General features: G+C 43.6%; 1 protein-coding gene across 3 annotated transcripts; it reads left to right on the forward strand.

The window, feature by feature from the left end:
- The first annotated feature begins 1,309 nt into the window (after nt 1-1,309).
- On the forward strand, nt 1,310-59,862 carry Cat (Catalase). Of its 3 annotated transcripts, XR_012885526.1 has the most exons (13): nt 1,310-1,547; nt 34,589-34,716; nt 39,137-39,288; nt 40,799-40,980; nt 43,591-43,770; nt 45,907-46,098; nt 47,164-47,316; nt 48,693-48,828; nt 51,031-51,179; nt 53,150-53,308; nt 54,703-54,806; nt 58,205-58,225; nt 59,627-59,862. XR_012885526.1 is itself a non-coding variant. In XM_037416497.2 (12 exons), exons 1-12 carry the CDS (start codon nt 1,494-1,496, stop codon nt 59,639-59,641), a joined length of 1,521 nt encoding a protein of 506 aa, XP_037272394.2. In that variant the 5' UTR covers nt 1,310-1,493; the 3' UTR covers nt 59,642-59,862. The 3 variants fall into 3 exon arrangements, 2 of the variants coding, with proteins under 2 accessions (XP_037272394.2, XP_037272396.2); XM_037416497.2 differs by lacking the exon at nt 54,703-54,806; XM_037416499.2 differs by lacking the exons at nt 54,703-54,806; nt 58,205-58,225.
- The last annotated feature ends 12,227 nt before the right edge of the window (nt 59,863-72,089 follow it).

The raw sequence follows: 72,089 nt of genomic DNA on the forward strand, positions 1-72,089 counted from the left end.
ATATTGGAATTTTTTTTTTTACATAAAGATAGCTCGCGCTCTGTAAAACCAACTAATAGGAAATTTGAAACCCTTCCATTGGAGAGAAGCGATGCACAAAAATGAAAGCTGCTTGTTTCATGAAGTACTGTACAGCATGAGCTTTTCGGAATGCTTAGGGTTGGTTCTGAAGTGCCGCAAATGTTTATTACGCCGTTGTTTGAAATACAAAACAAAGAATCCCCGATGATCTGCCTTTATTCATGTTGACGATTCGCTGTAAATAATGCGCAATGAAGTAAAAATGCAACGGCACGAATATGATTGTGTTGTTTTAACAAAATTTAACATAAAACAAATTGCTTTACGAGAAAGTTTTAAAGGCCAATTCACCGGAGGCCCTATCTCACAGGTTTACAGGATGGATGATGTGCATTGGAGAAATGAAAGCTGTAGCGTTATGTGTTATCCTCCAGGGAAAGTGCTAGTATAGGTCTTTCACGTTTCCACTCGAATGGCATGGCTGCATGGAAGGAGGGAAATAACAAAACAGGGAAGAAAGACAGGAACGTTGGCCAGTCTAGATGAGCTATAATACGCTACCCTGCATTGGGAAAAGTGATGGGGGACATTTAAATATAGGAAAATATGAAAAATAAAGGGTTGCAAAAATGAGCTAGTAACTAATGTTTCTTTCTAAATTTCGTTTTTAACCATGATTTTAGTTTTCATAAATAAAACTAAAACATTTCTATATAACAATGGCTGCCATCACGCGACGTGTGTCTCTCCCTCATTATTTTTCTGGAATTACGCGACTGGTGAAATCCACTGCTTGTGTTGTTCTTTGTTCACTCACGCTTGTTGCACAGCCTTTCACCTGGAAGACCCTACAGCAAGTGTGTCAGTGATAATGGGTATTCTGATTGGGAACCGTTACTTGATCCATTGATCTGCGCTGTATAGGGACACAGTAAGAGATCATCCCCCTGCCCCACCCCCACGATTTTTTCAGTACGAAGCGTTATCACGATATTGCTAACAAGGAGCCGATCTGGCTTGCACGCTTCACGATAGAGAAAACAACCGCGCCACTGCAGCGAGCAGACGGCAGCACCGGTGGCTACGTGATAGCGCGAGACCGGAGATGGCGTCGTCCTCCTCTTCACTTTCAACGCTCTCCGCGTGGGGGCTGGTTCTGCGTTGTCCCCACTGCCTCCATGCCAAGCACGCGGTACATGCAGCAGCGGCCATCTTTCCTCTCTTTCTCAAGCCTCCTCTCTGAACCGGCGTCGAGGTATAAAAACGTCGCGCGGGGGACAGCAGCTGGAGAGAGGCGTGTACGTAGCGTCGGTTGTAGGAGCAAGGTCTTCATATCGCCTCCCTGCTGTGCGTTGTTTTTCTGCACGTCAAACTCGCACAACCCCGAATTTTCGGATCTTCTTTCGACCGCGTTCCAATCTTCGTCTTCTTCCGTTTCCCGGTGTTTTTTTTGGAACCGAGCTACCGACGCAATGGAACGCGACAAGGCATCCGATCAGCTCAAGGAATACAAGGAGACTCACAAGGTAAACATGATTGTTACTGCGATCCGCCCGCTTTTTCCTCTTGGAATACTCGAAATACCTGGCGCATGCCTTACCGCCAGCAGTGCTATGGCCAGTGCGATGACAAGTATCGTGCTATGACCAGTCTCACAGTTCCTGCGATATGACGATCCGGTGCCATGAACAGTTCATGACAGGTGCTAGGAGAAGTCCGGTGCTAGGACCTCAAGTATAACTTGTCCATCCAACGAAACTAGCGATTCGCAATGTGCACACCTATTTTGTTTTCCTGATCGCTGCCTAATACCAAGCACTAACATTTTATACTTGTTTGTGTAGCTTCGCTTGTCTGACAGCTTGTCGCGCCATCAGTTGACCGCAGTCAACCACCGCTATGATCGAGTGATTATGGTTCTCGACATCTAATCCGGAGGTCATGGTTTCAAGCCCCGCAACCCTTCACTACGACGTCTCTCAATATCAGATCCTGGCTTTCGGGCGTAAAACCACATTATTGTTCGCTAATAGGTGCTTATTACAAGGCGTTCATCGCGTTCGGTTTCGCTTTGCTTGTAGCCTGTTCAGACGTCAGCTGACCGCGGCCGCGAACGTGTTTACAAGTTAGCTGACGCTTCGCTAATTTTTCCCCGTGCGCATGCGCAGGAACCAGGCTCTTGCTTGACTCGAGGAAAGTTCACGCGCTTTAGCGCGCACTTTTTCAAGGCCACTTCCATCCACTTCGTTTCACGTGGCGCTCGTACTGTGTCAAAAGCTACAACGCATCCGAGCTTGCTTTGGTACATTCATTGTTGTCAGTTGTGCATGATTGTAAGATTTATGGCTTAATATTCAGGTTTCTGTTTTGGCGATATACATGGGCCCAACATTGTGACACTAAGCCCCTGGTTCGTGGTAATGTTTGCGTAATCTGCGTAAATCCGCGTAATTTGCTTGTTTTTTATGTTTTTAGAGAAATATGTGTCGCAAACATCAAGTTATTTGCGTCCCCCACATGAAACGCCTTGGGGCGATGGGGGTAAACTGCAAATAAAAATGAACCTGCGTTCCAGTCGCAAGCAGAACTGGCAAGAGCTGGCACGAATTTTTCATATTTCTTCCTCAATGTGTTAATTCAAGTAGACATGAACGGGCTTCGAATGTGCACTGTCAATTTCACGCTCGACGGCTGTGCCAGAATATATTTTTTAAGAATTATTTCCTTCACGTTTTTGGTCGCTGAACATTGCTCCCAACTGTGCGTCCATATTCTAATTGTGCATTCACGTTGGACAACCTTGTTGTTTGTTCACAATAAGGTGTACGTCAGCGAAAAAAATGTGGCATACTTCATACTCTTCTTGCAACACTGAAACAATTGTTAATACTAAGAGGCCGTCATCAAAACAGCATGGTTAGTTCACGGACCCGTAATAATTTCCGAGCGGGGACCGTAAGACAGGCTAATTTATTTATTTATGTATTTATTTATTTATTTGTTTCTCTGTTTGTTTGTTTGTCAAATATACTGTGAGCCTTTCACAAGCCATTACAAGGTGATAAAGTTTGAGTAACTTGTTAATAATCAATCTTCGTAATAATCTTATTTACTGTATCAGCGTATAGTATTTTAAAGCTTAATTTTTCTTAATCTTCCATCTTATAGCGTAAGGCGTCGTTCAAAGAGCCTGTATTAAACTTGTTTCTTCTATTGCATTTGTACAAGTTGTCTTCGGTGTATTACGTTCACCCTTCTTGGATTTGTTGTGCGCGGTACTTTTTGAAAACATGGATCATACAATATTATCATACCTGTAACGAAGGGTTACATTCATTATTAGTCGACGCATAACATCCTGTTCGACAGGAAACTCAACGAAATTTTCGGATTTAGGCGTTTGATCCCTGTGTCGGTAAAGTTAACTAGGTTGTTTTGTTACTTTTTTCCTTGAAAAATTGCGTAGCTCCACGCTGCGTAGAGAAAAATGGTTGCTTGTAATCTCTGTAAGTAGTATTTCTTTTTCCTGCTTACGGCGTTGCAAATCCTCCTGTAAACCAGCTTTTGCGCTTGGCGTTTCTGAAGAACTCTCTGACGGCTGTAATTTTCTGAGCGTGCCCATCATTTTGACGAAACATTCCGAAACGAGGCATAACAGAGTATTCGAATCTATCATGCGCACTCCCACGTAGTCTGTTATTAACTCTTGGCACACGCATATCCGTACTGTGCCCAGTTGGAAATACCGCTTTTGCGTCGCGCAGATTTTTCCTCGACTTTTACCGTTACACGTACGTCTTCCTACGCCGCTGGCGCCTGGCGGTTTGGCGTAAGAAAGAAAATAAAAAAAAGCCCGCGAAATTGTATAAAACGGCAATTACAGTTCAACGTAAAGCCTACCATATGAGAATTGAGGAGTGAGTTGGTTACAATGACTTTTAGTTAGCTCGTAACTCATAATCATATAGTGGTTTTGGGACGTTAAACCCCACATATCAATCATAATAGTTAGCTCGTAACATTGTACGTTGGTCATAGTTTCCAGTGTACAAACGTTAACTTCAGGAACAATGGCCCTACACGGGCGTCTTTCGTTAGCACCTCAGCAGCTAGGGGTCGCATGGCCTGAGCAGAAACTTCGCACGTGACGTCACTGGGTAAACGGTACGTCACTATTATTACTAAAACTCGCAACTAAGAAAAGAGAAAACCAGGGCAACAACACACGGATGGTCAATTTGCAATATGGCGTTCCCGTTCACCTGGTGATCACCGTTTGTGCCTGTACATTGTGAGGCATGTTCAGTGGTAATCACCTGCTCACGTCAAATAACTTCGGGAAAGAAAGTCAAAGCAGCCATTGTGAAAAGCACATCAATCATTCACTTTAAATTTCTTTCTTTTTTTCATATATTGCTGAGCATGTCCTTTGGACTCGAGCAATGGTTAAAAAAAAAAAAGGGGGGGGGGGGGTCTGGGATGAAACTTTCCTCCCAACGGATAAGAACCTCGCGCACGTTAATGCAAAAAAATTAATTACCGACAGGGCGTATCAGGGTGTGTCGCTGCTATAGAGGCACGAGGGATTTCAAGGCGTTTTAATGTGTATCGTTCGACCTTGCCTGGTCTCGCGCTGTTACGCAAGACGATCCACGCTCAACCAAATGGGAAGTCCAGGAAACCCAGCGCCTCTATCGACAAGACGTTTACCGACCTGGCAACGTTGAAGGATACAACACAAACAAAAGGCGCAGATGGCCGCTTCCTGTTCTCACAAAACACTTGCGCTTGTTTCTCTTATGAACGTGCGGCCTTCGCATGACAGTCTACGGCACTCGGTGCTTGCTTCAAGGCTAAAGAAAAAGACCAGCGCCGTCAACGTTCATACTATACAATGGATCCGCGACTGTCTAGTCGAAGGAGATAGGTATAAAGAAGCAGGTGGACATCATCCAGTTGTGCCGTGGCTGTTCTTAACTGCTGCAACCAGACAAGCACGTGTCATCTATCTGTCCGCTTAATTGGAAGACCAGGGCCCACAGGAAAACCGGGATATACATAGCTAAGAACCGCCGGACCGCAACCAGGTTGACAGTGGTTTAAGGACGTTATTCTCGTCGCGTCACAATTGATATGATGACTCAGATGAAAACCACCCTGGACTTCCGGTTTATCACTTGACGGTTATCGCGAATAATTCTGGTAGATACCTCTTGTACATTATGAAACCATTCTTACATATGCAAGCAGCTTCTTTGGCTAACCCGCCATGGTGGTCAAGTGCTTTGACTACCGATTCGAAGGTCACGGTATCAAATTCATACAGTTTGTGGCCTGAATGTTCAATGCAGGTGGAAATGCTGAAGGTCCATGTAGTCAGATTCAGCCGCGCGTTGAAGGACCCCGTTTCCGGGTGCAAGGAACTTTCGAAGTCTTCCACTACGCCATTCCTCATAATCATATCGTGGTTTTCCGGGACGTAAAATTCTAATTGTTATTGGAAGGGCTTCTATGGTCATAGGTCATCGACAATATAGAGTCCGCACACCCTTGACAAAAAGCAGCGCAATGACTTTGTACTGGAGATCGAAATAGCTTGAACTCGGCTCTGGTTCACGTGTGCGTCAAACCAAAAAAAAAATAAGCTCGGGTGTATTTTGTGAAAAAGTATAAGTCACAACAAGGCATATGCTGGTATGTTGAGCTTTTTCTTCTAACAAGCTTCTGTAGAACGCTCCCACGCGATTCGAACCCACACTCTTCGTTGACTTCGCCGCCTCCTTGAACGTGCTATAATCTGAGTGTCCCCGCTTATCCCGGTATGCCACCCCAGACGACAGTTTTCGCTCCAGCGCCTTATCCGACATTTCCGACATTCCCATAGGCCACTCGACCACTCTTATCACACGAGGTACGAAGTCTGCCTCCAGAGAAGTGTTTTGTTTGCGATTACGGGGCGGTGCAACGTTGTCTATTTTATGACCGGCCCTGATAGCGAAAGACAGTTTCACCGCATATCCCGCATATCACCGCATAACCAACAGCTGTTTGGTTTTGACGACGTGTTGATGCTGTTGTCTTTAGGCTTTCTTGCTTGATGACCACGTGCGTAGCGTTTTTGTCGTTGTGTGGTGAGGCCTTTTACCTCTTCGTAACGTACGGTACGAATTGAGAGATAAAGTATAAGCGTATTAAGAATGTGCAAGAACTTTCGGTTTATATGTCCTCCCTAATCTACGTATAGCCTAAAGGACACACTGCATTTGGTCGTTGCACGCTCTTAACCTGCGTGAGATATTTTTCGTTTTTGTGGATCACGGTATAACGGCAAGCTTTTTACCGGTATAACTTGCAGCATCTGTTGACTATTTGCAAAATATGGGTCGAAGGTAATGCCTATTTTAAACGTCGAAACAATTTGTTTGGTCAATGAAGGCAACTTGAAAGAGCGAGATATGACGTGACCTTTGCGGCTAGGGCGGCTCACCACTCTCCCATAGTTGAGTACGAAGTTCTCAAAATCGTTAACCGTTTTTTTTTTTTTTCTGAACACACTTCTATCAGCGAACGAAATTTTCTATTTTTACAGTTCATGGTGTAAGAACAATGCTTTCTACGGAGATAACTTGAATTATTTGACGACTCTTTGCGAAATGTGTGTAACTGAGAAAACAAACTACCACCTACTTAAACTGTTAAACGGGTTACGTTTGCTGAGGCTCACTTTTGCCATTTACGTGGGTAACCATATAATAAACGGTTGTACAACTTATACGGTGTGAATTATTATCAGCCAGCAGTGTTCAGCGTTAAGTGTTACCTTGCAGCGTGCGTATCATGAAGCGTGACTCGGCAGCCAATTACTTCATTGTCCCTGCCAAGTCATCGACACTTGTAGCACTAGCCGAAAATGAATAAAACAATCACTTGCAGATGTGGCCGCTTGGATGCTTGCGCAATGAGATACACTAACCTATCGAATAATCAGTCGCGCTTTCGTAGTGGCATTGCTTTTCTCGCGTGACTATAGGCGGAGTGGCAATAATATATTTCAGCAAAGGTGCATTCTTTTCTTACACGTTAATGCATGCCACTAACACTGCAACTGGCAGTGCTACTGAAAGTTAAACTTTACAGAAAGTAAAATGAAGCGAATAGAGTGCACGTGTTGGGCTGAATTTTGTGGATTAAGAATGATAGCTATTCAAAAGCTAAGTCAAGCCTGTTGTGTGAAACACAAAAAATACATGTACAGGAGAAGGCCCGGTAGCACATTAATTAAGGGATCCCCTGTGAAGAATTGACAATACAACATTGGTTAGTAATAACATCAACGTTACAGAAGTAATTTGTGTTGTAATCGAACAAGAGAAAAACAGTTCGAGCTTGCGTGTAACCATAACGTAATTAAGATTGCAGTGCCTTGACATACGTGGTGTTTAGCTCTAAACGCGGAGTACATAATTGGCCTCCATCTGTCGTCATTAGCGAACTTTTTACTCCGCTTAAAGTAACACTGAATTCATTTTTCTCTCGTATGTTCGCGCAATCTATCCAAATGTCCATATTCTTTTTTTTTTCATTTGACTCCTTGGCTGACTTAAAAAAAAAAAACCGCGGAAAAAACTTCCGGCCTTCAGCGTGACCCGCTTTCTTTCGGTAAACGCACCGTAAATCCACAAAATTCGTTTCTGTCTGCATTATACGCGAACGCAAATTCCGTCTGGTGCCGCGTAATGTCTCCATTCGCAAAAGTGGCATCACTTGAGGTGTTTAAAACCGCTGATTCCGAACTTGCAATCAGGAGTGATAATACACGTATATTTTTGCAAACGTTTATGTGTGTATATGTGTCATACACACACGAAGCAGTTGGCCTAAGTTTACGAATCACGCTATGAAGCAGAGGCACATTCTAATGGCGAGAGAAAATGTGCGAAAATGCCTATTACGCCTTAATGCATAAGCCTTTTTGTCAAATTTGAAATTCGTTCGTAAGTTTTGTTTTCTTTCACACTGAAGCGCGTCTTAAATTTCCAAGATTTCAAACGGAGCAGTTGAAATCACATGATTGGCAAAAACAATACGTATACATGGTCGATATAAGTATGTTCGAATATTCGCTACAAAATGAGCTTTTCTTCCTGTTGAGGCGGTACTTGTCTGTTCAATATCTTCTTTAGGAATATGTGAATTTACTTCTTGGTTTATTTCAACGACTTATTCATTACTGCTCGAAATACTTATTCTAATTGTATATCCTCTAATAAAGGTATTTATGGTTAAGTAGTTATTCAATGTGGCTTGTTAACTTCCAGTGCCTTCAGCTATTTTACCGTACCTACAGACAGCCATAGGCATCAACTTCGTGCAGGAAGGTGTGAGGAATAAAGGGAACTAGATGGATTCAGTCTACCCTTCCCCCCTATCATTCCAATTTCTTTTTTCTTGGTGGAGAAGGTTTACCCGCCGGCATATTGCTCTAGGGATAAGGAAATGCACATCGATAATTTGGTGCCTGTGACCACAGATATTGTAAAAGAACTGCATGAGGACACAGGAACTCAAGGTAAACTCACAAGTCACGCGTGAAACGGCAAATTCTACTAGCTATAGTGAAGCTCTCTTCTAATTGTTTTATATGAACAAGCTCACAGGAATTCCCACTAGTAAAACAGGTCTGCCATAGAATTCTCCTCCTCATTAAAATAAAAAAAAAAAACTTCAAGATGACCAAAATTATTCTTAAAAGTGGTACCCTTTGGCATTCTTTCTTATATCGAAAACGTATATACCGATATGTTTCGTGACGTATTACGTAACGATTCGGCTTATATATCGCGTCTGCATTTTTCTTCATTCGCGCTTACTCTGAAGAAAACATAAATGCTGCCCGTACCGCATCGTGTGACAGTTCCCTTCGCATGAAGAAAACAAAATGCACTCCTAACAGCATGAACGTTCGCCGAGTGCAAGCCTTTTCTTTTGAAATCGACCTATTCTTTGTAGTGCCGCAGCCACATACTTCTCGGAACAGATGTCTTGTTAGCCTCAATAGGCAACCCACTTGTCATACCGAACTGACAGTCGGTCCTATAGAAGAAAAGGAACCGCGTTTCTCTTCGATGAACAACATGCATCTATCAGCTTTTTTCCCCTTATTTTTTTCTGAACTCCTCTGGATGTGGTTCATCGCAGCCGGGTGCAGTTGCAAAATGCTCGTGTCGCACTTGCCAAGTCACGGCGTATGTTTATAGGTGCCATTCAAATTGGTTGGAGTACATTTGCCTTTGTAACAGAAGTAGGTGTGCTGCCCAATGTCTGGGTTGTGATGGCTCAATAAAATAGCATGAAATGAAGTTGAATTCCTCTTCGTTCAGCCACTGTGCCTGCAATAAACACGCCAGGGGGCGCTATAGAAGCCGCTTTGCGGGTGTAGCGGCCAAGTTTACTGCGAGAATGACAGGCACTGGATAGGTGTGTTAATTTACGAGTCGCATAATCATCTGCGTATAGGTACTTGCCACGGTGGTTGCGGTGTACTTACCTGCTAAACTAATGGGCATGAAATTGCATTCCGGCTGCATTTTAATGGCAGAATGCATGAGGGTCATGTACTTAGATTTTGGAGTACGTTAAAGAACCGCAGTTGTCAAAATTTTTGGAGCCCCTTACTTTGGTGTCTCTTACAGTCATGACGTGGGGTTGAAACGCTAAACCTCGACAGTTATTCTACTAAACTGCGTAGGAGTGAAGTACCATGATGTGCTCGGTAATATAATTTTGTGTGAAAAAAAGAAAATTTCAATTAGTCGCGTTTTACGGGTCCAAACTGAAGATTGTTTCATAGAATGCTGAGTTAATATCTTAAATTTTAATAGTAAATGCTCGTTTCCCCTTCATCATCAACCGCCAAAGAAAATGAAGCACGATAATTGTTACTTCATTGCGCTTGACAGCACATCAGCAACGATTAGTGATTCAAATTTTCGTAATACTGATGTGATATTACGTAGCTCCTAGTAGTCGCTGTAAATTCTGTCTGTCAAAATTAATTCGAAGCCCTCATGAAGGCGTCATTCTTAACACGCGGCTCTGACTAGGCACAATTTTTCAGCTTTAATTTTTTCGGCCCCTTTCTCGAAGAAAAAATCACTGCATATCTTACATATTTAGTCACTAATAAGCATGATATCGCTGGTAATTGAGGTGTAAACAAATAGGACGAAATTGCCGATTAAGTCCTATAATGTGCGCATGCATGCGAATTGGAACATTTCGTCAGAGGCTGGAAAAATTCAGAACGTATACCCTACTTTCGAGGCTGTGCAATGCACCGACCAGTACAGTATAACCTGCCTTGTTCATCGCTCCGTTTGAAACTGACTCACTTAACACAATAATAGTCTCTCTCAGCTGCGTTATAAACCCACCTGGTCTTCTATATCGCCGTTTCAAGCGACGCAAACGCGACAATTACAAATAAACCAACAAAAAAACATCACGCCAGCCTTTTACGCCTTCTCGTCGCGGCAGTGTTGGCCGGTTCGCATGTATACGAGCCGAGTAGAGTGGTTTATTCTGAATATTTTAATGGCCGAGCTGCCTGCAGCCGGAGTAAGTCCCTGGGGATCCCTGTTCCGCACTTTCTAGCCCGTCTGCGAAATAGAAGCCCGACGAGACAGAGAGGGCACGGGGAAAGGAAGGGCTTATTCTCGCCCAGTTCACGCCGCCTGTGTCAGTTGACAGTGATCATTTGTACCGTATTAGCCTGGGACATCATGCTTAATGGACATTTTACTAGTTGACACGTTGATGCCACTACGCATGCGTGGAAGCTTTCTTGAATTGCAGGCTTTGCCGGCGATAAACCGTCCGTAGTTTGGCGCTCCTGTGTATTTTTCTTCGGTCCTTCTTCACGTATTTAGCTTTGCGCCAGAAGTAACACGTTTAGTATGCTGAAAACTCATTGGTCCAAAGAAAACCCCAGTGTAGTGAGTTGAGCTTGGCAGAGAGATGCCAGCTACGTCGAGAGGGTGAAGCTATGGACATAGAGGAGGAGAGCAAAGGCGATACTATATGGCGGTAGAAACGGAGGTGGTGTGGAGAAGATGACCGGCTTACAGTCATCCTGGATAACCTAATGGTATCGCATCGCATTTTTTTTTTTAGGAATGCTTGCCTAGAGTGTGTTCTGAAATGTTCTGAAACTGTCAATTGTTAAGCTGCAGAGTCATGTGACAAGCTCCGTTCAACTAGCCTTAGTGACGTTAAATCAGCGAACGCTACACATAATTAGAGTGGGTGGGTGGATTATATATATATATATATATATATATATATATATATATATATATATATATATATATATATAAAAATTTTACGCCTCCAAAAACTGTTTATTGGTGACGTTTCGATCGGAGACAGATCTTCATTAGACCTGAGGAAAACCTGATGAAGACTGATCTTCATCAGGTATGATGAAGATCGGTGTTCGATCGAAACGTCACCAATAAACAGTTTTTTAGAGGCGTATACTTATTTTTCCTTAATTCTACGGCAAGTGAAGCCAGACTCTTTATAATCTACGTATATATATATAGTTTAGGTGTGTCGAGATCTTCGTAGGGGTTTGTTGTTTAATTTTGGAAGGCCGACGAAGGCGCCACAGCGCTTTTTTTCACAATGACCGCGTTGTCCTTCGGGTATATCTGATACGAAGACGTGTGGTCCTACTCGAAGCCACTTCGAGTTGCACAGAACACATAGAACTAGTAACATACGCATACTTGATCGTGTCCTCCTCGTACGAGGTCAGACTTGTTATAGATATTACTGACACAAGGATAAAAAAATATGGCCGTTTTCTGTTCGCCCCATTGTCCCGCACCTTCGTGTATTCTTGTATTCGACGGGAACAATGCTTCGGCTCTCTCGGAACGCGTCTTGCGATTGTGTGCGCACTCGCTGCTGCAATTGTGAAGCGTGCAGTGTGCAAGCTCTTGTGCTGTAAAATTCAATGCGAGTGCTATGTGAGCCTGAAGTACGATGCGGAATTCACTGTTGCTAAGCATCGGTTTAGACACTACATCTGTACACTGATTGATAACCTGAGAATTTAGCAGAGGCTCTACAAGCATCAAAATCTGCCGCAATGAAACTGTTCTTCTGCGCTTTGTGCGATGAGACTGCACCAGCTATTTCATTTCATGTATTTACCTTAAAGACCCCTGAGGGGTATTATATAAGGGGTGGATATCTGTAAAAAAATGAAACTGTTCGTGACAAAATCTTTTAGTTTCTCAATGAAGGCATTTGAGGTGCTGCTGGAAGTGATGTGGCATGGAAGGTCGTTCCAGTTATTAGTTGTGCCGTGGAAAAATGATGACGAGCAAGTGACAGTACGTGCACATAGACGAGCAACGTTAAGTGAATGGCCTGAGCGCATTGAAATGCGCATAGGAGGTGTTAGAATGTATGGTGCTTGACGAATTCAACTGTTATAAAATTATAGCCTGATACCGCCTGATTGAGGCTTGCGTGTCTTAAAGGGGCACTAATTCAAACAATTATTTGGTGTATTGTGATGAAAAATCTAACACGTTTATTAATAGAGAAGAAAGCCATGGTCAGTACTTTTAAATTTCGCGCAGAAATATTCTTGCGTGACGTCATCGACACATTACCAGCGGTTCCGGATCTGGCAGAAGTGATGGTGGCCAAATATTGAGAACAAAATGGCTAGGTGGCCGCACCACCATTCTTTTTCTGACACAGGCCAACCACTGGTAAATAATAATACATACCTCTTTAGCAACAGGTGAAATTTCGCCTTACGTCGGTGATATATGACGTCATTCGTGACGTTTCCGTTCGGACCACGTGACCCCGAGCTATCAAGGTACAAGTAGGGTCGCCCGTTACGTAACGCCGGAACTATGTGACGTATTTACTTAACAGCAGCCAACGTATAACACGTCCCTGAAACCGCCACGTAGGCGCCTTTTCTCCCGAGTTGACCTTCCGATCGTCGCAGTCAGCTGCAAGGAGGCCAGACTGACCACCTCCTTACCCAGCAGGCCTGTGCATACGGTCAGCGTTCAATGCAGGCCCATTGCAGGGCGCTCGGCCAGCGTTGATCTTGTGAATGGCGTAACCTCGAGACAGGCAGGTCAACGCTTTTTGCACGTATGTACACACGTGGCAGTGTTGCTGACGGCGGGGTGTATCCACTCGGTATGGGAAGGTCGACTTGTTGCGCCGCTCTCGACAGGTCTCGACTTGCCTCGTTTATTTGTGCCAGAGGGTGTCGACCTACTTTTGTTTTTGTTTTGTTTTCTTTTATTTTCCGAGCCGGTGAGTGGTTTGTTGCGTGCGTCGTGTTCTAGGACGCGTCCGGTTCTGCAGCGATTCTTCAAGATATTGTTTTCTGCAATGCTCAGGGGCTTTCTGCCGGCCGAGATAATATTGCAAGCTATATATATAGGCCGCATTATATATATATATATATATATATATATATATATATATATATATATATATATATATATATATATATATATATATAACATTTGCGAAACAAGGAGTAACTTATTGAAAGATAAAGAATATAATGGCTTGATTTTCTTTGTTACACTCAATATTAATCAAAACTAACAGACATCAATTCCAAGGAAAGTAGGAGGGGCGTTATTAAAACTAATTTTAATTTAAATGCGAAGGCAGATAATTGGACGGAAAGATAACTTATACCACCGGCATGATCCAAACCTGCGACCTTCGTAATCTTTTCTTTCACAATTCTTTATTCACAAGAGGTCACAATTACTTCGAATAACATTCCGCCTACTTTTTTTATCGGCATGATTGTCTATTAGTTCTCATTATTTTGTGATAGTCCCCAAAAGGTGATATTTGCCGATAAGGTGCTCAGCCTGGGTCAACCACTAGATTAGGGGTTATGGTGCTTCATTGCACACCCGAAGGTCGTGGGAATGAATCCCGGTGCACTTAAATTTATGTTAACGTCAAAGAACTTCAGGTGTTAAGTATTTCCGGAGCCCTCCACTACGGCATGCCTTATATTCATATCAAGAACTGTGGCTCAATAAAGACCGGTATATATTATTAGCCGGAGTGCGTGAGTTAATTATTCAGCCGACGTATAAATTGTTACGTTTCTGTGCGCCGCTTAGGAGACGGACTCAGAAGACGGAGAACCACACGAACGCAAGCGCAAACTTGATTGATTGATTGATATGTGGGGTTTAACGTCCCAAAACCACTATATGATTATGAGAGACGCCGTAGTGGAGGGCTCCGGAAATTTAGACCACCTGGGGTTCTTTAACGTGCACCCAAATCTGAGCACACGGGCCTACACAAGCGCAAACTTGAATCTATTGAACAGGCACATGATGATTTACATAGTCTTCTAAGCGGTGAACAATAACGTAACAATGAATAAATAGCAATAGATATCGGGGGGGGGGGTATACACTTTGCGTCATCCACGAGAATCACTAGCATCGGGGTCGCCATTGTGGAGGTCCGTGCGCAAATCGCACACGAAAACAAAACAAACAAAAAAAACCTTGCTATACGCGCTGTGTTCGAGATCCGTACCGAAACTTCGTTGTCTAGATAGAGGCTTCCGGACCACTTCTTGCACGCTGAAGCACGAACTGCAGGACGACGAGTATGAACGAACCTTCAATATGGCGGCAATGGTGCTGCCCCCTTGCGGATCAGGGCACTGTGCATGCAGCACGACGTATAAAATTTTCACCAAGAGCCCGTGCGCTAGCCGTCAGGCCAACCTTGGTTCGAGAATCCAAATAGCTGCGGTGCGCGAGTTCCTGCTTCGAAAGGCCGATCTTCCGACATTGCCAAGCCAGCGAAGGGAAGGTCAGGCATTGCCGCCAAGGGCGTGGCAGTGTTTAAAATATGTACAGGGCAGAGAACATACGGTGGGATCCGGTTTGTCGGCGAATCTCTGCAACGCTCCCGCGAGGCATGCAGCAGCGATTCCAACAGCCGATCAGTGGAGAGAAGGTGATTCTTAAGAAAGAAAGGAAGAGAAAAGTGAGCCCCGTAACTGTCTGCTTCAGTGAGCGACACCTCAACAGTAGCTCACAAGGGATGGGGGTGAAGAGGGATAAAAAGGGTAGGAGTAAAGGTGTAGAAAAGAGGAAGAGACGTGAGGTGGTAAGCCAGAAGGAGCGACAACAAACAGAGGGGATAGGAACGATAGGAAAGATGGAAACACGGTCACAGGAGTCCGAGCACGGGGCACCACTTGCGAGAGCTCTTGTCGGAGTCAGTAGATGGCGTAGATCAAGTCCAGTCGGTCAGAGCTACACTGCCGTCGAAGGTCGTCGGCGTCAGGAGGTGACGAGTGGAGGAAGCGCCATTGCAAAAGCAAGCTTAGGTGTTTTGCTTCGCCCTTGGCTTTTGTATAGCAGCTGGGAGCAAGTGCTGGGTTTGAAAAAAAGATGTTGCCCATCAGCAGCCGAGGCTACATTCGAATCAATCCGTGGGGGCCGTAGTGGGCAACAAGTTTTGGGTGCACACCCGTCAGCAAGAGTGCAAGGATCATTGCCATTCCGATACCTTTGCCGTTCGCGCCGTTCAATGGCGAGCTGTCTGATGTCAAGAGCACTTCTCTTATCCATCTCGTCATAGTAATGTTAGACTAGGGGTCGGTGATCTTTTGACGTGGAGGGCCGAGTTGCATGATGCCCACAAGGAAGTGGACCGCAAAGCAAAGCGGGGGACACTTCGCGGTGAAAGACAAGCTATTCGGCGAAATGACGAAAATGCGAAAACATGAAATACAAATGTACAAATAATACTGTAAGTATACATGTCAAGAACTTGTAGTTTACAAACATAAGTTACAAGCACAAAATTGGCAGCGTATCTGCGCGCTTCGCTGCAAATGCCATCGAAAGGCGATAATGTTCTGTTGGCCTTATTTCGTGCATAGCGCTGCAGCCTAAGAAACTCTATGTCGTCTTTTGGATGATGTATCTATGTATTTTCTAATAAAGGAACACGCAACCTATAATACTTTTGTTTTGATGTTGCACCTATATTATTTGCTTATTGATGGACCACGTTCACAAGTATGACTGCAACCACCAGTTCAAAATAGCTGGGCGATCAGTAAGTGCCTTAACTTTGGCGGGCCGCTGTATCGTTTCGTGTTAGAGACAGACAGACAAACTAAAATTTCTGCGTTCAAGTGTCTTACGACAGACTATTGTCTTTAAAGCCCCCGTCGAGGTCGAAACTACCACATCAGCTGTAGGATAAGAAGTGACAGGGGAGTAGGAGGGGGTTCTGACGCCATGACGGTGTCCGAATAATGCTGCACCACTGATTGTGAACCCTAGACAGCTATTCCGTGGAAGCAATACTGTCGACAGCAAACAGCTCGCGACTAGATGGCGCAGGCTGTGATTTCAGGTCGAGCTTCGCTGGTCCGTGTTGCTCACGGGTGTGCGTGGATCGCTATTTTTCCGGTCTCAAAACAAATTCGGCAAATAATTGTGTCTTCTGGATGCTTGCTCAGATTGCATCATGATTGTCATCAAGGGCCATACTATCAGACGGCAATATATGTGATAAAATCTGATCAGGTCGGTAAACTAGCGGTTGTTAGTGACAGTCAAAATAAAGAAGACATGGGCATGGACTAGGCAAGCAGCGAGAGGGTGAGATAATCGCTGGTCATTAAATAGTGTGATGGATTCCAGAAGGAAAGCACGCGACGGAAGAACGGAGTTGGGGGGGGGGGGGGGGCATTAGATTGAGAAGTTTGTGTGCGGGCATAACGTTTTTCGTAAAGCGGTCGCAGGACCAAGTTGAATGGCTAAACATGAGAGGGGCCTTTGTACTGCAGTGGTCGCATTAGGACTGATGATGATGATGATGATGACTCGACCGTATTTTTCACTATTTGTCGCCGAAACATTTAAAAGGGGATGTCCGTAGAAGTCTTGTTTTTATACTTAATCTAACCATCCCAACGTCTACGCTTCTCGCAACTAATTTCTTTTTTTTTATCTTCCTGAAACAAAAGTGTTTTATGCTGGGGCCCACCAAGGCATCAATGACGTATTTCCGTCATGGAAGTGACGTCGAAAAAATACGCACGATCAGAAGACAAAGAAAAAGTGCTGTCATTGGGAGTCGAACAAGTGACCTCTAGGTACGCCGCTACAGATGCCGGGCCCGCTATCCACTGCGCCATGATCACATACTTCGAACGCTTAAAAATACGCCTTTTATATCTATCACAATCTTCTTAGCGTACTGGTGCAGTGCAGTAATTCATCATGACCATGCCATCCACGATTGCTTCAATCAACGCGTCGTTTCTGAGCGTCCAGCTCATTCGATCGGCACGTTTTGAATAGGAGCATGTGCAATTTCGTCAACGCCAAACACACCCTCAGGTGGCGATCTTGGCCAAACGTCTGCGTCACTCCTAGCATTCATCCATACCAAAAAAAAAAAGCTCTGCAACGCACAGAGCAACGCGCCTGCTTCGTGTGGATCACAGTGTATTACGTAAGATACACCGTGGTCTGGATGTACTAACTCCGCGTTTGCCGCTTACGTTCACCCCTCGAAAAATTGTGGCTGCCCCAGAGACAAGACACAAAGTGCATTGCTTTTCCCTCTGGTCAGGCGGTGGCGTTTAATAACTGCAAGATGCCGTGACTAGGCGATCTGAGCCCAAGGCTGGCGTCCAATCAGTCGCGTTCTTCTTGCTGTCACGTCGCTTCCTCTGGTTCCGTATTCACCTATGTCCACTAGGGTTTGTTTAATAATTATCGATGAATGTTAGTCGTCGGGATGAAGATGTATGACTACACGATAACCTAGGCATTGCGTAAACTCTCTTATATGAATGTACAACAAACATTAAAGCAGATAATATGGTGGTTTTGGGAAGTTAAACCCCACTTATCAAACATTAAACCAGTTCTGTAAGGGTAAGTTTTACTTTCGCGTTTTACTGATTTCCATGACGGAGGGATCAAAGATGCTTTTGCCTTCTTCTAAGGCTTCACTAATCGCTGACGTTTTTCGTGGCTCTATAGCTAGACGATCGTATGCGAACATTCGATAACACCAGGTCGTGGGTCATCGATTATGGTTTTTCCCAAGGTCTCAAGTTGGAGCACGCAGCTTAGCCTTCATCGTTAGTAGACCTACTTGTTGTTTTACTTGTTGCACTTAACTTTATAGTCTCTTATCTATGACGGCGCGTTTGGAGCCCTGCGTGGCTGACATATTTTCGCCATGACGCCCACAGCACGTCGTCCAGCGAAACGATGACCGTTTATCGAATACTTCCATCGCGTCCTTGGCGCCTGCAACAGCTCACTAGACTTGTTCATATATTTAAAAAAAACAAAGTTCAAGCATCCGGAGTCGTTTTTTTTTTTGTATACACACTGAAGCTACAGCTGCACGTAGAGAACCGTTCTGACAAGTGAGGCGCATGCTGCGGCTTCGGAAAAATGTGTTGCAACGAAGAAAACAAGTGCTTGGCTGCACTACCGATGAAACTCCTATATATATATATATATATATATATATATATATATATATATATATATATATATATATATATATATATATATATATATATATATATATATATATATTGATCCTCCACCGCACCCTCCTCCGAGAGCTCTGTGTACCTTATAACGTGGTTTTGCATTGCCTCCGTGATCGACCAACTTTAACTTTAGTAACGTCAATTTACGTGTCATTGTAGCGACCGTGAAGACGTCGCAAATTTTGGTGATCTGGCGCAGAAATTTTTAGCTGCTCTCGTGTGATGCCAACAGTCACTTTTCGTCCTGTGGTGAGGCATCGAACCTTTGTAAAAATGTATTGGGTACGCAAGAGCGAGAGAGAGAAAATTAAGACAGAAGGCCAAAAGGCTAAGCAAGCTTGGCTAAGCTCCCTACAGGGGGGGGGGGGGAAGAGGAGCAACAGATAAGATGGAGAAGTCAAAATAAGAGGCAAAAAAGAAGTTTTTTTACATAGTTGGTTTGAGAACTCTATGTTAGAACAGTGGAAAGTACGGGGCGTTTTCGAAACTGCGCTGAGTTCTGTGTGTTTCACTGTGCCCCCTAGTTCGCGCTATTCTGTCACAATGCTCATAGTATCGGGTGTGGTGGTCCACGATGCTGCGAATTTCAAATAGGCATTCAAGCCGCTCTTATTGGTGTTGTATTCGATTGGACGCATTAATAACTGTTTGGAATAATTCCATGTTCACTTCTGTTCTGGCATGACAACAATTCGTCCCTACTTTCCGACTTCGACGTTCCAACTTATCATATCGTGATTCTGGCAAGTCATAACCCAGAAACTTCTAATGATTTTAAAAATTGTTATTAGGCATTCACCAGTCTTTGGCCCCAAAACGGCGCCGCGCTTGCGAACGGATTCGCTTCGGTTACTTTCGGCGCATTGGCGATGATTTGTGGGGTTTAACGTCCCAAAACCACCATATGATTATGAGAGACGCCGTAGTGGAGGGCTCCGGAAATTTTGACCACCTGGGGTTCTTTAACGTGCACCAAAATCTGAGCACACGGGCCTACAACATTTCCGCCTCTATCAAAAACGCAGCCGCCGCAGCCGGGATTCGAACCCGCGTCCTGTGGGTCAGTAGCCGAGTACCTTAGCCACTAGACCATCGCGGTGGGGCTCGGCGAATTGGCGTTGCACCTGTTCATCTCCACGATACTCGATGAAACATAGTACTTTTATGGACGTCTATTAGACGCCAAAGCTTTTGAAGTCACTAAATAACCCAAACAACAGAGCCGTAGCCTACAATGCTTGATGCAACATCGCTAGTTGCTTAGGCAGGATCAAAAGCTTTCCTGCGTCTGCCTTTCCACGCCCCACCCATATCTGGTATCGCTCGGTCACTATCCGCAATACATCTATCGACCGTCGCTTCAAGGCGCACCTGCTTCCTCCAACGTCGATATATCTATACCGTTTTGCCGCGCCATCATCAAGACAGGAACCCTGCAGCGTCAACGTGTCCGTAGGCGGTGTATCCAGGTCGTTGACATCAGCCCGTAAGCGTACACGGCTCGTCACCCAAGCGTAACGCTTCGGCAGCTGTTTCGTTCCTGTTGTTCGCTTTTTGCAAGGACGGTGCGTCTTTTATCACGTACCCGCAGTATTTTAGATGCTGGTGTGCACGCTGGCAACTTTAGATCGCCCAATGAGCCATATTTTTCGGTACGTCAACACTGACTTATTCGCTCATAACTGGCTTATTTGGCTGAGATTTAGTTCTGCTACAAAGTATCCGATGTCTAGGCAGCCTGGAGAAAACATCCAGCATGTTCAATGGAGTAATCAAACATGAAGAAAAACTAGTTAAAACCGCGAAAAGCTGCACAAAAAGGAATGAATGGCTTGCGCATACAAAAACTGACGTCAAACGGGGCTAGTACAGGTTCGTTAAGGTTATATTTTTTTAATTGTTCACTGCGCAGCAGGTATTGCACATTATCACCGTGCTGGCGTCACCACAACCCGACTCGCCACTCCCCGACTTCAACAGTATGCAGTCCATCGTGCATGAAATTTCGCGGAGTGTGGTGGTTCTCATTTTCTTCTTTTTCCGGTGTTGTACATCAAGAAACGGGCGGGTCATAAATTTTTATCTTCCCTAAATCTGTTGCCGCGAATCCCATAGTAATTGCTTGACTGTAAGAAAAATACAGCTCCTGCGAAATAGGTCAGTTCTAAAACAAACATCCAGTGGAATCTTGTGCTTGAAGATGGGCTGGCAGTGCCTTTTTTTTTTCTTTAGATCCTGTTTGACCACTTAACCTCACTGTCCCGCCCGAGAATGCACAGCGAACGGGGACACTTGTCTGTTATCGAGGTCAGCCGTCTACAGTAGTTGAGTGGACGGCCGCTGAGCTGGCTATTACGTCGCGTGGTCCAGATGGGGCGTAAGCAGGAAGTCTTCTTTGTCGACGCAACAGGGGGCGTACGAAGGGGTAGCTGGTCGTGCACATAATTAATGATAGGACGTCTTCTTTTCGGTGCATAAATGGGTGATACAATTGGGTCGCACTTCTCACAGATGATAGTAGTGCTTAAATAATCAACTCAGGAAACTAATGTACATATCGGACCCGCTGAATCAGCACTGAGCGTTTTCGGCAGCGTCTGACAGCCATAAACGAGCGTCTCGCATAACGTTCAGAATCTTCACCAATTCATGTATTCAAAATATAAGGTTAAGCCGCCAGAAAATTAAGTACAGAAGATTGTTGGAGAAACTAAGTTGGCAATGTCTAGCTATATCAGTTCTTCAGTAATTTCTTCGGGCACTAAAAATGCATTGCTGTCCAGCACAGGTGTGATGTCGAATGGCCACCATGTTGAAGTTGAGTTTTTAAATTGTATTTCAGTGTTTTCTTGAAGTGAGAGAAATTAGTCATTATGTTAAGGCATGTGCACGCAGAACTGCTTGTGAAAGCATACTTTTAAAAAAATGTTATAGCACATCTTGTAGTAGCCCACTTCTAAACTGGTGCTGCTTATTACGACTAGTTCCACGTGGGTGTGTCTTTATAACTGGCTTCACAACAATCAAAGTAGGGTATTGGAACTGGTGCAATTTCAGTGTCTCGTTTTTTTTTATTGCTATGCATTTCGTGTCTAACCAAATGCGGCTCTTTTTTTTTAAAAGACAAACGAAGAAGGTTTATTTTAATATCAAACGAAGCATTTTCTTCAGGTAATGCAGTCGAAGGCACAAAATTGTGATATATGCTGCAGACGTCCACAATATTTTATAATTCTGTTCGACTAAAAAGAGCATTTGTTACACGAACAGTAAGGTACCTATAAATTAGCGTATTCGAAAGACTGCATCGCAAGTATTGCTCGCTTGCTTTTTTTATTTTTTGCGTTACGTGGTGTACTTTCCCTGTTTTTTTTTTTTCTCGACGGAAGCATCTAGTAATTTTTTATCTTGAGGTTGGTCCGTTTTCAGACGCTGCTCACGTTCCTGTACAGGTTTTTAGTCTGCAGTAGTGAAATAGGCATAATTAAACCGGGGAATATGTTCTGCAGACATTGTACCAGCAGTAAAAAATATAACAGCAGACAAATGACATTCGCCTGCGATTACTATTTAATTACTGTTATTTATCCAGCAAACGTCAACACTATATCATGTTTGCCAATATTGCGACCACACCTGACATTAGCAATAATTTGACCGGGTTGACCATTGTGTAGTCGGCATTACCATCCTTAAGAATCGTTCGCTGTTGGACCAGTTGCTTCCTGTCTCTCTTGGCTAAAACGTTTCCTCCTTTATTGAGGTTTGTTTCGCTCGAAGATTTCGCAGGGACACCATGTTTCAGCCAACGGTATAACCATAATTAGCCAGTGCTTTCCCTTGCCGGTAGCAAACGAGTAAATACAATGGCTCAGGACAGGGCTATTCACGAAATGTGGTAGCGAACGCGGAGATGCGCACACACATTAAGGATAACAGGGACTGAAAGGTACTTTTCATGATTCTTGGAAGGTGGATGGTGTCACGGTATTGTCACGATCCTCCATTGCTGCTGGTAGTTCAACGTCATTCTTCAAAAATGAATGGCTCGATGAATGTACGCATGCATGGATGGTAAAGCCCCGTGATACAAAGTGCCGTTAATTAAAATTTGTTGGACAAAAAATGTAGCACGGGCCACCCTGCTAAGTGGGCTTGCATTCGTCAGATAGTAGTGTTCGGCTAGTGAACGTGTTTTCGGGATGGCAGTTGAAGCAGGCAAGTCTACTTCCCGAAACGCTTGCTCCGCGATAATCCGTTTTCTCCAATGAGCTTTCATCACTTCAAGCCTGCACTGCTTCCTGAATATTTTTCTTCTTTATGGTGCCGCTAAGCCATTCCTGTAGGTCATGTTCCATTTTGCACACGCGTCGCCATCTTCTTTCCTCTTCCCTTGTTTCCACTGAGGAATATTATTTACAAACACGTGCATCGTGCATCTAGACTAGCCGAAGGTCCTAACTGCTCTCTGAGTTTCGTTTGTATCCATTGACGAGGTTTGGTATTTGTAAACGCGAAAGTCATCATCAAAAGCGAAAATTGACTCTCTGCGTCCTGCGTCGGCGTCGTCAGTTGGGATGCAAAAAGTCATCACCACGTGATGACGTAACTGTGACTTTACAAATAGCCAAAGTTTGTCGCTGTCATAGCATCTCTATGACGTCACATCACGTGAAGCTATCTGATGACGTCATCACATGATATTGTCGCCTGGTAAAAGGTGCGCCGATCACGGAGGCCATGCAAAAGGGAGCAAGATGCAGTAAGCTATGTGCCACCGGTCCCAGAAGCAGTGCTAAACCTTGTTAAGTGCAGAAGGGCGTCGGAGGGGTTGGGGTAGTATGAATACATCGACTGGGAAGAAAAGACTGCGTTTGCCTTCCCGGTGGTCTAGTGGCTTAGGTACTCGGCTGCTGACCCGCAGGTCACGGGATCGAATCCCGGCTGCATTTCCGATGCAGGCGGAAATGTTGTAGGCCCGTGTGCTCAGATTTGGGCGCACGTTAAAGAACCCCAGGTGGTCGAAATTTCCAGAGCACTCCTCTACGGCGTCTCTCATAATCATACGGTGGTTTTGTGACGTTAAACCCCACATACCAACCATACCAATCTACCAGCGTTTGCCTTCCAGCCACCTTAGGCAAACGCATAAGGAAACTTGCGAGTTCTTTTTAAATCTCTAACGATGCAGCATCCCTTGCTAAAACTTCTATCGTTCCTCCATTATACAATGTGGTGAAGTAGCGAACTTTTGACGGGGACGAAATGGAGAAGACCCTCGCTACTAACACTCCATGATAATGCATCAGAAGGTTCTATAGTTCGTCGTACCATTCGTGGCTATCTCAAAGCTCTCAACTCCAAACATATTTGTGAGAAGCAAACACACGCCCATTATCTATCTGCGTTGGATTCACGTCTACGCAAGCTCGTTGTAGCTTTGAGATATGCTACCTATCTGCGTGTACCAAATGTACGCGTGCATTGGCACATGGCCAGGGAATTCAGAGCAGGTTGCTCAACTCACACCGCAGTTAGGGGATCGTGTTTACCTCTCCGATAGGTAATGAGTGGTTGTGATACGTAGCCCAAATTGCAGCCGTATGTGTCCGCCTAGTTGTGTCCATTCTGTTGTCGCCTTCTGATTGCGAGCGGAAATCGGTGACGAAATAGAAACGTGCGTGCTCTTTGTCACGTGCGGATATGTATTTGTCCAGCGGTCATCTGGAAGGTAAACGAAGTCTCGCGTTGCTCTAATTCAAACATCAACAGGAACTAAATCTATATTACCCATCCACAGTTTCATATAGAACTAACAGTTCTTAATCATTAGGCAGCGCATAAATTGATAAAACACAAAAGATGGCAACACTACGACTATTAAGATCCAACTCGCCCGCCTTTCAGTCCTTCTAAAAGTTGATCGTCCGCCGTGGTAGTGGTTTAGCGCTCGAGTGCTGATCCGAAGGTCACGGGATCGAATCCCTGTCTCGGCGGTAGCATTTCGGTTGAGACTAAATGCTTGAGGCTCGTGTGCTTTGATTTAAGTGCACACTAAACAACTGACGGTCAAAATTTCCGGAGCCTTTCACTATATATACGGCGTCTCTCGTAATCGCATGGTGATTTTGGGGCATTTAACCTCAACTTTTATTAGTGGGTGAGCAACATAAATGTGACTGGTTTCAAGCAGTTTTTTTCCATAACATTTTCTTGAAAAAAAATACTGAATTTGCCTGTGGGAGGCAATGACTAAAGGCTAAACGCTGGACGAGGTCTCACCTCCCGAAGGCACCTCATGCCGTCACCACCAAAGTCCAGCCTGGGTGCACGTTAAAGAACCCCAGGTGGTCAAAATTTCCGGAGCCCTCCCCTACGGCGTCTCTCATAATCAAATGGTGGCTTTGGGACGTTAAACCCCACAAATCAAATCAACCAAAGTCCAGCCACCGTGAACAGCAAACTAATAATCAAAGTCGACGTCCATATTTTAGTCATTGCTGAAACCAGTATTCCTATTTTTTTTAACCAGATGCCACATCTCCTTCAGAAATGACCCGTATATCACATGTGAAAAAGGTGTCTTTCAAATGGCAACTGTAAGTGACTCTTTGCTGAAACTCCCCCGCTCCCACAATCTTCACTATCCTGGCCTTTGTGGAACTAAACTTAATGACGGTGGTTCACTAGCCGAGGTAAAACTGAGCTCAGATGAGGTGAGCATCGACGTTCTCGCGTAAAAGGGTGCCAAGAGCAAATTTTCCACTTGATACGTGTGACGTTCGCCTTGCTTAAGTGAGTAATTACAAACTCCACGGAATGGTGTGTGTAAGTGGGTGGACGAGGTGCCAACGTGTAAAAACAAACGAGACAGAAAGAAATGGTGAAAGCAGCGCCGACTCGGCGCCGGTCAGTCTCGTATCTTCATGAAGTGCGCATCTATGGACAGCTCAACAGAAAAAAAAGAAAATAAACACTCAGAAAAAAAGCACACGGTCATTCGTCGACCTCGGATGCCACCGAGGCTGCTGAAAATATATATTTTTCCTCCTACCCGGGCTTTCCTTCCTTCTTTCGCAACACCTGCGTATAACAATCGCTTGTCCGCAGTCCAACGTGAAGGTATTGTGAAACCCGCGTACTTTTTCTGAACTGAAGGGCTGTTGTTGACAGTGCCATAGAAGGCACCGTTTCAATCGTGCCCTGTGATATTTATTGACAAGTTTCGTTGCTATTCCGTTCATGTCGACGAGTTTCGAGTGTACCGAAGAACGTGACATAATTAATATTCCGAAGTGATCCGTGCGAGTGTCGTGATTTTCTTGGTGTGCGTGCGTCAAAAGCTTTCGCATGGTACTCAAGGCCACCGAATCGAACCTGCATCACATGACGATGCAGGAGAGTATTGGCCCGAGGACATACCCATGTGATGACGTCACTCATAGGATGCCGCTGGTTGTGTTGTCTGTTAGAACACCGCATTTCCAGCGCTTTTGCTGTGGACACTGTGCGTTCTTTCCTTTGTTTCGAAGCTGAGTGCTTAAAGAAGCGGTAAGACCTGACAATACGGGCACGCAAACTATGTATCGGGGCCCCCGGTAGAACTCTCGTGTCTAATTTGCATCGTAAAATCGCGACTAAGAACTGGTGCAGCTATGGAGGACAATGCAAGCAAGGCGAGCGCAGCGCTGGCCTCTCTATAGTGGAGGCCCTCGCGGCCAGCATAAGACTTCGAGTTTCGCCAAGGCATTTTTAGCAAAGTTAAGGAAACAAGACGCTGCATATAAGATATAATATTGCAGCGTCGCTGTGCCGCAACCTTCACAGATTCCTTTCACTGAAATATTTTTTCCGAAGCCATGAACTTCTTTTTTCTCTCTCTTTTGATGGATGTAGAAAGATAGCGCGCAAATAGGACACCGGATACTCCTTATTTATTTAGGTGTCTGACGTACATCATGTAGGGTCTAAATCTCTAAGCGTAACACTTAGTACATACAATATACAACTTTTGTACCTGCATTTAACCTAACACTTATCCGATTCACTGGTCCGCGATAGGCAGTGCTCTTTAAAAGTGCTCTCATACCGACTTACTCGAATGGACGTCATCGTTTTCGGGCTTAACGGTTGATGTATACAGGAGCGCACACATTATGTATACCTCCATTTTGGATACCGCTCCTTCGTGGCTAGCTGGTAGACAAATAGTGGCGACGCAGGCTCTGTTGTTGTTGCTGCGTATTTCAGGTCGTTTTCAAAGACGATACAATCTTTCTTGGGCACCTTCAACGCAAAAGTTTTGGTCTGTCTGTCTGTACGTTTGTGTTTGTCCGTCCTTAACGATACACTAAAAGGCACCATACAATACCAGAAACGGCCGACTCCACCCGCAGTGCCCACCAATATTGCTCAAGGTTCAGTGTTCATACTTGTGCGATTGTCAATTAAAAAAAAGGCAATTATTGCGCATATCTGAGGTACCATAACAACACGTCAATATTCTGTATGTGCGTCGTTCGCTAGGAAATGCATACATAAGTAATTCTAAGGACCGTAGCGTTTATCACACTGCGCTGACCATGCAACGCTTGCACGAAAAGGCAAGTGTTTCCAACGCTTTGCTAAGACGACACGGTGGTGGCACCTACCCGTCGCCTTGCTTTCGACACTTTATCACCTCCGAGACGGGCGCGCACGCCGCGCGCTTCGTTTTCCAAGATAACTGTCAGATAGCGCTCATGTCTCACGTGTGACGTGACTTGACACGCTCGTTCGTCTCCGCTGCATGCTCGAGGCACCCTAACGCAGCGCCTCCAGAATACCAGTCACCAATTTTCTTGCGCACAACATTAAATAAACGTTTTGTTTACTCTCTCCAGACGCAGGACTATCGTCTTTCGGTGACATTTGCAGTGTAACATGCAGATACGGGGCCACTTGTTTTTTTTTTTTTTGAGTCTTAAGGACGTAATCACAGATTTGTCTGTTTCATTCGCACAGACAGAACGCATCTATAAACGCGCTGTCCTTATTCAGGAACAATAAATCGCATCTACAAGGCAACTGGAGGCAGCAGAATGTGAAAAGGTGGCACAGTTTGTCAACTTGGTACTGCTGATATTTTTTTTTGATTGCTTGCGTTTCTTCACATCATGAGCTGCACTGAACAAGAACGACAACAAAGCCCCATTAGTGCTCATCAAAGATAGTCCCTTTTCGATGTCAGCGCTGGACTGGCATATCACCTATATTGGCGATAAAAAAATGACAGGCGTTAAAAAAAACTGACATCGAAAATTTCCATCAAGATAGATGTTGCAAAGTGAATGGTATAGACAAGAAAAATTATTGGTAGGCGATATTTGGGATTCTTGGTGCACGTCATTTTCGCGATAACTTTTACGAAGCGTGTGCATACTTTTTTTGCACTCATAAACTAAATTTCTAGGATTGATTGATTGATATGTGGGGTTTAATGTCCCAAAACCACTATATGATTATGAGAGACGCCGTAGTGGAGGGCTCCGGAAATTTCGACCACCTGGGGTTCTTTAACGTGCTCCCAAATCTGAGCACACGGGCCTACAACATTTCCGCCTCCATCGGAAATGCAGCCGCCGCAGCCGGTATTTGAACCCGCGACCTGCGGGTCAGCAGCCGAGTACCTTAGCCACTAGACCACCACGGCGGGGCCTAAATTTGTAGGAGGCCAGATTTGTTTGCATAGTGTGAAGTGGATTGGGACAAGCGAAAGTATACAACACAGTAAGGAAGTACTCATAGCAGATAGGATGATGGGTTACATTGGTTCGTACTTTTGGTGGATGGTATTGGCAGGTACATGTGGCGGGTGGTATTGGCAAGTACAGCCGCGACCACGTTTGTGCAGAGCACGCGAACAGCCTGTTTTTGCTCCGCGCGGCGAAACCTTGAGACATTACCGTGCCCTGACGTGGTCAGCCTGACAATTAGGCCGCATGCTCCCGATACACCGTTTCAGACCCCGAAACTGCCTCGAGGTTTAGGCCCGCAGAGCCAAAACCAGCTGCTCGCGCGTTCCACACACACGTGGCCACGGTTGCACACGTCGAGTCTGATACAGGCAGGTACATGTGGTGGGTCACATTGGCAGTTGCTTTCGGTGGGTGATCTTGGCACGTATGTACGTTGAAATCACAGCTATCCTACCGTGTGGTGCGAAGTTTCGCATTTCTTTATCACGCCAGTCGAACCTCATTCTTCCGTGATCATGCAGTATGTTCTCTGTAGCAACAGCCATTCCGGTGCATTCAGACATTCTGAAGACTCGCCATCACCGCTATCGGGCCTCCCCCGGGGGCTTTGCCACGAGGGCCGTGTGAAGACCCTCCATCTCCTTCCAGGTGCCCGGCTACTTCACGTTGCCGCTTGCAAAGCGCGCTTGCGCGCCGCTTCCAAATTGGCCCCGGTCAGTTTAGCCGATCCGGCTTGGCTGGTTTTCGGGCATGCCCCCCGCGGCCTGCACTGGGGCCCTCCCTTCCCCGGCGGAGATTCGGTCGCTGCCACCGGCGCGTCTCGTTGGTGCACGGTTGGCTTCCCGTCTGGCATGCACGCGGATCTCTGCTTCGTCTGTAACGAAGCCAGTCTCAAGGTGGCGCTCGCGTTCGCGGTCACTTAGTGCACATTTCTCGAGTGGAACGGTACTAATTGTACGAGGAAAAGGAGATATAATATTCTTCTCTGTAGTTAAAGCAAGACGAGCGCTTGGGTGTTCACGCTTCGTTCGCGATTAATCGTTCTGCGCGCCGCAAGCGCCCGATTCGACTGGATTCAGATAATATACTAGCACCGCACGCTTTTGTGAAAGTGTTTGTAATAGATGGTTGCAAGAGACGCGGGTAGCGTAGCTTGTGAATCCGCGTGCTTTAAGTGGCAGCGCCAGCGATGGAGGACCTGCGATCCCTGTAGATTCGTTTTTCTTATTTATGTTATCATACTAATATTGATACTGGGTGTTTTCTTTCTTTACTTTTCTAACTGCCATGACTTAAAAAAGAAAGTGTCTGAGGACAGCTAAACGCACGATTTCCGTTATTGCGCTGTCGGAATGAAATGAATTGCCACGCCACTAAGCTGTCATTATTTTCACTTTGGTAATTTTTTCTATCATGCTTTTATTTTTATGGCTCAAAACACGCAATATTCTTGCAGAATACATTTCCATTGTTCTTCAAGTTTTAGTTATTTCATTATCGTCGCAGCCATCCTTAGACACGCTCTCAAATAGGCGTACAGACGTCATTACGACACATTTTACTCTCTATTAATGAATGACAGCGTAAATTTAATGGTTTGTTTCCTTTGTTACATAATAAGGGAAACTAACAGTCAAGGATACCACGGAAAGTATAGGAGATGCTATTGGAAGTAAGTGCAAGGTAAATGTAAAAAAATAAAAGTGGACGAAACGAAAGGTACGTGACGCCAACCGAAACAAAACGTGCTCCACACTCGCCGCAGTGGATACTGGCAGCGCTCACACTGCCATGTTTAAAATAAGCATATTTGATCTACAAAACAGATGGAGGAATGAGTATACCGCCGTAGCTCAGCGGTAGAGAATCAGACGGGTCATTCGAAGGTCACAGGTTCGGGGTCTGCCGGTGGCAAGTTGTCTTTAGGCCCACTTTTCTTCGTTCACATTTAAAGCACAATTGCTTCTAATAACATAACCTGTACTTTCCTTGGCGTCATTGTCTGTAAGTACTCAATAATCTCACACTCTCGTTTTCTTTAATGCAAGAAGCACTAATTATACCCAGTGGAAGCATAGGAAAACTATGTTTTTTCGGTCCCATGTATTCAGACGTATAAACGCGCTTCTGGCATAAAGCCTTTTCTTAGCCAGGCTGGGAGTTTTGTAAATCCAGAAAAGATCCTGTATCAGCGGCCCGGCTTGCCTCAGCTCTAATGCAGTACACGTTCTGTGGAATTCGCTATCGTGACTTTTTTCCTCCTATGCGCCTACCGTGGCAGGTGTGTATTGCAACGCGTTCAAGGTACACTGCAAGCAATGTTGAGAGCTAGGCTGGCGCAGGTCTCTCCTGCACTGTGCACATGCAAAAACGCCGGTAAATGTGCTTGGCGTATAAGTGCCTGCTTTTCTAAACAGCGTACATGTGCGCTTTCAGCTGCGTACGCAGAATCCAGCGCGTTTTCTGTTTTTTTGTGCACATTAGCGACAACGGCATTCAGTCTGGCGCAGGCGCCTTTGCTCCGACCATATGCAGACTCTTACGTAAAATATTTTGCAGCTGGATTACAGTAAAACCCACACGCTTAACATTGCGTCGCTGCCATTTTGGTAAGTGATTACTCGTTTTTAGCAGGCATCCAGGGGTTAACTCCGTTTTGCTCCAGAACGTCAGCTGTAGGTGTCTGGTGTAGCAATAGGTTCGCGGATGTCGGTTTGGATGAAGTATAGTGGATTCGATTTCCGGAAACAGCATTTTGTCCGGAGCGGTATATGCAAGCACGCCCACAAAGACTTTAGCCGCAGCCTAAAATTTGTTAATATAATGACACGAAAGAAAAGATGCAAGCTTGCGATGAAAATATCTATACACAGTGGTTATGTGCTCGAACCGACCTTTGGGCAACTGGACCTGTCTTCTATAGTCTCGAGAAAGACAAGACCACTTGTCAAAATGCCGGCTTAAGCACACTATATACTGTTTGCTGTTTATTTTTCTTATCGTAAGTCGGGCCATGCTGTTTCTTATAACCCTCAGTGCGGCGTGCCTTATTATCATATCGTGGTTATGGGACGTAAAACTAGAAATCTTCGTTTTACTTGACGAGGCAGCAACAAATACGTTCTTGTTTGTCCCGAAGTACTGTAATCGTGTGTGCCTTGCAAAACCCACAATGAGTTTTTTTTTTTTACGCAAGCAGTACTTTCTACTTAGGTGGAATGTCGGCGCATTACTTGTCTTATGGTTGCTCACATGCGTCAGTCAATTACAATACTTGTAATTGTGACGTCACAGTGGGTGCATGTGCTATATTCGTCGGCCTTCTCAGGAGGAAACTATTCGCTTCGAAATGCGAAAGGAATATATGCAGTACGGTTCTGTGGTGTAGAATTCGTACTTTAGAGTATTCACTTGTCACTAAAATTCAAATATTCGTGCGCATGTTGGTGTACCGTTTTGCACGCGAAAAATATGCGTGGCGCCACCTGTTGTTGGGTCGCCCTGTCACCGTAAGTGGTCTAATCTGTTTCTTTTGTCGGTCGTTGAAATAAGCCTCCGTAGCCTGTAAGTGCTTCTACGTGTCGAATCATCGCTTGAGCGAGGCACTCCGCCCCGTTGCGACCTTGACTGCCCGCTTACGTGGCCCTGGAATATTTCCTTCTTTTTAACCACGCAGAAAAGCCTGCGGGCATTTCAATTACCCGGTGATGATAAGGCTCCTTTACACATCTAAGACTCGCCAAGCGTTTCTCCTCCGATCTGCCCAAGCCTAATTAATAACCAGGAGATCGACGATGCAATCTTGCTTCTTGCACCCTCGCGTGAACAAAAGTGAAACTGAGATTTAGCGAGTCTTTTTTCTTCACTTTGATTCCGTGAGCGATCGTTGGGTGGTACTTTGAGGAAAACTTAACAGGTTTAGAGACGTGTCGAAGAAAGAGAAGTTTAAACGTGTTCGCCTGCTTTATTTTTAGGCGCAAGACACAGAGATATTCGCCGAATGCATAAGGGGCTTTTCGAAAATTAGCACTTCAATTTGGATGCGCCTTGACTGTTATCGAGTTGATTCGGCTCGCATATGAAGTGGGTCTAAACGTTGACAGAATACACGACCGCCAACTTTACCAAGAGGTGTGGTCTTAGTACTTCTATGGTTTCTGCTCGATCGTCACAATAAGTGGAGCTCGCAGCACACACAAAACACGAATTTACGCGTGTTCGATCGTGAGTACGCTTGTAAAATGCACGAGTCTCTTTTTTATAAGTTTCTGCGCGATGTTTTACGGACTTGCATTTGCTGCGATTTTTTAGCGGCACGCAGTGCGTGCAGTGTACGAGAAATTCTTTCGAAAGGGGGGGGGGGCATTCTTTTAATTTGAAGTTGAAGCCGGGCATGATTTTGTGCTCTGTAAGAGTCCTTATCCCAAAAAATTCAGGCTACGCCACTCGCACGCGATTTTTGTGCGATGTGCAGCGCAAGATATATCTAGCGTGCGTTCCTTGGACGTATCTCGGATAAAGGATAAAGATAAAAAGTCACAGCTTTGCCCCAGAGGTGAAGCAATGATCGCGATAGCAACAAATCACGCAAAGAATGGCAATCAGATTGAAACGTGCCCCACGTTTCTCACGCACAAATGACGCACGAAACGTAATCACAGATAAACGCGAATAACTTATGACAAACGGTGCAGAACCTGCAAAACGTGCATAGTCGCTAGATTGTATAAGGGAGTTTTTTCGGGGGCTATGTATACTCTTGCGCATGTTGTCAAGTACAGTTCACGACTGTGGCACGGATGATCGCGCAAACGAATTTTCACGGAAAAGGTCAAGCAATGAATGTGATAGCGACAAATTGCAATGTTATACGAAGCGAGGCTGGCCGTCAATTCATTCATATCTCACGTAACTCTAAAAACGCTGGTATAAGAGAATACGGCTGCTCCAGGCACACTCTTGGCACCGTTTTTTTTCGTGTTGAGAGCGCAGCCTGTAGAAGCTCCCGCCCGCTGTGACAAGGCATGCGCTAATTGTTTCCGTGATAGCGCGGCAACCATAAGCGCCCCCCTCCCCCTTGTTCACTCATAAGACAAATGCGCGCGCAGACGACCATGGCTGGAAAGGCAATGTTCACTCCGCAGAAAGAGGAAACTTGCGCATCCTTCCCTGTATGTATATTTATTTATTTATTTATTTATTTTCAGATTTACTGCCAGCCTTTGAAAAAGGCCTTTGGCAGGAGCGGGCAGAACAAATAAAAGAATGCGAGAACATACGCAAATACGTCCACAAAACAACCGCAACAATGAGTGGGAACAAAATAAAAATATACAATTACGCAATCAACAAAGTGACAGCAGGCACTATACATACATACATATACGTGATTGACGGCGGCGACGACGACAAACCAGCCAAAACTCTCCGTATAATTGCAGCGCAATAGAAAAGTTGCAGCATCTCCTGCTCAAGGGGACCATGACGCGTTGCGAAGCTGCACAGGAGGTTCGTGCCGCGCACGCGAGAGGGGGCCAACTATGAACGGCCACCAACAACGCAAATGCGCTCTGTCTCAGGGAAACGTAAAACGCGTTTCCACAGGGAACGTGCGAGAGGAGAAAGAACGTCAGGGGGGTGCACATGCACAGTGGAGGCGTGGACGCGACACTGCTGAGGAGGCGTTGCATTGCCTTCGGGGGTGACTCGGAAAAGGCGCGGGAGCGTAGGAAAGGAGCGAGAGCGGGAGGGGCGCGCATGCGCTGTAAGAGTGGTCACGCCGCACGCCAGATTGGGCTCAACCCTAAGACGCTTCGCATCTAAAAAGATCTAGGGCGGTGTTCTATACCAAAGAATCCTTGCAACAGTAGCACTGCGTCGCAAGCTGCGTGGTTGTAAATTATTCGAACTTTTCAGAACCCATTCGCCACCTTGTGGTATTCTGTAGCAGTTATTTGCAATATACAGTTAGACACGATGGGAAAAACTGGTTTAGGACTGGCTTAGCAACATTAGATGCTAGTATATTTCTGATAAGAAAAAGAATATGGTTTTCACCGAAGAGTCGTTTTAGGTAAACTAGAACTCTCGTCAAAGTATGAAAGTACTCTTTTTAGTGGCCAAGTTAATTGACACTAATAATACTGGCAGTATCACTCTTCTAAAATGCTCAATTTCATTCTCTACACAGCCGGAGCCCCTGACCACTTCGTGGGGTGCCCCTGTCGGCGACAAGACCAATGTTCTCACCGCTGGACCACGAGGTCCTGTACTGCTTCAAGATGTCGTCTTCCTGGATGAAATGGCACACTTTGACAGGTACACCTTTTTTGTGTTATCAGTAATACGAAATCCTCATATGACTCGTCGAACAAGTAAGGTGACCGTCGGTATCAACACGACTGAGAACATCGCCCAATGACGTATACGTGACATAACATATCGTTACATCTTGAGACGGGATGACGTCACTGGGCCGTTACATAACGTCATGTCGCGTGATGACAAAAACAGATGATTTGAGGTCTCATTGCAGCTTCAGGGGAGGCTCGATTTGAATCCTCCTACCCATGGCCCTTTTGACATATATGCCTAAAATGCTAGGCAATGACCAAGTGAGTACCAGCAGTCCAAGTTCTTGCTGAATAGTTTGCAGGCTTTCCACACAGCTGTTGATGATAGTTTCACATTTTTGCTATGACAATTCGCAACTGACCCGTCTTGGTTTGCCTTTAAAAATATGCGAACATTTATTTGCGAAAAATGTGATGTGTTTATAAGGCACGGGTTGTAGCGGCAGGTTTTACAGAGTAATTAGGATCTTTGGGGGTTGTTTAAGTTGTTTTTTTGCATTCGCCTTCATCAAAATGAGGCGCTCAGGAATGGAGCACGCGTGCAGCTGCGCAACAGTTTGGTCGCTAAGCTACCGCGGTAGGTAATGTACCTTGCTTAATTTCACCGCTAATACAACCCGCTTGCAAGTGTTGACGATAAAGGAAAGTACAAATCAGATGGTAGCATCAAGCGCTTGTCAAAGTTAGCTTCCCTGTAGAAAGATGTTTGTTAGAAGAATCTTGCTTGGGCGGGGATCATTTTGTTGTACACACCATAACCCACGAAGAGAACACGTAGTGTCAATGTAACAACAAATGTTACCATAATATTATCAAGCATTGTGTCGAAACGAATGCACAGGTGTGAATCGAATCCAGTCCTTTCTTTTTTTGGAAAATGCCGTGCCACGGTGGTTTAGTGGCTAAGGTACTCGGCTGCTGACCCGCAGGTCGCCGGATCAAATCCTGGCTGTGGCGGCTGCATTTCCGATGGAGGCGGAAATGTTGTAGGCCCGTGTGCTTAGATTTGGGCGCTCGTTAAAGAACCCCAGGGGGTCGAAATTTCCGGAGCCCTCCACTACGGCGTCTCTCATAATCATATGGTGGTTTTGGGACGTTAAACCCCACAAATCAATCATTTTTGTTGGAAAACATCACTTACGTGACTTAATCATTAGAATATTGTAGCGGTTAATGGCCATGAAGAGGCACACATAACGTGCATGCCGAGTTGTACGCATTAACTTGCTTTATGGACAAATGAAGAATCGAGTGGTATTACTTCCTGTGCTGACGTGGCTAAGGTGTCTTACTGACACGAGCAATGAGTTTTAGTGACACGAACAATGAGTGACTCTTTTTTCTTTTCCAAACACTTTGGTCGAACACTTTTGGTTTTTGGAATATTCAGGAAGCTGCTTATCCAGTAAAGCTTGTTCAAAATTGATGGTTCTAGTTTAGGTTAGATATATTGGATGCATATCATATCATATTGTTTACTGAAGATAAGCATCTCTTAATTGTCAGAATGATTATTGAAAGCTAATCGAATGATTTGCTGCTCTGTCACGAGCAGCTACGATTGTTGCGTCACCAGGTCGATTAGATCTGTCAAGCACATTCTTTTATGAGGCCTTCAAGGTCTCCTTCGTCAATGCGACAAAACACAGTTAACCCAGGGAATACACCGGAGGACGTCAGTGCCAACATGCGAGTGTGAAGACTTTGCTGACCCCAAGGCCGAGAATTAGGGTCACCTTTACATAATGTTTACTTGAGTGCACAAATATTTGAAAATATATCTTGGCCAATCGAAGTCGTCGTAAAAGTTGGGGGTTCTTCGTTCGTGACAGTATTACTTAGAATTCTTGAGCGCAGTGCTGAATCTAAACAGTGACAGTTTTGCCCCAAGGGGAAGCAATGAATGCGATAGCGACAATTTGGAATGCAATGCTGAGAACGGCAAGCAGATCGAAACATGCAGCGCGCTGCTCACGCACAAATGAGGCACGAAAACATACACAAGATAAGAGCAAACTAACAGCGTTTACTGCTCAACACTTAACGCACTGTTTAAAAAATATGATCCACGAAAGGTAATCACAAGGATATATGAGTGCAAACTAATAAATGTTCCAGTTGTTATACTTCGCTGTGTATGAAAAGCGCACTTTATTCACAAACGAGGCCTGTAAAGGGAGTGAAGTGACATTTCTGGGCCCGGCAACTAACCCAATCGTTCCGGTGAAAGCCAAAGGCACACGATTCTTGATCCCCACCGAAGGATAAGCACACGCACGAATATCTTCCCCCCACATTCGCGGGGAAAAGTAGGCGTGAAAGACAAGTGCCCGTGGACTCATCGTGACGAGTAGGGTGCCGAACTTGGGGGGCTTTTTTTTTCTTGTGTTCTCATATATATAGATACGTGTACATATATGGTGAATGACGGCCGCGGTGGCGGCAACGGCAGAAAGCCAGCCGAGACTGTCCATATAAATGCTATCGCAATAATAGCACACCGTCGGTCAGCCGCTCGTAAGCCAGCAAATCGTTACATGAGTCCGCGAAACATACACAGTGCATCCACTCTTGGCGACCATGTTCCCATGGCAAAACTGAAACACTCCGAGCGCATCAACGCCCGCTCACTTTCATGCAGTGGTTAGGGTGTCGTGCTATTCGTTCGTCCACGTGCATGTCTACCGCATACTAATAACTTTTTATTTAACTAAGAAACTGCGTGTTTTGCATGATGGCCACAGTAGTAGCCTGTGTGTTTAGGTTACCTGTGTTTGAATCCTCTAGAAACTTTCATTTGTTTCTCTTTTTGTAACAGACATTCCTTATTTGGTCTTTTATCACATCCAGCTTACATACACTTTTGCCTTACTTTTCATTATTTTAAGGATTCGTTTAAGTCCTTGCAGGAGCTTAATAATTGGTGTTTTACCAAAGGCATAATACACTCATAAGGTGCGCCGTACAGGAGAACTCACTAAATATCAATTTGTCTTCTCTATTTTTTTCTTGTTATTCGGATCGCACAGCATATTGCCTCTTGCATATCGCCTCCATAGAAATGCAACCGCCGTAGCCGGTATTAAACCCTTGACTTTCACATCAGTATTTGTGTGCCATAACCTCTGGGCCACCAAGGCGGACAATAAAAATTTCACCTCGACCACTTATGTCCTAATGCAACTATGCTTTTATTACCACAGTTCACTGTCCCTTCTCATAGTGGCCGAGCGCGCCTTGTTCTTTGCGCAGTGTCACTTGTATGTAATTTTTTTCTAGATTCATTTTAGTGTTCGTTTTTTCCTCATTCTTATGGTTAATACAAAACACTCACAATACCTGCGTTGATGTTGGGTTCTCCGCTAGAAAGGAAACTTTCAGGAGAAGTTCACCTTGGCGATTATTTGGAAGGTGGTTCAGCGAGTGTAGTGAGTACACGTACAGCGGATCGCAATACGCCACCATGGCAATGATAGTTGCAGTGGTAAACAAAACCCACACTTTCCGGGCTTGAATTTGCTTTTTATAAATAATTGCTGCTCTGAGCTCATGGTTCCCACATGCCGGTTTGTGCAAACAGTTGTGAGGCTTGAGCTGCCTCCAAATGTGCGTGCCGCAACTTAAACATACCACAATGTGTGTGTTTGCCTTGTCAATTGCTACAGGGATCACGCACGGCATGGCAAGGAAAACAATTATCATCACTCGTAATTGACCCTTAAATGCACTACAAAAATTTGGAACACCAAAATAATAAGGCAGAAGGAGGTAGCAAAGCTTGGGGTGAGCGTGCATGATGTTTTCCTTTTTTTTTTGCATTGTGCAATGCCTCCTCTTCTTTTCCTCTCAGTAGGCATTGGACCACCATTCACGTGCTTAGCAGTGCAACACTTCAATTGCTTCAGGCAACAATGACGATAATGCATTAATAACCAGGCAACAGTGAAGTTTGGCAACGTGAAATGACAAGCCACCTCAATGACTTCAATGAAAAAAAAACATATTGCCATGTAAGAAATGGCTGATCGCAGACAAGCCCGCAATTGAAAGCACATCAATTACTTAAAACTGACGCATACAAATACTTGTAGGATTGGTGCTCATTCGAAGGCCTCATTTTTTCTTTTTTTTGTGCTCGTCGGTATCGGGTATTTTGCGGTCACATCTATGATGCTAACGAGAATTGTGAGGCAATAAAAGCTTCATATAAACGATCTTCAACAGACATCGTCAAAACAGGGCTTCAGTAGTGACTGGTTTGGCAACTTATATTGCCACAGTTTTTTTTCTCGCCATTTTCCTATTTAGAGTGACCAAATATCTTGTATATTACTCGCACTTTAGTCGTTGACTATAGTGACATATGTTTTCACCTTGGTGTTTAGGGAGCGCATTCCTGAGCGTGTCGTCCATGCCAAGGGAGCCGGAGCCTTCGGCTACTTCGAGGTGACCCACGACATCACCAAGTACACCAAGGCCTCCATCTTCAGCCAAATTGGCAAGAGGACTCCCATGGCTGTGCGCTTCTCCACCGTCGGTACGCAGTGTTTGAGGGCACAGCACTTTAGGGGCCTTGGCTATAGTCTTACGTTATAGCTTGGTGTCACGCAGGTGAAACACAAGCTTAGAGAAACAGATACATCACTACATAACCATGTGTAGTTTAGTATAGTATAGCAAGGTAAGTGAGTGTGAGGAGAAAGGTAATGAAGAAGGGGGGTGGGTGAATGCATTGCTTAGCATAGCTTTGCTTGCACAGTACCGCAAGTAGTAGAAGCGATTGAGGGGTGCATGAGGGTGAGGATGGTAAAAAGGGGAGGAAGTATAGCATAGCCATTTATAGCATAGCAAGATCGTAAACAGAAATTAAGACGAAGGGGAAAAAGGGCAGAGTGCCACTACAAGTGAATTTCTGCTATGCCCTTCCTGGCAGTTTTGTGTTAATTAGATTTGGGTTGATTTTTTATTTGTTGTTCATCACTAATATACCTAATAATGTGGCTTGCTTCATGTATACACTATAAACCTCAATTTTACTGAGTGTTGAGCAGCTCCACAAAGTAGAAGTGCATGCATCTATAATCATAAACCGCATGAAAAAACAAGAGACCAAAAAAGGGAAGGGTTAGAAAGCACAAGCACTGAACCATTTCGAGCCCGATTTTTGTGCAGGCTGTGACATAAGTTTAGTGCGTAATACAGCCACTGCTTCTGCAAACAACGGTGAATCCATATTTCTTGCCTATTCAGAAATGTTTGAAGAACCTGCACTCTGCTTTTCAAATGAATAGTCTAAAATTGCTCAAAAAAGAAAAATTTTCACTGACCGAGTAGTCTTTAAAATTTTAATGCTGTATATATACTGCATACACTATGACAGCAAACCTACTCTTTTTTCATGCAAAGACATATGTTTGATGGTAGTAATAAGCTGGGCTAGTTGAATTTAATTGCTGACTTATGTTCCACAAATAAATTCTTGACTGCTTCAGTGTTCATACAATGTTTCAGCTGATGCTTATTCATTATGACTCAAAGTAACATCATTGTAACTGTGAAATTGAATTTCACTGCAGAGTTTCAACTCGGCTGTTCATTAGGTGAAATCTGACCACCAAGGACTAGTGGCCTTGATATCAGAACTCAAAAAATGCAGCCAAGTATTCAGCTTGTCTTGGCCACTTGTTATTCCTTCTCTCTCTTCTAATACAGCCTTCCTGAGAAGTTTTGTTGGTCATGTCAGCAATAAATTAACAAATGCTGACTATACATAGGACACAATTCACAATTGCAGTTAGCCAATTATCCACTCATAAGTAATATAACTTGTGCGATTCAAAGTAGACATTCTACGTCTAGTGCTGCTTGTTAGTAGCATTGCAGTAGATAAGTATGGAACTACCTCAAAGCAAACTGCCCTAGTAAGGTTCATATTTTTACAGCTTTGCAAGATATAAACGGTCGTTTTATGTGAGTGTTATTTATAGGTCCGCTTATAAAATGAAACACAAATTTGAACTTTAAAACTGCCCTCATGTTTTTTTCAGGTGGAGAGAGTGGGTCAGCAGATACCGTCCGTGACCCTCGTGGCTTTGCTGTCAAGTTCTACACTGACGAAGGCAACTGGGATCTAGTGGGCAACAACACACCCATCTTCTTCATCCGGGACCCGTTCCTCTTCCCAAGCTTCATTCACACCCAAAAGCGGAACCCAGCCACCCATCTGAAGGTTTGCTAATCTTGTAAAGTCTAAGAATGTGCAATGTTCCAATGGATTCACGTATATCTACGTTGCAAGAGTTCGGTACACATCATTCTCTGTAGGTCTGCATTTTACGCACATCAGGCAGCCTTACTTGCGCGGAAAGACAATATGGTTATTTCTCACACTCATGACCAAATTATCCTGCACCTAAAGAAAGTTCATGTCCTTACAGGAACATTTTTTCTCGACACAATAATCATTCTCAGTCTTGCTCCTGCTTGATTCTTTGAAAATAGTTAGCTTGCTACTATTCTCTAGAAAAGAGTATTGTCATGGTACTTACATGCATCATTAATGAACTGAAAATGCTATCTAGCCTGCGTTAATAATAAATGAAAGGCATTATGCGATGTGGACTACTGTTCCTGCTTGGTGACTAGATAAACCTACCTGGTGTCAGTGGGTTTAGTGTGAACCACTTAGCTCAGTGTTAAACTGCTACGAATATGGGCAATATTTGCTCACCATTTCGATCTTTCACCCTGCTGGAAATTGAACCTATAGGTAATCTATGAGGCCACGTTTGAACATCTGGAGTACAACATAGGTTTCATGTGATATGCCTATCTGCTGCAATATATTGACCAGATTAAGTAGCAACATACATCTTTTTTTTACAATATAGTAACAAAACACTTCAAAGAAATTGCATCACTATATTCTGTTGAGCTTGTGAAATGCACAGCTCTTGCGTTATACTAAATTGGAGATTGTTGAAGTACTGCTACACACAATTTCATTGGTAGTGATTAGTGTTACACTTATTTAGTGGTGATTGTAAGAGATTAGGCACGTATTCAATTATAAAAAAACAACTTCTTAAGGTGATAAAATTCATGCTCTTACTACAGACTAATCGAGGATGTGTAATTCAAATTTTTATATAGTTATACTTTTGTTTATTTCCTCGATCACAGCTTTTTGCAAGACATATGGTTTTCTTTTGCATGGTAGTGTTTGGCTAAAAGTATGTGAAGTCTCTGAAATTTGATAACTCCAACCACTCTATGCACTCATATGATTACTTGAAAAGCTTTTACTTTTATTTTATTGTGATAGAAAATATATGGACTGTCTCGGCTAATTTTTGCTGTCACTGCCGCCATCATTCACACAAATGTATATATATGGGCAGGCTTGATGACGAAAGTGGCCATAGCGTTGCAAATAGTCAAGTAGATCCTTTGTGAGAACGGTAACAAGGAAACTTTTTATTTCAAGAGTTTTGGCCAGAGTATGGCTTTTGTTAGGCCTGAGTCTGGCCAGAACTGTCAAAATAAATGCTTTCATTGTTACTGTTCTCGTGTATTATCTACTTAACAATATATATATATATATATATATATATATATATATATATAAAGTATGTATATACACGAACAAGAATGCACTAGCCTCCTTTTTCTACGAAGCGAACACCGCTTTTCTGGCCAGGTTCGTCGGCATGCACGCTTATCTCGTGAGTGAACAAGAGGGGGGGGGCTCTTGTGGTTGCCATGCTATCGCAGTGCATGGCTTATGCCCCCACAGTAGGCAGGGGCTTCTACGGGCTGCGTTCTTAACATAAAAAAAATGGTGCCAAAAGTGTACTTGGAGTGGCCGTCCATATATAGATGCGCTCTACGCATAAGAAACTGCCACCAGCAGCGACACACGATGTATATCTTTTAGTAACAGCAAGCCCTGCCCACGGGAGGTGCTTCTCATCAATGCCGTCACTACGCACAAGCCTTGTTGTAGTCATCTACTGTGGCCGCGCTGCAGCAAACTTCATTAGTTAGCAAGCGCATGTTTACTAAACTAATAATATAAATGCTCCTAAAAATAATAGCCTTGCTTTGCAAAACACTCCAATATGTTTCTATGACATCCATGGCTTCACTCTTTAGCCAAAACTGTTAATTTTTTGTTATAGCTACAAGCTGCTCAAACTTTGTCAAAGCTACGAAAACATATGCCTCCCGAGATGTTAGAAAACATTGCCTTAAGCATGACGTTTCTCATGGTAAAGCAAATTACAATAAAATGTGAACACTGATTTGGCTTATCAAAATCTGTCATGCTTTCAACATTATTTTCGATAATTGAACAAATATTCAATACCTACTAGCCTCACAGCAAATGACGAGTGCAAGTCCACTAAAAATGCTCTCTGGTCATCACATCGGCTAGTGGTTCATTTCTTCTTCTATTGCAAACAAATATTCTTATACCGACTGTGTCCTATTTTCTTGTTCATGCCTATTGAGGTGTTTTCTTGTGTTGTACTTGATCGTTATGAGCACAGGGTGAGGTGTACTTGAATATCCTACCTTTGGGATGAGTGTAGATTCTCAAGTAGGCGTAGATTTTCAATATTAAACTGTAGTTTGAAGTAAGCGCCCCTCTAGTCTTCATGCTCCTTCCTATGTCCTCATCTATTGCACTGCCTGTTCAATACAAAATTCCTACAAACCCATGCAAGTTTTAATTCTTGTAAGTAAATACCTTCAAAGCTTGACACTGTTACATCTAAGATTGGTTATCCCTTTCAGCATCAGTGTTACATGTACATGCATTGCCTTTGTACTGCAGGATGCCGACATGTTCTGGGACTTCATCAGCCTTCGCCCAGAGACCACGCACCAAGTTATGTTTCTCTTCTCTGACCGTGGTATCCCCGACGGCTACAGGCACATGAATGGCTACGGCTCGCACACCTTCAAGCTGGTAAATGCCAAGGGCGAAGCGTTCTACTGCAAGTTCCACTACAAGGTCAGTAATGTACTTCGGCACTTAAGCATGTAATCTTTTATGCTTGCCAGTCAGTCAACATTTTCTCTTTTTGTGCAGCTTTGCTGAATATGCAAGAATCTCAGAGTGTTTTGTTTTGAAGTCTGAGGACTACATTCAAATGATATCTAGAAGTGTTGTTTTGGACTACGTTCATTTTAAGTGAAAAAAGTACTATTGGTATCTACATGCAACAGTACACTGTTGAGTAAAGTTGAAATTAGACACTTAGGACATTTATTATGCAGGTAGTTCAAATAATTTAACTTCAATGTATCGTCTTTTTCTTAATGTTCAGTCCGCAACCTTAGTCAAAATAACTTATTCACGCAAGTGCGTGCAATTATTCCAAAGGGTTAAATAGACACCAGTGTTTACTTGTCATCATTGTATCAGCTTTTGGCAGAACCTATTGTAGCTGCTTTAAATTGCAATCGCACAAGTGAGTGTGGAGCACTTGTGCACTTGGCAAGCATGCGTATCAATGCTTCTTGCATTACATGAACTGTGAAAAACCAAGTTTGATTCCTTTGTGGTAAGAAGTTGCTTCCAGTCATTCAATTGGTCAATCAAATCAAAACAGATATACTCTGCAGTTTTTGCACTCAAAGGCAGTTTTTTTTTATTTTAGCAAAAGGGTTTTCATAGATTACCTGCAAGCAGAGGAGTTGCCCAGTTTTTGGCGTGTTATCCAAAAGCGTACGCTCTTCACTTTGTGCTCACTTGCGGCAAAATGGCAATTCTTTCTTAGATGTGGTCTTCATTGAAAGCTTCAAATGTTAATCAATCCATGTTTGCCTTTAGTATTGTGAGTTGAACTTAGTGTTCAATAATATTGCCTTAAAGCACTAGTTACCCATTTTTGTGCATTGTTATGCACTATCGACAATTAAATGTGTAGGGATTTAGCCAGTTTCAGGACATTGTGAAAATCACCTAACAGTGAAGCTGTGAGCACGTAAGCTTCTGTAGCTTGCTAGTGAGAACACGTAGCGACAAATATGCCGTTGATATTCTCGAGCATAATCATCATTCCGAGAACAATCATGGCCACTTAGCATAATTTCAAGCCTGATAATTTTATATTGGAACAGTGCAGAGACAAATTACAAAGGAAGACTAAACAACATGAGTACTCCTTACGACTGGTCGCTTTATTCAAGTAAAAAAGAAAATCAAAGGAGAGAAAGAAGAACAAAAAATGTGCACACAATCTGTGCACTTGACAATACTACACATGTAGCATCAATAAATCTTCTCTAAATACGATAGTTTGCAATCAAGAAAATGCAATCGACATTGCGCTAACACACGCGTCCCCATTCTTACAGACAGAAAATGTTCAGCTACATTTCTCATGTGACATTCAGTGTCTGTTAATGGTGGTCATGCAGAAAAATTATGGTATGCAACCGCAGGTGGCCCAGTGGGCAGACATATAAGCTAGAAACAAATAAACTAGAAACAAATGGCATGTGGTGCTTGACTGTACGAGTCATCCAAGAAGACATAATCACACTCGACGATAACTTATCCATTCTGGCATTTTCAATTCTAGCTTATCAATTCAGGAGCTTATTTTTTACAGAAAATTGAACATCCGCGTTAAACTTGTTCGCAATCTTTTTTATACGGTAAGAAATACCATGAATATATGGAATCACCGCTAGCCTTTTACCCTTTGCTGATTTGGCATTACATGGTTCTGCTTGAACATTTTCGACTCCGTTCAAAACTTTTAACGCTGCGCAAACAATGGCATCATAGTGGAAGGCTGCATATTTCCGGTGCTGAACCTGGGATACAAGGCTTGAGCACATTTTATTTTTCCTTTGAGATTCGTCTTTGTGCCGTTCCAATATGAACACAAGCCAACTACCCCATCTCTCGCTTTTGCTCTTGATCGTTTTATTTTATTTATTGCTTTATTCAATGCCCTCTTTGTTCATGGACCTGCGTGATGCCTACTACTACTAGTATGACCACAATGGCATAAGGCAAACTAAACCAGCTTCGCCATAAAAATGCATGCGCTGAAGGATTTGTTGCTTGCGCAGTAGCTTTCACATTGTGCAGATTATATTCAGCCTAGAGTAACCAGACATCCTTGTTTTCCAGACTGACCAGAAAATCAAGAACCTGCCTGTGGAGAAGGCTGATGAGTACGCGTCCAAGGATCCTGACTATTCCATTCGGGACCTGTACAACGCCATTGCCAACAAGCAGTACCCTTCTTGGACCTTCTACGTCCAAATCATGACCTTCGAGCAGGCAAAGACGTGGAAGTACAACCCCTTCGACTTGACCAAGGTATGTAGCCGAAGGAGAGAGCATGGGCTGCTACAGTGTCACAGTGGTTACGGTGTTCTCATGATCCAGATGTCAAGGTTCATTATAGTTGCGGTGGTCAGATTTTGATGCAAGCGAAACGTTTTTGATTTATGTAGTTATGAATAAGTGTTCTAGTTGTGCGTGCCATTTAATTCAATTTTTTAGTAATTTAATGCCGTCAGCTGTCCGTATCTTTGTAGCACATTGTGTGATCGAAGTCGGAGAAAACGACCAGAAAAAATGGCAAATAAATTCCTGTGTCTATAGTGGAACTCAAAAGTGGGTGCGTGGAAACTTATTCGTCATTAGGTAGCGCACAAATCGAAAACTCCTTTTGTGTTTTTAATTGTACGCTACACTACGTTCAATCCTGTATCTCTAACGAATCATAGGAGCAGCACACAGCTTTCCACCACTCTCCTGTAGATGCCTTTAGGTGAAATTTTCAAGAGTAAGATTTCAATGGTCGTGGCATAGTTCATGAAACACCTGGTGCCTACTATGAAAGTGCAGTTGTAAATAAGGGAGGGCCTGAAAGCTGCCTCAGCCATATGCCCATTTTTATGTGCAGTTTTTTAATAATTGATGCTCTCTCAACTGCGGGCTCGCTATCTGCTGTTTCTGATATGGCAACCTGATGTTTTGTCAAGGTCGCTTGTCATTTCACATTGCCTCATTTCGATGTTGCCTTTCATTTTTGAATTTCACTCTTTTACGCATGTCCGTTGTGATTGCCTTTAGCAACATTGGTTTCTGTGGTGAGCACACAGCTGAAGATCCAATTTCCGGCATGAGGGAAAGAAAAAATTAGCTAAGAACATTGTGTTCCTTATTTTTTTATTAGGGAAAGGCCTCATGACTATTTATTTTATGAATCTTCCCTTACTACACGAAATTATGCAAAGCGTGTAACCACCTCGCCTAGCAGCTTGCTGCATTACACTGCTTGATCGGGCAGCTTCTGGTATTTTGCCTCCTCATCGACATTCTGTACTTTGTACACCTTGTTCTTATGTTTGTTGCTGTTGTCGCATTCTCTGACAGGTGTGGCCCCATGGAGAGTTCCCCCTGATCCCCGTCGGCAAAATGGTGCTGGACCGCAACCCCAAGAACTACTTCTCTGAAGTGGAGCAGATCGCCTTCTGTCCCGCCAACCTTGTGCCGGGGATTGAGCCAAGTCCAGATAAGATGCTTCAGGTAGGTATCTCCTGTTTGGGGTTTAGTTAAGTGTAATATCATGATAGTCACATCATCATAGCTCACTACCACACTTTTAGTGGTATGGGATGCCTTTCAATGTTAATAAAGTATTGAATATTGCAACAGTAAAGAAAGGGCACATTCATGGAACATTTTTGAAAATATACAGCTGAAGTAAAGCGTTATTCAAACTATTTCGGCTGCAGTGAAGGCTTTATTATGCACCTAATTGATAATTATTGACACATTGAAATTTGCTGGCAACATGAATATTTAAATGCATTGTTGCATACTAATTGTAAAAAATGTCTCTTCGCTATTCAAGTTTGGTTCGATTTGCTTCTGGCACTATCTAATTGTGCTAGATTCAGAACAAACACTGCTATTGGCACACCTCTACTTCAAGCTTGGGTAGAGTACCCAAGAGGATATATATGCTGTGCACTCGGATGTCATTTACATCCAAGTGCAGCACCCCTTGGATGCTACTGACATGCAAGTGCAGCATGTATATGCCCTTTGAAATATCATTCACATACCATCAAATGAATGTTTCAAAAACTATTTTAAAAAATTGCTGAGCATAAGACCTGGTTTTGTCTAAAAGATTTGGCGGCCCGAGACTATGACTGCACATGCACAGGTGCAAGCAAGGAGAAAGGCAGGAATTTTGTAGAAATGAATGAAAGTGATGCATCATGTAAACTTATTGGCCTAGAACACTTGTCGTTGTATCCTGCTGAAGAAACTTGGTTAGTTCTGTAGAGCTTTTTACTGTACCTCTTGTTTTCTGTGAATCATGTTATTATGTCTTGCATTGCTAGGCGTGTTGCGACGGTGTTAGCATTAGGGATCTGCCTGCATCATAAAGCTGATTACAACCCTCACAGAGTCATGTAACAGGTGGTTCATATTTCACTTTGTATTTTGGAAACATACATTTTTGCACTTAGACTTACTGCCACTCTACTTGCTGAAAATTTAAAACAGTAATATAATGGTTGTGATAACTTATTGTACTACTTTTCACTGATAATAGCTTGGTTTTCAATAATAAAAGTTGAATATCTGTAATTAAACTCACGGATGGTAAAGCTAGCTGCTGCCAGAACACCATTACTTTGCCATTTGTCAGCAGTTGTAGAAGGCAGCTATTACTGCATGTGTTGCAGAACAGTTGGATCAGTGGTACTGTGTATGTTTGTGTATGCATGTGTGTATATACATGAGTGTGTGCACACACACATACACACGTGCTTGTGCGTGCATCAACTTGACCATTGTTAGCTCAGCAATTGCTATGCTCAGCAATTTCTCAGCTTCGGGCTATGATATGAACTTCAGTATTTAATATAGTGCTTAATGTTTCCCAGGGACGTCTGTTCTCCTACAGCGACACACACAGGCACCGCCTTGGGCCCAACTTCATGCAAATTCCGGTGAACTGCCCCTACAAGGCACGCACAGCCAATTACGAGCGTGATGCATTCATGACTGTGAAGGAACAAGGTACAGTCTTTGGTCTTCAAGATGCTTTATTGCTTGTTTCATAAAGTAAAGCATTATAAAATCTTTCATTTGCTTTTATAAGCACTGTCAGCTCTTGATTATACTATCCGCTTATCTCATGTATAAAATTAACTTTAGAAGCAAAGCTTCTTAAGGCGTGGGCTGAGCGTTCTGTTGTAATCTTACGTAGCCACCTCGCAGGTACTTGTACATATAACAAAATAATTATACGCTGCAAAATGCAAATGGTACAACACTAGAGGACATTACTTGTATGAAAAATAATAAAAATCGCAGCATATTCATGGAGTGAATGATGATGACTGGGGCGAAGTGTCTGTCAGTTCGTTGGCATTTCCGTCCATACGTGTGTGTATTCGTGTATCTGCACACCCATTCATGCATCCGTCCATTCTTGCATCTGCCCCTGTGTCCATCTGTGCATCCATCTGTGCGTCAGTCTATCTGTCTGTCCGTCCATCCGTGCTTTCGTCCGTTTACCCGTGTGTCCATTTGTTCATTCGTGCATCCGTCCGTCCATTCTTGTATCCGTTCATGTGTCCGTCCGTCCCTGCATGCATTCGTCCATGCGTCCATCTGTCCGTGCATTCATCCATTAGTGTGTCAGGCAGACAGACAGACGATGGTCGGACACGGCCGGCGGATGATTCGCGGTTTGCCGATAAAACCTTCCAAAGCTTCACCCTGCTCATTGTCATTCACTATATGCTGTGATTTTTTAAAATCTGATGTGCATACATGAACACCTTCTTGGACTCGTAAACCTAATTTTCTGCCTTGACACACAACATTCAGCGTCTAAAAGACCGCCAAGTGGGTCTTTTTGAGAACAGAGAGGGGTTTAGCAGGAACCATGAGATAGGTCACTCAATTCCAATGAAAGCCGATGAAAATATTTATAAGAAGTTTTTAATAATTTACAGAAATTTCATGTCATTCTCATTTACACTAGGCTCTTCATTAAAAGAGTTTTGGTTGTTTCATAATGCAATAAATTCTTTTGCTATGCACATAAAGCTGCATCTTATCGATTATCCCTATAATGAATATTAATTCTCTATACTTCTGAAAAAATGTATTGTTAATATTTACTGTCACAAATGCAAACATAAGTGGTGATAAATTGCCCTTTTGCCTTTGATGACTGGACCTAATTATTGTCTTGTAGCTGAATGAATAGTGTCTGGACAGTAATTAGAAAACCATGAAATTTTGCCCTAAAGCTTGATGAAGTTTTTAATGATTTAAAATATTTCTGTGCAATCTGTAGTTCTAAAAGCATTCTTTTATTGGCAAAGATTTAGTTGGCTGTAGTAAATTTAATGATAGATAGGTCTCTGTACTGTATGTAACAATGGCACCTTTGTCTCACTGTATACATTTCTTGAAGCACTTAATTCTATGACGTGAAAGATACATCTTGACAAGCTTTTCTTGTTTATTGAATGATTGTTAAAAAGGCTTTTGTAGCCTTTCCAAATGATTGCTGCCCAAAATATGCATAGTGTTTTGCGGAAGTCGGCATGATGTTTGCATTACTACTGTACAACTCAAGGCTTACGTACTCGTGTACATATACATGCACAGTCTACACAATATTCATCAATGTTTCATGTTTTCTCTTGAGATGTATCTGATTGTGTTGCATTTTGACGACTCTCTCTAGTGAGTTTTTTACCAGCGATGACAGCTTAGTGGTAAAAAGTGTCTAGCTGTTAAGTTTTAAAAATCGAGTTTCGTTTTGGCCACAGCAACTATATTTTAATCATGCAAAATGTAGAAGCATTTATGTAACTAGATTTAGGTGTACATAATTGAACCCCAGGGGATCTATATCAATTCGTAGTCTTCCCCACTGTGGAATGCTTTAAATTACAGTGATTTGGAGACGTGACACCCGAGAAGCGAAATTTCTTTGTGTAATTCCTCAATCTACGTTGGGTGCTAAGAAGGCTTTCTGACTTGACACAAAACTTCTTACAACTCTTTGTATTCTTCATCACATTAAAAGCCGTGTCAGTCATATTCTGTCTGAGCAGGTTGACAGTGTAATGATTTAAAGGGTGTGCCAATAGTTCAAGCACAGTGTTCTCATTAAAAGTGTTTTGTTTGCTGTCTCTTGATGAAAGAAAATGTTTTTTTGTCAAATGTTGTGTGTCATTGTTGTGTCATGCTACGCAGATGGATGCCCGAACTACTTCCCAAACAGCTTCTCTGGTCCATTGGATAACCCCAAGATGAAGGAGCCGAAGTTTGAAATTCATGGAGATGTTGACCGCTGGAACAGTGCCGACGAGGACAACTTCTCTCAGCCAGGAAACTTCTGGAAGGTTTGTAGTCGCGAACTTTTTGCACATGTAACATGCTGACCCCACTGCTTTCCAACTGTAACCTAACAAGATATGTTGCCTGTATAATCAGTGTATTTTGGCAAACTTTCATTGTATCATGCCTCAATCAGTCCATGAAGTTTTCTTGTTCAAATCATGCAGGCCCTTAGCCAATGGTTTGGAACAGGGGCCCAGGCCCTCTCTTCCATCCTAAAGCTGGTGCTTCTTGAAAAGGCACTTTCCTAAAATAGTCAACGAGTGAATGCATCCCCCCTTTTCTCTCAAAAAAAAAAAAAATTCTGACTATAAGCTCAATAGCAATCAATGTTAGAACATTCATTTGGTGAGAATAATCCAAAATATTCTCATTTAATTTTCACAGCTTTATATCTAACAAATTTTTTTTCTTTCTTCTTGCTTCTGATGGCCACCCCTCATTTAATGTCCCTCGGTACCCTTGAGGTACCAATAAATAAATAAATAAATAAATAAATAAATAAATAAATAAATAAATAAATAAATTAAATAAATTCTATTTCAAGCCTTGTAATACTTGAAAGCAATTGCTGCTGCTTATTGATAACTAATGCTTTTGCAACAAACCTTTTGGCACACTAAAATACAAGCATTGTACACTGAGTGTTTTATTGGTATACTCACATTCCCAAATCAATCGTTACTATTCACGCAAGATACTGCTGAGGCCTGAGAGAATAGTTGTTTTTCTCAATAATCGGCTATGTGTAAAATCGCGCAATGTCTGGCAAACTTTCATTGTGCCAGTACTAGTCACCAACTGATCATTCAATCGTGAGTGCTGCAGTCTTCAAATGCTGTCATTAGCTCCAAATTACATTGAAAACTGTGCTGAATAGTAACAGCAATTTTCATCTTTAGAATATTTATAACTTGTCCAGAGTGCGTTACTCTTACTCTAAGAGTGAACTAGTACTTCTCATGAAAAGGGCTCATTGTGTCCTGAACAAAAGAAGCTGTGGGAAAATTGTTGGTCAGTATATTCCTTCTCATCAAATCATTGCTTTATTTGACAGTTAAGGTAGAGCTATATATTCAACTAAGAGCGAAATGTGTCTATAATGATTAGCCAAGTATTCATAGTTTGAAAAGTTGGGTGTGACAAACAAGAACACAATTGTGGGAAACCGTAAGGACAGCACTGATTGTTTTAGTTCAGGAGGCTTTGTTCTTCTAGTTTTTGCTGCACGAATCAAAGTACAGCAGTGCTATATGTGAAGCTCTGTTCCCCACAGTGTTGTACAAGTTATAAGGGAACACTGTCGCTTAAATGCAAGGTATTCAGAAAAACTATCAATCCTCAAGCACACTCCACTTTAAAACTTCTTTGAAACTTCTTGACTCTGTTAATTAATTAAAATTTGCTGAGATTCTTTATTTGTGTGCTGATTTAAATATACAATGCTTTCTCTAATGTATTCTTAGAGTATCAAAGATTTTGTGTTTTTAGGAGAAAGATTTTTTTTCCTGAATTTGTAATCATAGTGTAAAATAGTATGTAAAAGTAATCTGCCAAGGATACAATATGAACATTCAAAAATTTTAAATTTCACCTTGAAATCAACTCACTTGTTAATATTGAAAATATAACTTTATTCGAATGTATTTACAGAATTTATTTTTCTCCTATTGGACTTAGTTTTTGCTCTTGATTATTCTGATATTCTAAATTATTTTGCAACCTTCCCAATCCAGGGGCCACTATTGCCTCCTTAAAATGTGCCTAAAATGTTTGATATTCTGAAAAGTGTAAAATGCATTAAAAATGATTGCATTGTTGAAATTGGTTCACCAGTATACATAAAGCGAATCAGTTTTATCGAAGCAGGTCGAGAATTGAAAATAAAACCTTATAAAGTGGTGACACTCCCCCCCCCCAATCTTGCTTCTCTGACTGGTAAACATCTCGTGCTTTTTACTGTCTCAACTCACAGATGCTGAGTGCCGAGGAGAGGGACCGCCTTACCTCTAACATTGCCAACCACCTGAAGGATGCTCAGGACTTCATCCGCCAGCGGGCCGTCACGAACTTCACCAAGGCACACCCCGATTGCGGTGGCCAGATCGCTAAGAAGCTTGAGAAGCTCGTGCAGGTGAGTCCACCTGTGCCACCTGCGTTTCGGCATTGCCCTTCACCATGCTTGTGGTTCAAAAGTGTCACATAAAGTTGATTATTATTATTGAACACACCCACATTTGGTCTGTTAAATTTTTACAGGATAAATGTCCCTGAATAACGTAAGTGACGCTAGTTTTCGTCTAACACGCACGTTTCTGGCTTCAACAGCAGTTTGAAGGTGCCACACTAGTCTTTTTGAATTTCCTCCGCAAAAAATATTTACGCTGGCCTTGTAGGACAGCTGTATACCTACACCTGTTTCTAGTCCACATTGCAACTGTTAGCTGTCCCACAAAGTTGATTATTATTATATGCGCCCAAGTTTATTCAGTTTCATTTTCAGAGCCGACGAAGCCCTTACTGACAGTAAGTAGAGCTAGTTTTTATGCAGCACACATATCAAAAGTGTTTCTGATAGGTGCTGCACTTGTTGAGATGAGAGTCATGACAGTCTTTGAGAATTGCCTTGACTAGAAATTTCGCCAGTAACCTTATGCAACAATATAACTTTAACAAAATCAGAGTACATGCAGGAACTTTTAGCTGGTGTAGAAACTGCAAGAATAGTATTCTTCAAGTCTCTAGATACAACAGTTGTGGTTTTATCCTCCAGAAAGTCACTAATGAAGGCCCATTCAAAGAATCAAATTTTCCGCAAGTCCTTCATGCTTCCTGGTCCTTGCTGGCAGCGCTGAAAACCAGTATTAAGTTATTCCAGTGCTTAAGTTGGTGTCAAGCCATAATATACAAGATGTGAAGCTAGTGTAATTGGCTTAATCAAGTTGACTAGGTGTGTTATACTAATTATGTGAGCCCTACTAAGCATATATGTGTTGTCAAAGGGCTTATCAAATAAACTTTTCGTGCACCAATGTACATGTTGGATAATGCTTGCATACATATCTGTATGTTCAAAAATATATATAGTGCCCATTGGCTGCCGTTTGCCTCAAATTCCACTTATGTGGTGAATTAGCACTTCACAATTCACATGCAGACCAGCTTTTTCTACTCGACAGCTTTCTTTAAGTAACCATATTACACTCCGCTTTCTATCTTCCTGGGAGAGATGTATTCCAAAAAAGCTTTCGTCTAAAACTATGAGTATACTGGCTTCTGCCATTAAAGATGTAAGTTATGTTGATCTTAAATTTGAGATGGCCAGCTCCATTGCTTGTAGATTTCATGAATAGCAGCTATATATTATTGTTACCAAGTACACAGACATACGAGTACGTAGTGTGTACAGAGTATACACTGCGCAATAAACCACTTGTTTTATTTCTAAAATACAACAGTCGTTGAATCTCTCTTCATCCTCGACTTCTTGTGTTGTTTCACGTTTATGTAACATAACTTGTCTTTCAGTCTTCGCCAGTGAAGAATGTGTTTCCAACTAAATTTTTCCCAAAGTAGTGACAACTTCCTACTCACGAAGCAGAGCCAGTAATTTGACCAAAACCCAGTTTTTGGTATGTAAAATATGTGCTAGAAATTTATAAATTCAGGGTGCAAGCTTGACGTGCATGGGAGAAAAGAGTTGAGGCATGCTTTCAAATACCCAGGTGATTTTTTCAGGAATGACTTTCTGATTTTGCATGTATGTGAGATGCACGGGGAGATAAACAGATATTTTCAAACCTAGTTCATGTCATTTCTCTGAACACAACTGGACTACCTGCATTCACTTTGCTGTTTTGTATTGTTCCTGATCTTTTGCACCAAACTTTTACTCAGGGCAGTGGGAAGACTTCTCATGAAGAGGTAGGCGTATAGTATTCTTAGAAACATTCAGCCATATGTCATCTTTACAGAACTGCACTTTTTTTCTTGGCAAAGCTGTGCAAATAGCAGTTGTGTATTATAGTACCAGAAGCAACTGAACTAGAGTATTTTTATTATCGGGTATTCATGGTCAAAAGGTTCTGTTTTCAAACATTTTGGACAAAAGTACTGATGTTCAGCAAACTGAAAACTGACATGAGTGTTATTTTAAAAAAGCATAGTTTCTAAAGGGCAAAGTGATATTTGTGCTCTATGTAATACATGAAGCCATGCTTTTATCTTCGGGATAATTTGTGACCAGGCATAAAACAAAGCCATTTGCAGAGACGAGGGCAAAAACGAAATAAGTTTTTGTTACAGTAGTTAGAGATGCATCAAGATTTGATCTTGCGGAGTGCATAATTAAAAACACTATCAAACAATATCAAATCATGCATGCAGCTTCTCTATGAAATTGAAATTTTATTGCACCTGATATGCCCTTGATATTACCTGATGACCTGAGTGACTTTGCCGACTTTAAGACAAAATGTTTAAGACAAGAGGGCAAGAGTTAAAATATGCTGCATACATGCTTCAGTTTTATGTTTGATTGTGCTTTGCTGATGACAATAATTATTCCGAAATTCTAAGAAAACCATTAGATTGTTAAGTAGTGAACATGAAATTGAAAGGCATAATTGAATTAGTTTTATTGGCCATTTGAGAACTTCAAATTTATTTTTTTCCATATTTCATATTTCCATATTTTCAAATATTCCATATTTTTTTAAACAGAAATTCATTTTCCTAAACTTTTGCAAAGTTTCTAGTCTTGCCAAGTTAGCTGTATGTGCAACGAAAATTGGCACTCCCCTCAATCAAAGTGCGCATGTGGATGGGCATCCATGTTCACGCATGTTCTGTCCACTCTTTTCCGTACCAGTTAAAACCATGGTTCACAAGGCCATTTTTGGGGATCACTCTAGGGAAAACCTAAAATGCATGGTTATCAGAACAGCAGTTTACATTTGGTGAGCCCCCCTATAAGCATTTTTCAGCATTTCTTGACCACATGCACTTTTCACTGCACCTCGCTAAAGTTCGTTGCACTATAAAAAAAAAAGAACAACCTGCTGTTCATGCCTCCAGCGAATACCCAGACAGGCTTGACACTGAAAGTGAAAACCCTGCTAAATCCTGTCAGAGTATTTTAAAGAACCAATACTTTTTCACATAGTATTTGTTTTGTACACCCCGATATTGAAACGTTTCGTATTCATTTTAACCTCTCGATATATTGTCTGTATGAGTGTTACGTTACAAAACTTATATGCGATCTTCACATACTCTAGTAAATATGCAGAACTCATACTGACTAACAGAATAGTGTATGGAAGAAGTCAATGGGGATGTTGTATATATAATGTATTAGCATTAACAGTGCAAAAAAAAAGTTGAAGAGTGGTGTTCTACTTTTGTTCTGTTCTCCTTTTATCACTGTTGCTTATGATGTTGTTACAATAGACTTCGCTCTGACATAGAGTCCCCTCAAATTTTTTTATACCTTTTATAGTGATTGTAAATCCTGTCAAAACAAGAGAGTGCCTAAAAAATGTCTTTAGATGCAAATTTTATGCATAATTCTTTTAAATAAGGGCAATATACAGTACCCTCTTTCAGAAACCTACTTAAATTGGCATCAGCTAAAACACTAGAAGTAATTTCTCTTAACATTTTCATTCCCGAGTTCACATGATAAGACCGAAAGTTCTTGTTCATTCTAATTAGGCAACTTCTTGGAACAAGAGTGTATGAATTACGTTTTACAATTTATTATGGCCACATATTCAACTGTCTCAAAAAAAAATTTGTTTTGGACATTATTTTACCAGTGCAGTATAGTTGCATAATTTTATTCTAAGTTTTCATAAAAGGAAGCTGGAGTAATGAATGGTCTACAGTGTCTGCACACAGTTTGCTTGCATGTTGCACGGCCGCTCACAAAGATTGAACGCTTCACAATGGTTTGTTATTTTGATCTCAGCCTGTTCCACTGATGCCAGCTCTTTACCACTGCAACAAACTCAGAATACACAATGAAAGTTTGCTGATCCACTCATGCTGTTTGTGCTTGATCTGCTTCGTTAGTCACTGCCGTTGAAAGTGCTTCAAGTGTTGTTTACATAACACTGCTCGCAGAGTGTGAGCTCTACAGTATTTTTATAGCTGGGTTTCTCAGATATAGGGTAGTGTACATAGTTAAAAGCAAAATGGAAAATTTATACAATGTCAAGATAGTGTGCCGATTGTGCCACACTGATAACTAAACTCCGCAAGGTGTGGCTAACCAACGTGATGCTGCTCAAAGAAGAGAAAGTTTGAGTATTCTTTGTTTTATTTTATTCAAATGAGTGACATCAGTTACATCTAATAAACTATTTCAGGCATTTTTAAGAATGAATATTTTTCTGATACTGCTTAATCATGCTTTTAGCGTAGCCAACACTTTCACTTTATTTTTGAATATTTGTATGTACAAAGCTTTTAGCTAAGCTTGGAAAAGCTTTTAAATTTAAGGCCACTAAAATTTTTCCTGAGATAAAATGTGCATGTGCTGCTTATAAGCCCTATTTCACAGCAATGCATGTGTTGCAAAAGATAAGCCGTTAACACCTTTACTAACCTAATCACACACTCACAAGGTGTCACTAACCTAATGATGTATATACAGCAAAACACTATCAGGCTGAGTGCTCCTCTATTAACGATCAGGCGTAGATAAATATACCAGAAATATTCTTAAATATTCACTAAAAGTTTATGCCAGTAAATGACGGTAAAAACTGCATAACAGCCCTTTTATTGTTGTAAAATAATTATCTCTTGCATTACGTTTTAGCAATACATTTGCTTCAAGCTTTTCACTTGACAAAATCTCAAGTTGTCTCATTTGTAACACAAGCATGGCTGGTGCAAGGTTTGAAAACATGCTTATTTCTTAACTCGGCTGCTTCTTGTTTGGTGGTTCCTGCTCTGACATTTGCATTGCTAATGTTTTTCATGCATGAAATTAAGATGCCAATAATGTTTTCTTGTGTTAAAGCGCTCCTCCAGCAACCTGGCTGTAAGTGAAAATTCTTTTTGTTGCTTCATCTACATCACTAATAAAACTTCACTTTTATTCTTTTCATCAATTTCTTCATTAGCATCCTAGTCTCACTCTACTTCCTGATGGAGCAGAAACGAGGTAGAACTGATCACATTCCCGAATGAATCAGCCAATACGTCTCGTGATACCTTCAACTTTTTAGATAAACTATATTTAAAAAATAAAAGACACGCTCAAAGCTTGGGTACTGTAGTGGTGAATCGGCACCTTGTGCTCCACCAAATACACATGACTGAGGAATCGTTAATTTTAAATGGAGTATATAAGATGGCAAGATAAAGAGCTCGAATAGGAACAAAGCTTTGAGGTTCCACACATTTCACTGTTTGTAGAATATGATTTGAAAGATTTTTTCTTCTTTGAATAATTCCAAAGAAATTGATTTTTATGTGAACTTAAAGGAACACTTTAGCTTTATTGCACTGAATTTGTAAATTTATTTCTTATTGGAGTTTTAATTGGTTGCCATAAAATTAATGTGGCTCCAATTGATTTGGTATAAAAGAAAGGCACTTCTTTCCATATTGTGGTGCTTTTGCTGTGCTCTCGCTACGTAAAAGCATCAACAGCATTGCTTTGCATGTGCTTTCATAAATACTATAACAATTGGTTGGTATATGTTACTTCCTCTTCAACATAAAGAAAACATTTGAGCTTGCTCAGTTTCTGTACCTAGAACAAAAATACCAGCTGCAAAGATTGAAAGCTGTCCCTCATACTTGCCTCTAGCACACTTCGGCAACATTGCTTAGAAAAGTTCAGGAACACAATACTGGCATTGTCAAGTTTGTGGGTAATTGGTTTGTGTTTATTTCCCAGTAGGGCAGCTCCATATTCATAGAATTTCAGCGATCCAAGAGAGCCACGGCATACAGCATAACAAATGTCATTTCATATCGAAATCGTCCTTTGGCACATGCTTTCTGTATTCTCATCTTTAGTTTCCCTGCCCTATATATTGAGCCGTTAACAGCACGACATGTCTGTTGAAGTTAATGTTCTATAGCTTCTGCAGTCTTTCTTTGCTATTGCAGATTGATTTCAGCCCTTGTCATTAAGGTTAGCACTGAACATAAAATCCTGAATTGCCAACTGGGCCAAGCATGCAGATTGTTATGTATTACTCTATAAAGGTTACAACCATACATATGTATGCACCTTAAGTGCTGAACTCTGTTTACAATCTTTATAATAACATTTGTATTTCATTTTTCTCACCTAGCAGTTCCCATCCTCAAGCTCATGGGGGTATAAAACTTCAGAAAACTTTACTGTTATTTTTAAAGCTACATCACACAGTGTGCCCAGATGTTTTTGTGCACCCTCGTCTGATTCAAACATTTTGCTTCTTTACAGAGTGCAAAACTCTGAAGACCCGATCATCTACTACACGAGCCCTTCACTGGGCAACTTCATTCTGGGAGACGGTACATATAGGCCTTAATCTGCTACCAATAACTGTTGCTGCTACACCGGTGCTGCGTCACGCTACTCACAAGCACCGCCGTTGTGGTGTCCTTTACTTAACTTGTTTGTTACAGTTCTCTCTTTCTTGTTGCTGGTCAATAAACATTTGTGTTGTTTATACCTTTCATTTGCCTACAGCGGTGTTTCTTTGCTCAGCCGTTCCAACTGGTCAGTTAAATTGAAAAACTGCATTAGGAATGTAAAGGTTTCGTGTGCTAAGTTTCATAAGCTGCTGTTGTATACTTTTCTCTTGAAATATACTTGTAAACTGCTAAACACGATATCACTAAAGACACTCCACCCCACCCTTTTATTCTATTTGCTGAGTAGACTGTAGTTATTGTAGTTTAATTCTCCTTTTCAGACCAGACTCTCGAGCACGTAGCCTGCTGGCCTTTGTCTAGAGGCCGGGCCAGCGCATGAATGCACAACAGTCTTCATCTGTTATATATATATACATATATATGTATATGTATATATGTATATGTATATATGTATATGTATATATGTATATATATATATATATATATGTATGGGCATATTTCATAAAAGAAATTTGCCCATGAGTGACAGGCATCACAGCCTTTAGCGTTTTTTTTCGCAAAAGCACTCTAACGCAGTCACCGTGCTCTGAACATAACCATGAAACAAAAGGCTTGTTCACTTCGTTAATTTGGAAAATACGTTAATTCAGTCATGTTTCCTTGTCCCGTGGCCAGTCGATGCACTGTTTGAAGACACCAAACTTATTATTGCTAATGCAGTCACATTTGGTGGCAACCTGGCCAATGTGGACAGTCTTTGTAGCAGCGCGTTGAGCACGCGATGGCACATTCCACATCGCTTTCTTTATCAGCAAGTGACCACGGTTTTGAAATAACCCGGCACTCTGCAGGTTCATTTTAACTTGAATCAAAATTGGGATGCAATGTCATCAAACCTGAACATAGCGGAAACTGTTGAACACAAAGCTTTCAGCTACGGTCGGTACGGTGGCACACCGTTTTCTAAACCGTGATGAACGAACCATCAGTTGCTGGCCATTTTCGTGACAATCGTCAAGTGCATGGTGTGGTGGTGATTGTACATATAATGAGGGAGGAGATGAACACATGTTTTGGCTTACTTAAATTTAAAGTCGGCTGCCGTGTTCTCATTGCATATGAAATCACAGGATGACAAAAAATGTGATGTTTTAACTGTGCTTAATGCAAAACATAGAATTTACGTATTCCTCAACAAAATCAAATACTGACCATTAGTGTAACGCTTGTTTGTTCTCTTGATACTCAAATATGGCTTTTAGCTTGACATTCGGCTAATCAGTGCCCCGCTGCGGTGGTCTAGTGGCTAAGGTACTCGGCTGCTGACCCGCAGGTCACGGGATCGAATCCCGGCTGCGGCGGCTGCATTTCCGATGGAGGCGGAAATGTTGTAGGCACGTGTGCTCAGATTTGGGCACACGTTAAAGAACCACAGGTGGTCGAAATTTCCGGAGCTCTCTACTACGGCGTCTCTCATAATCATATGGTGGTTTTGGGACGTTAAACCCCACATATCATCATCATCATTTCGGCTAATCAGAAATTTTTGGGGAGTGCCATGAAGTTAGAATAGACGACCTTTTACTGTACTTTGTAATCAGCATCCATAATTCAGCCATTCTGGATATCAGCATCGTTACGTTCTCCGAAGCCTTGCTTCGAATCCCCGTATCAATTATTAGCTCATGCATCGTATATGGGAAATTCCAGAACTTAGAAATGTCTACTCAGCCACTCAATTCTCCTGTAGTGAACATAAAGGCCAATAAAGGCTTTGCTTTACTGCCTATAATGCGCAGTGGGCAGCAAAACTGGACAAAGCTTGTAATAGACGTGCCCGGCTTTTCTTCAATCTTTCTGTGAGTCGGAAACAGAAATAAAACCTAGAATTTGTTTCATTTTCCGTTTGCACATTTGTGTTAAGTAACTGCCACTAATTGGCCATGGGGATATCTAAATAGGTACTGACTTTCAATGTGTACTGTGCCTGAATGGATTCAACGAATGCCTTGGCATTGTCCAGAAAATACAAATGAATGGTCTCCCGAAGAAAATTGGTTTACGATGGAGTGAATGTCAATCTTTCGTAGGCTGTGTGCTAATCTAGGAGAACGCACCAGCCAACGTTTCATTCAATCTCCCAACAGTGTGGGACTACAATTCAGCAGGGCTGTCTGCTTGAATACTACCACCACTAAAGCCACTACTACTACTACTAATACTACTACTACTGCTACTGTAAGGAATTTTCGCTAACTACCGGTACATCTGATTGCACTACCGTGTGTGTCTTGGTTTACTCAAAATACACCCGGTCCTGAACCAATCTCTCACAAATGTCACTTCTGTTGCATTACCACTGGGTCAGCTGACATACTACAATGCAGTTTACTGACTGCTGTTGTGTTGTTGCTACTTTTTACTGCAGATTACAACTACTACTGCCACCACCACAGTCCCTTTTGCCAAATATACTACTACTACTCAACTACAACGTCATGCGTAGACTTTCTACTCCACTACATTCGTTGCTTCATCCTTGTCTCATTCATGATTTTGCACCACGGACGTCTCGCGTCTGGCCGGCTCCATGTCATATATGCGTTAAAAGGGCCCAGGTGCACCTGTTTCCCGTTGCAATAGACCGTGCATTGCCAGAGCCTGTCTGTGCCCTCGTCACATAACATGTGTACGGGACAGAAAAGAAAAAGAGGGAAAAGCCTCGCGACGGAATAAGATATATACGCATACCATATGCTCCCCAGGGTGGCTGGGCTCGCGAATTGCAGACTACAGTACTGTGCCTGACAACCAAACTGTGCGCGTATCGGAAGTCAGGTGTTTCGTCGGTTGGTTCGCGATTGCGGAGAAGTCTCTCTCGGGGTTAATTGAAATGCTGGTGCGCAGCGTGCGCGGAACCACCGCGAACGCTGGGTTTAACTTAACAAGAGGACTACACTGCGTCCCTTGGCCTGTCCAGGATAGAAGTTCTGCCTAGGTCATCCGGCGTCTTTCGATTGCATCGTCGAAGGGTAAGCCTCCGTGTTAATTTGGTTCACTGGTGGATTTATCTCGCAGTTATGCTTGGGTAAGTCTTCAACAGCTTACCCGCCCATCAAACCACGTGTGCAGTCGGCCTTGAACGGCCGAAACTTGAATTCTGCAGCGCAGCTCGATGGGGATCATTCTCGACAAGCTGGTCTCATTTTCAGGCAGGTAAACAGCTGGACAGACGGAAGCAAATGCTCACAGACAGTGAATTACTAGAGACATTCGTGAAATAACAGAGTAAAGATCGTGTATGGGATAGATAGATAGATAGATGGATAGATAGATAGATAGATAGATAGATAGATAGATAGATAGATAGATAGATAGATAGATAGATAGATAGATAGCGGTGTCAAAGGCTGCTATTTCAAATGATGCACCTGAGATATCTCCCTACGAGCGTTTTGAGCATGGAGGAAGGGGAAAAAATGAAGGGACTCGCTGATCCAAGAGCCGCCGAGTGGTGCCGAGTCGTACCGAGCGATGTGCCAGGCTGTGACGTTGGCTGCTGGCCCATGAGCGTCTGCACCCTAACTGTACTTGGCAGTGTTCTCGCTGAGGCGAGGAACGTTTGTTGATCTGCCACACCAAAGCTGTGGCGAGCAGCATCCCAGCATGGCGTAGACAGTGCTGCGCTGGGTGGAACCCGCACGTGGAATCCTGGGCGGTGCTCGAGACGTTCTTGAGGTTGGGCTGGTCCAGGCATCTCCGAGGCATCGCTACCACTGCCCTAAAGCCGTGGGCCTCAAATCACGGGACTACCACCCGATCTCGAGGTCGCGAAGGTCCAAGCACCATCTAGACGCCACTGCTGCTTATCGAAAGCCGTAAGCCTCACATCTGGGGACTACCATCCACTCTATTACTCGCGTCCTGTCGCGGACGCCAAAAAAATTGTGATGGTTAGGGTGGTTTGGCACTTCTAATATTGCGCAGTGGTGCAGGAAATAGATGGGGAGGTGTTTTTCAACCTTTGTGTAACAAACTAAAAAAAAATGAAAAGATGACGGTGCTGTGGTCGCCGTCAGAACGTCCACCACAGCACGCGAGAAGAAAGAATGGGTGGTAGTCTCCCGATGTGAGGCTTACGGCTTCTGATCAGCAGTAGTGGCGTCAAGATGATGCTTGGACCCTCGCGACTTCCGAGATCAGGTGGTAGCCCCGTGATCTGAGGCCCACGGCTTTGGAGCAGTGGTAGCGACGCGTCGGAGATGCCTGGACCAACCCGACCTCGATAACGTGCCGAGCACCACCCAGGATTCCACGTGCGGGTTCCACCCAGCACTGCACTGTCTACGCCATTTTGGGATGCTGCTTGCCACAGCTTTGGTGCAGAAGCTCAACAGACGTTCCTCGCCTCAGCAAGGACACTGCCGGGCACAGCTAGAGTGCAGACGCTCATGGGCCAGCAGCCCACGTCACAGCCTGACACATCGCTCGGTACGGCTCGGCGGCCCTTATATCAGCGAGTCACCCGAAGGCTGACACCGAGAACTTGGGCACATCAGCCACGCTGGACCTCCCCCAGCTCCGTGGTTCTCCGTACTCGCCCTCGTCTCGCTGGGCAGAACGTCTCACTCGTCTTGGAGCCCGGAACTGCCCAGCGCCTGGCCCGAACCCTGAAAGCGCACCTCGTGCAACCGCGCCACCACGCTCTTCTTTTAGGGGCGAAGCTCCTTAGGGCGTGGGCTGTGCGTCCCCTGTAGCCTGTATGTAGCCACCTCTAGTTTAGTTCTTGCAGTGTTCACTAGATGGCGGTACCGTCCCCTGTATGTTGAACGGACGTTGAAGCGGATTAGGGCTGGAACGGCCACTGGTCTGGACGGCATGCCAGCGCGCGTACTAAAGTGCTTGGGAGAAGACTCGAGGGAACAGCTCGCAGAGATCCTCACGGCCATCATCGAAGGCGAGCCCATCCCTAAAGAATGGCATGAAGGGAAGGTGATTCTTATCCCCAAAAGGGGCGGAGATGCGAGGAACATAGAGGACTACAGACCAATAACGGTCACCAGTGTTATGTATCGCTTGTTCGCGGGGGTCATCAAGACATGGATGAGTGGCTGGGCGGAAACCAAGGGACTACTGACCGAGCTTCAGAATGGCTTCAGGCCAGGCAGACGTCTGGATGACAATCTGTTCGTCGTCACACAGTGTGCAGAAATAGCTCGCAGGGAAGGGAGAACGCTGTTGTGCTGCTTCCTCGATGTTGAAAAAGCGTACGATAGCGTGCCGCACGGTCCTCTCTTTGCATGCCTGTCTGACCTTGGGCTGCCCCGGCTGCTAATCTCCACTATACAACGGTTGTACAGTGACAATGTAGTGAGTGTGCAGTTGGGTGCCATAACTACTGGCCCAATTCATGTAAATAAGGGTCTGAGGCAGGGATGCCCACTGTCACCATTGCTGTACATTATATACGCATCCAGAATAGAGCGGGCCTTGTTGAACTCCAACCTCGGATTCAGCATGCGTTTCAGCACAACTAGTGCTGAAGAGAACTTCCACCTGCCTGGTTTGGCATTTGCAGATGATCTGGTGGTTATGGCAGAGAGTAACCAGGAGTTGCAATCCCTCCTCGACATCTGCCAGACGGAAATCGCGAGTCTTGGACTTCGATTCAACACTAAGAAATCGGCGGTTGTCCGTCTAACTGGAGGGAGTACTGATGCAGCAGCATTGACTTTAGGAGGAGAACTGCTGGCCACACGCAACGAATACAAATACCTGGGTGTCACCCTGTGTGTGGATGCAGCAAAATATAGTCTACACGAGACTGTGATTCGACAGACTGCGTTGCAGGCTCAACGAATCCTTCGTCGCCGATGCCTATGGGGTTGCAACCGATTTCAGATGATCCGGGACCTGTGGAAGATGGTTCACGTGCCGGGCCTGACGTTTGGAAACGCGGTAGTGTGCATATCGCCAACGACACGGGAGTGGTTGGAGCGTCAGCAGAGAGAGGTCGGCCGTGCAGCGCTCGGTTGCCATTATCGAGTGGCCAACGAGGCGATTCAGGGAGACGTCGGATGGTCCAGCTTTGAAGCTCGGGAAGCCGCCAGCAAGATTGCCTATCGGGGTCGTCTCACGCTCATGCGACGCACTCGATGGGCGCGCCGCGTGTTCGAGTACCTTTCGGCAACATGCATGAGGACTGACTGGACACGACGACTCTACCAGCTGGAGAAGAAGTATGGCTTCTTTGCAGAAGCCAGTCCTATTGAAACAGCAGCCAAGTGGACGGTCGAGGTCCGCATGCGAGTCAGAGAAGCAGAAGAAACCCGATGGCGAGAAGCTATGGAGGCGAAGTCCACTCTCGAGTGCTACAGGAAACACCAGGACAGCATCTGTGGGTCGCGCCTCTATGACAATAGCATTGGCAGCAGCCTCCTGTTCGAGGCGAGAGCTGGGGCTCTTCGCACTCTGGAGTACCGCAGAAAGTTTGATGCCACTGTGGTCAGCAACCTGTGCAGAGTTTGCGGCGTAGCGAGTGAGACACAGGAGCATCTCGTCCTTCACTGCAGGAGTCTCCCAACTTCTCAGGTGGAGGGTGCAACCCTCCCACAGGCGCTCGGGTTTCAAATGCTTGATGAAGATGGAAGCAGCGACAATGGGGGGGGACGGTACGCGGTCGCAGCCACGAAAAGGCGGCTTACTGAGTGGTGGGCAACTATACGGCGGACTTAGGACCTAGACCACTGTGTGTGCGCGTCTCTTGCCTGTGTCGTTCAAGAGTGTGGATCCTTTTCTTTGTCCTTTCTTTTTTTCTCGGTGCTTTTTGTTTTTCTTTCCCACTTTTCTTTTTGAGGCCAGGACACTGAGTGTGTTCCCCCGTTGCAAAGGGGCCGGCCGCCATCACATCATCATCATCATCATCATGTAACCACCTCTAGTTTAGTTCTTGCAGTGTTCACTAGATGGCGGTACCGTCTCCTGTATGTAGCCACCTCTCGTTTAGTTCTTGTAGTGTTTACTAGATGGTGGTACTTGTAGCTGATGATGAAAAGATGCAAGATGTTATAAACTAGAAAGCGGTACTTGTAGTTGATGAAAGACGCGAGATCTTATAAAATAGGAATGATGTCACATATGGCGCGTGTCATTGGTTGAAGGCAATCGTTCGATTTAGTGCGGCGACGTACGCTAGGGGGAGCGATGTAATAAAATCGAGTGGGCAAAATGTACAGAGGATTCATGGTTTACCAGGTTTACCTCCGGAGCTTCGCCCACTCATCATCATTCACTTCGTGGATATGGCGGAATTTTTTCGGTCACTTCGTGCTCGGTGGTCGGCGACGACGTTTTCGCGGCATTTACATAGGTATTTACACGTGACAGAATCTTTTTTGACGCGGCGCCAGACCCTCTCCCTATGAAGAGAGAGCGGGAGTGTGACTGCACGAAACTGCGCGCCTTCTCTCTCTGTACGGAGAGGACATGGTGCCGCATCAAGATGTCACGCGGCAACGTGCTGCAACGTGTGCGCGTGGTCAGGCCTTAGCAGCGCTCGCGCTTTGCCTGCGTAGCGTCGCTGTGCCCAGTGTGTCTAATCATGCAAGACGGGAGACGCGCGAAACGCATTCCATTCTGACCGACCCGGTGCCATTGGGTACAGTTGTTTGCCGAACACACTGAAATTTACAAAGTGACGAACAGATGGGCATCCGGATGGATGGACGCGCGTATGCTCGGTCGACAGATGGACGGACACAGTAAGGCCTATCTCTTAAACCATACGCGCTATATACGCTCTGTGTACGCTATATGCAACGAGTTTGTTTCGGTCCGACGGCAAGCTACGACGACTTTGTCAGCAGACATCGTGTGAGGCCATAGAGCTTAGCTCCTAAAAAGTACACCTTGAAGTTTGGAAACTGAAGCTATATTCCTGCAGGCCACTGATACCGTGTAGACAAGTTTGGTTCATATGATGCCTAGTTCTTGTCGCATGACGACAGTGACGTGGTTGACTTAATTTATATTAAGGTCCGCTACTGAGTGAAGGCTCGTAGTTCACTTAGTATATAACCACTGTGATTTCAGTCTCACAGAATGCGCAGTTTCTTTAGATATCCTAAAAAGAACTAGAGAGCCTTTACGGCCCTGCTATTGGCTAAATATAGAGTACCACAATTGCAGAAAGTTATGCTGCCCAGACTCGAACTTTTTGTAGCTGTGCTTGCAACTAGGTCGAGGATGTTTCTGAATAATACCTTCAATGCATTTGAACCAAGTATGTATGCAACGTTTTGGACCAATACCACTGCCGCACCACATTGCATTCGAGGAGCGCCAACCCAACGGCAAGTTTGTTGTCAGAAATTCAACGCACTTTTGATACAGGTGCGTTGAACTGCTGTCTACGGGAGGGATTCATTGACAAGATTTCTAAAGAGAAGGTTGTTGAGAACGTGCCATGTGCCCATCAGTAATTAGGACACGTATGATGATGATGATGATTCTCTTTTTTATTATACTCATCCAAAAAAGAGGCAGACCAAGAACACGCGGCAAGATGTTTATAAGGCATGAACGTATGACGTGAACGGAAACTGGAAGTTTAGATTGGAAATTAAGAACTTCTAAACGAAAACACCTAATGAGCAAGCAGTCAGGCTGTCAAATGGAATTTATGTCAGATAATAACCATAAAGTTAAAAAAAACATCTGGACATACTGTTTCATAATGAACCTGTTTAGAAGATACATTTGAAGATCGGAAAGCTTTTATTGTCAAAGACAACCTTCCCTTGACTCTTCCACCTACTCTACGCAACTGGGAAAGATGATACCAATATTGGTATATCTGATCAAATTCAAGCACCACGGTCGCTCGCGCACTACCACCTTAATGGTTCATGACATCGTGACAATAATTCCATAAAGGAATATAAGAATCATATATAGTGACTGAGCAACAACAAAAGCTCCTTCATAATAATACATTCAAAGAGGGAGCAGAACTGTATCAGTGGTGTGGCTAAATGGTGGCACTACAGGACTAGTCCTCCCCTCCCGGCCGAAATTTCTTTTCCCCATAATGTACAGGGCACAGAGTGACGCTTCACTGCTCATGCCTGCTAGGGTCCCACTTGAGACCAAAATTATGCCACCGCCTCCCCTGAAAAAAATTTCTGCCTACGCCCTAAACTGTACACGTTGAGAGGAGTGGTCCCAATTTTACGCCAAGTGAAGTTTATGCAATCGAGTAGCTTGTTAGCGTTGCAGTGACATATCTGTAATGCAACGCATTGATGTAATCAAGGGAGAGAATTAAAAGAAGGAACTAATGGGAAATGTTGCTAAAGTTTCGTAATGGTACGCACCTGTCGTGCTACGCTAGATACTTATTGGAGTTATGTGGAGGCAGAGTGGCACGTGTATATTACTAAAACACACTGCTGGAAGACGTGACAGCCTGCACTGCACAACTATTCGCCTGCACTGGCCAAGTGTAGCCGGTACTTGGCAGGCTTTATACAAAAGGTACTTTTTTGAAAGGCAGTGGATGTTTAGTGCATATTTCACATTGAATACAGATATACATATGATAGTTTTTGGGTCACTGTACGCCACATTTTACATCACCAGAGGTTTGTCTTTCACAATTGAAGACCGGGAGTTTTCTCTATGTTCACGGAAGACGGCTTTTTAAATTCGAATTTCTTTCCACCAGAATGTTTCCTGTGAAAAGACACACTATTGGTTTTTCAGAAATAAAAATTACTGTAGATACAGAAATTCAGTACGCGTAATTGGTTCGTATGCAACTTTTACAAGTGGCCCGCGGTTTCATACGAGAGAAAGTTTTGTGACTCTTCTAAATGCGGCACTCACAGTATTTTATTGCGTATTAGATTGGAAACATTTTGTTCAAGGAAGCTACAAAGACGGGACTGGTCTCGAGGGGTACGCCATGCGGTCACTATGAGTTGAAACTTCACCGCGAAACGAAAAGTCAGAATTTCAGAATCGGGCATTTTAGCCAATGTGGAAATCGGTGTCGATATGTTTTTCGAAACCTGGTGTCCAATTATAATTTCTTTCAGATGTTATCCACATATGGTATAAAAGAGTGGTGTTCCTTCAAATGCAATTTTGTTGAAACCACCCCAATCACTAGGTAAAGTCACTAAAGACAAGTCCCTAATGACGTTTTACTCCCGATACACCATCTCTGTGCCAACCTGTGGAGGTGTCCTCGTAAGGAAAGACAGCTACGAATCGGCTCTTATCACTTCTTTTCCTAATCACTGCCACTTGTGTCTGTGTACCGTGACTGGTGTGCGCTGGCTGACGAGAGTTTGAGACCCCTGCTTAAAAGTGCCGCCAGGCGAACTGTCCTGTTCCTCTCCGAACCGCAACCAATCACGACTGTCAGCTCAACCAATCATGACTGCCGGCTCTGATCTCTTCCCCATTGGCTCGAGAGAAGCGTGACAGTCCACCTGATGGTCCGCTGGAGCCAATCACGGCTGTCATGTGATGACGTATGACACCATCACATGACATCGCCTCCTAGTCAAAGGTTAGCGGGTTTGAGAGGCACCACAAAAAAAAAACACGTGCTTTGCATAGACCTCATGATACCTCCGCTTTGGAGGCTGTACAAAACAATGGTTAGACAGAAAGCTCTAGTAATGGGCATAGGCGTGCGCAAAGAGCAGGGGCTGGGGGGGGCAAGGGGGGGAGCGCCGAGTCAGGCTTTATACATTAACGTAATATAGAGGGAAAGGGTGGCGCTAAGTCAGCCCCACACATTGGGGGCTTTTAGCTTGTACATATACTTTGTTACGCCAACGTGTTATCGGATACCGGTTTTACGTTTACCATTTTACTGAAACGCACGTTTTTCAACGTTTTGGCTCCCCCTACGTCAACGTTTACGTACGTACGCAAACGTATACCTTTACGATTTCGCGAACCATAAATGATGATGCTAACTGCATATTATATTTAAGTAAGATAGGCTTGAATCACCGCTGCGGCAAAATCACGAGACGTTTTTATTTATCGTGTACAGTATCCTCGTATGCGTATTAAAATGAAGAAATACAAGGTTACCGAGAATATGGTGTTGACATGCTGTGACACTTCGTGCAACCACAGTCATTAACATGTTGGCTTACGCCTAATGTTTTTGAGGTGAAAATAATTACAAAGGTGACTCATTCGGGACCACACCACTGCGGGGTTTTTACACCAGACATGTAATGCATGATGTTTCTGCAATAACAATTTTGAGATCGTCCTGTTCATTTTGGTGCCGCTAGAGACGCCACCTATCTAGTCTGCTCAGGGGGGGGGGGGGGTGCATGTTTACGGCTTTGATGCTCTGGGTCATTCTAGCTTTGGTAATCTGGCTGAAAACAATGTAATCGCTTTTGGCGCTCGCACATCAGCTTACTTTAACTTAATGGCTGGAGTCATCGCAATCCGGATATAGCGAGTTTCTTCGAACGAAGAATTTGCGAGATAGGGCCGCAAACGAAACGCCTATCCGGCGGGTAGTTTACGTAAAAGTTTACATTCACGTAAAGTACACGTACAAGATAACAGCCCCTATCGATGTAATAGGAAAGGCAGATGCTACGCCAAACCTTCGCCCCTCTTAAAGGGGTGTTATGACCGGCGTCAGCAGGCGCCATGCTGTCGCTGAGAAGCGTAGCCGGGCCGCGTTCCCACGCCTGGAACCCAGGTTTTCTCGGAACCAGCGTCCAGAGATGACGGGGGAGCGGCGCTCTTTTAATCCTCAAACAAGTAGCCGACTCGCCGAATGTCTATGCTCGCCAGCTATTGTCCCTGCTAGCCGGCAGATGAGACGTCCTGTCGCCACGAAGCTGTAAGCCGTTCCGGAGGGGACAACAAAGAGCGTATTCCTTTGAAGAAACGGCGACCGCCGCCACAAAGTGCCCGGCTAATTGAGCGGACCGTTTGGCGGACCGTTTGATGTCTGCTGTCCGAAGCTTGGGACCCCTCGACCAGCGACATACACGACGAGCAAGAGCCTCTCTGGCGCCACCTTTAAGTGCAGTGATCTTGACTCGAAATTGGATGTTCACGTGCGCCGTGCCTGCTCGTACCTTTCACCTGTTGTGTGTGTGTGATTGGTGTTCCCCGCAAGAAGGAGGAGCCCGACAGGGCTTATAAGGACGCCGCCGAGTGCGGGACGTCGCTCTGGACCAAGTAAAGGTGCAACCACCACGTTCGTAGTTTGTGATGGCTCTGAACTGTGTAGCGGTTCAACCACCACGTTCGTG

Source organism: Rhipicephalus microplus, chromosome 8, assembly GCF_043290135.1.
Source record: "Rhipicephalus microplus isolate Deutch F79 chromosome 8, USDA_Rmic, whole genome shotgun sequence".
NCBI lineage: Eukaryota > Metazoa > Arthropoda > Arachnida > Ixodida > Ixodidae > Rhipicephalus > Rhipicephalus microplus.

Coding starts and splice junctions, on each gene's coding strand:
- Cat (XM_037416497.2), top strand. CDS start 1,494: ATGGAACGCGACAAGGCATCCGATCAGCTCAAGGAATACAAGGAGACT. Junction 47,317..48,692: donor GTCCAGATAAGATGCTTCAG/GTAGGTATCTCC, acceptor AATGTTTCCCAG/GGACGTCTGTTCTCCTACAG. Junction 51,180..53,149: donor AGCCAGGAAACTTCTGGAAG/GTTTGTAGTCGC, acceptor CTCAACTCACAG/ATGCTGAGTGCCGAGGAGAG.